This window comes from Bacillus rossius, chromosome 5, assembly GCF_032445375.1.
Source record: "Bacillus rossius redtenbacheri isolate Brsri chromosome 5, Brsri_v3, whole genome shotgun sequence".
Lineage (NCBI taxonomy): Eukaryota > Metazoa > Arthropoda > Insecta > Phasmatodea > Bacillidae > Bacillus > Bacillus rossius.
The window spans coordinates 81,322,317-81,394,405 of record NC_086333.1 but is presented as its reverse complement, the minus strand read 5'-3'; the positions used below and the strand labels follow the sequence as shown (position 1 = coordinate 81,394,405).

The 72,089-nt window shown below is 39.2% G+C and overlaps 2 protein-coding genes across 3 annotated transcripts; one reads left to right on the top strand and one right to left on the bottom strand.

Annotated features, from left to right (window-relative positions):
* Positions 1-34,561: 34,561 nt before the first annotated feature.
* On the top strand, positions 34,562-59,225 carry LOC134532115 (dnaJ homolog subfamily C member 11). The gene is made up of 11 exons (XM_063368434.1): positions 34,562-34,695; positions 34,853-34,982; positions 37,988-38,120; positions 41,111-41,221; positions 44,396-44,715; positions 46,939-47,146; positions 49,400-49,516; positions 51,032-51,223; positions 54,557-54,821; positions 56,101-56,230; positions 58,956-59,225. The coding sequence occupies exons 1-11, from the start codon at positions 34,624-34,626 to the stop codon at positions 58,976-58,978; spliced, it is 1,701 nt and encodes a 566-aa protein (XP_063224504.1). The 5' UTR covers positions 34,562-34,623; the 3' UTR covers positions 58,979-59,225.
* Positions 59,226-60,037: 812 nt separating this feature from the next.
* LOC134532116 (uncharacterized protein C1orf50 homolog) lies at positions 60,038-71,838 on the bottom strand. 2 transcript variants are annotated; one of them, XM_063368436.1, is made up of 4 exons: positions 71,585-71,838; positions 68,508-68,620; positions 66,896-67,114; positions 60,038-60,938 (listed from the first exon to the last, which is right to left on the bottom strand). In XM_063368436.1, the coding sequence occupies exons 1-4, from the start codon at positions 71,640-71,642 to the stop codon at positions 60,732-60,734; spliced, it is 597 nt and encodes a 198-aa protein (XP_063224506.1). In that variant the 5' UTR covers positions 71,643-71,838; the 3' UTR covers positions 60,038-60,731. The 2 variants fall into 2 exon arrangements, with proteins under 2 accessions (XP_063224506.1, XP_063224505.1); XM_063368435.1 differs by lacking the exon at positions 71,585-71,838 and adding an exon at positions 71,281-71,376.
* Positions 71,839-72,089: the final 251 nt, after the last annotated feature.

Sequence of the window (72,089 nt, the reverse complement as noted above, 5' to 3'; positions counted from 1 at the left end):
TTTACGATCGACGTCACAGCTTAGGCTCTGGCCGGCCGCAAAGCACTAAATGCAGTTTAAACGCGTACCTACCCAGCTACAGAATACGTAATGTTCTACGTGTGTCTCCGAGTTAGTTGTCTGCACATGGGATCTCCGTAGTTGTGGTGGGCTGTGAACCACGTTTGATACAGACTGCTCATTGAGCCGAATCATGTGCCAAGAGGGGTTACACCACACTACATCCCACTACCCTCTGCCCAAGTATGATGCCTCAGCAATCACATCCCCAGGACCTGCTGCTACTCACCCTCTTGCAGACTCGCGTGCGTTTCTTCGTCCATTCATTTCTGCTTTGCTACCGCAATGGGGGTTGAAGTGTTCGTCGAATCCTAGGGCCCCACCACATTAATAACGGGCATGTGGACCCCGCTCCTCAGTTCCCAGGGCCGTGACGTAGCCCGTGTGTGGCGAGGCCCGTTTCCCCCTGTAGCACTGAAAACCTCCGAGAACAACAACAGGTGCATGAAGCTACTTCCTCTCGCAGCGCTCGCGACTCACTGCCCGTTCGTCCTCGCTCGGCAACGTTCGGGAGCGGAGCACTGACGTCACATCGGCGGGCGCGGGCTGACACGCACACACACACACACACACACACACACACTTCGGCGGGTGGTGGTGGAAGGAGGGGGCTCGCAGCGTGTAAAAGGAGAGGTGGTGGCACATCGGGCTCAGAAGGGCGCAGCCCAGGACGATGTCAACTTTTAACACGTAGTTTTTAGTTTTACTCCTTTCTTTTCCTTTCCCTAATGAACTACACTTTGCTTAGTTCCCCCCAAAAGAAAAAAAAATAATTTTTAATTGAGAACCCGGTTAATCGAATGCCGTGTTAATCGGATCACTAATAATCTCAGTTCTACTATATAGGACATAATAAGGCTTTGAACACTGGTTAGTTGAATCTTTATGCCATACTTCCACAAAAAAATGTCAAAAAAACTTCTTTGGGCTTGGAAGGTTTACGAAAGAAATGTGTGCGCCCCCCCCCCCCCCCCCCTTCCCCTTTTCACCACAATTAATAAGTGCTTGCAGCAACAGTGATCCAAACCACAGATACCTACTTGCACATCAAGAATTGTTTTTTACAAGCGACTGCCCAACACATCCAATCAGGTTTGAATCCAGCAAATGACATAGCATGGCCAGGTACTCCTCTTCCGATACCAAACCATCCACGAGACCTGGCCTGGACAACCGAATGGCTCTCTTAGCCAATGAGAATTGAGTGTGTAGTTCACTGTACAGAAAATTTTACTTGTTTTTCACCAAAGTAAATATAATTATTATATATTTAAATATAAAACTTTTAAAAAAAAAAAGTGTTACTTTGCCAGCAAACCAAAAAGAATTAACTTTTGAGTTAAACATCCTTAGGGAAACCAAATAGATGAAATTAAAAATTATGAAAAAATTTTAAAATATTTGTAAACGCAACTTATGATTTTCATATAAGATGTTATTACAAACACATTTAGCAGTAAACCAGTGTATATTTACTTAACATAAAAAAAATTAGAATTTGATGTTTTATTTAAACAATGTTTTGTTTCAATCACCTAAGAGGGCAGATGTATTGAAATAATGCAAGATAAGAATGAAACAGAATTTATTACACAGAAGACATTCTCACAGATTATAACAAATACATGAACAAAATTATTGAGCAAAAAATTACATTCTAAAGATAAAAACACACACACAATCTTCCTGCTTAAAAGTTTTTTAACTGTTAGTTTCATTTACATTCTCTATAAATAGGTTTAGCAAGACCAAATTAGTTAGATGAATTTTGTTTTAAGTTAGTTCTACCATATAATATAATTTTGTTAAATTTTAATTTTTGTAAACCTTTTTTTGAAAAAAATATTCTTATTCAAACAACAGTACAGTATTTACCTTGTAGTTACTTTCTTGGTAGAATGTCTATTGGAAATTCTAATCTACTGATACATACAATGTAAACATTTTAACATTTTTAACTTCAATTCTTATCTCTGAGAATTGGATGATTTAATTCTAAACAAATCAAAAAATATTCTACATATAATACCACACACATTTCTTCAACACAGTAAAACATGCATGATGTACATAACAAATTTTACAGTAATAAGGTCAGTCTTAGCTCAGTAAAGAATTAAAGATACTTATCTTTTCAACACTGGTTAAACAATTTATTCAATTTCATTTGTTTTTATTTTATTTCATATTTAAAACAGACTTATCTACAGAAAAATTAATATTGTTTGCCATCAGCAACTAACACTACATAACAAAATAAATGGTAAACCTCTGACACACCCACTTTTCTTTGAATTTGGAAATATTTACAATTATTTCAAATTATTCATATATATTAAAATTATTTATATAAATTTTAAAAGCAGAAATGTATTCTTTTTAAAAAAAAAAATTACAGACATTGGTCAAACATTAAGTTACAAGTATAAAAAAAAGTACATAAATAATATTTCCACTTGGATTATCATAATCACGTTTTTGAAACTGAACCAAATTCTATAGTGTTTTTTGTATGAAAATGAAAGAATTGTCTGAATATTTACAACTTTTTCTTGTATCTCTACTTATTATATATAATCTAATCTTAGTACCTTTATTTACGTCATAAAAACAAATTCTTGCATTAGCAAATCACAAGAAATTTGAATACAAATTTTACACATACACTCATAAAGTGAACACTGCAAAACACAAACCTTCAAACTCAGCATTCACAAGAAATATGCATCTCTAACACCTCTCTCTTTAAAAAAAAACACTATATTGTCAACTATTTGTACCATCATTATCACAGAATGTCTACTTGTATTATGAAATAAGCATACATTGTTGATATGTTGAGAATTCAGACAATGGCTACCTTCAATTCAACAAGAATTTGTTTTGTTATCATAGTATAATAATATTCTTAATAATGTAACATATCTACCAACGTGTACAGACAGACAAAAAAAAAGACGTACTGGATGCAATATACTAAGCTAGCTACTCTTAATTGCAAGTTGCTTTTGATTTCAGCGTAAAAGCTGATGATTACCTGCACAGAATGCTTGCAACTTTGTTCAAGCAAAGACTGCTGTGTTAGACTGCAAGTAACTACGTAGGTACAGAGGTGTATGGTTCGTGTGGATGAACAGAGAAGCGTCTAGATTGTCGTGGTGGGAGCACGCGATAGCACAAGCTCCATCAATGGCAGAGCGAGAACAATCGGCTGGCTGTTTGGTCCAGAGGGGGAACCTACCATCAACGATCTGCAGAGAGTACAAGTAAACTCAGCCACAACTAGAAGTGAGACGCTATAATTCATTCTCGATCATGCTTTTAACCTTAACTATGGAATAAAAAAAAAAAAATTTATACTTAATGATAAATACAATAAATAGTTGGGGTACATAGTGGGAAAAAAATTTTTAAGTTAAATGTATTTATTTGTAGACGTGAATTTAAATAATTATAGGGCAAACAAAAAATACATTTCAAAGCAAAGTTTCTACGCAGTTGATTTCTAAGCACAATTGTTTCAAAAAGAACATTTATGAATGTTGCAAAGTCAGAAAGTTGGGTTATGTAGAGCTCCAGTACTATTTTGTCTAGCTCTGAAGCACTGATCACGCAGTCTGCAGGGAAAGAACCCATACAGTCGTGACTGATATGGAGACATACGAGTTTGGCATCTTAATTGGTGGTAATCATTGTCACCATTCCCCCTCCCAAAATAAATTTTACAAGCAGGAAATAATAGTCATAAATATTGCCAGCAAATACAATTTTCTTCATTGTCACGAGTAAAAAAATCATTTCACAGTAAAAACTAATTTTATCATCTAAATTTCATAAAGTAAATTTAACAAATATTTATTGCATTAATTATCAATTTTGATAGAAGTTTCCTAAAGCCTTGTCTAGTCAACATATTTTAAAAAACTATTTCTTGAATATGCTCGCCAAAACATTTAACAGTCAAATGTGCAAACTAACACTTATCAATTTAAAATATTTATGCTAAAAATTTTTTCATTTTACAATTTGGTTTAGAGTACTAATATAAGCTTACCTATAAAATATTTATCCTAGGATTATAAAATATTTAATATTACGATTTTTTCGGCACCAATTAATATAGAAACTTTTTCGCTACTCTATAATCAACTTTCTTTTTAGGCACATTTGATCGTTTCACAAACGACTTTGAAATGTTTTCAGGCAGTGCAACAGAGCCAGGCGTGATGACGTTGGCAATTATCTTGTAAGCATCAGCATGCGCGACCAACTTGTTAAAGCTGGCACTCTGAACTAGCTCCCGCTCCGTCATCGAGAGGAACCGTATCATTGACACCGCCGGCCCGAGAGCTGCACCGAGGTTCGTCTGGGTTGGTTCGATCCCTCGTGCTTTACACTGCTCCTCGGCCCAGCTCACACAACAATCTAGCAGGATCGCCTCAGAGGAAACGCTGAGGAAATCCTGTTCAAGAATTAGAAGAATACTGTCCCTACTCACCCCAATGAACTTAGGATTCGAAGAATAATCACACATTTGAACACATTTTTTGCATACCACCTTGTTCCCACAGCAGTGTTCGAGTACATACCATGCATTGACCGAAGAAACATTTGAAATGAGATATTTACAGCATTCAGACTTCAGATTTTCTATCATGTACTTCTCTGCCGCATACATAACATCACAGGCTTTCTCTACGGAAGTGAGATTAATTCTGTCGGTATAAATGTACTGTAACATCGCTCTGAAAGCTTGGGGAGAGATGTCGGGTACCAAAATAGGTTTCTCACCTTCAGCGAGCCCACCAAAACACATTGCTTCGAACACAGGGCTGGCAGCAGCGATGATCTGACTGTGAGCTGCTATTTCCTTAACATTCAGCCTCTCTCCGACCATGAATCTTATATCCGTCCACTTTTTCTCAACCAGCATTTTCCCAAGACGCCCGCTCAACGTAAGTTCTGCCTCCCCCATTGGAAGTGTGCGATTTAACTTAATTCGAAACAAATGCGCCCAGTCCTTGCAGTTTGACTCGTACGGCGCGGACCGAAACAAATGACGAACAATGCTCACAGAACGTCAAACCATTTGCGAATTAAAAGATAGACATATTTAAGTGATTGCGAATTTATCATTCTTTAACTAACTCGAAATATCTCAGATAGATGTAAACAAATATCTAATTATATTATTTTATTTGATACAATTAAGTTAAAATTTATCATTTCCCACTTTAATTTATATGCAAACCATTAATTTTAATAATTTTCATAAACTTTAAAATGGTTAAAATTGTAATTAGTAAATGTTTTAATTAATTCAATGAGTGAAATATCAAATACGTGACAACCCTTGGTGCTTCCCTGTGTCACACAAATATTTTTCATGTCACTGTCCTGGTGCCATGTCATTCCACTCACAAATATAAAAGTTGGGTGGCGAAAAAGGGAAAGGGGATGTTGGGTTTTGAGTACCAGCTGATGTGGAAGGGAAAAGGAGACATCGAATCCCAGTCTTGCCTTCTTTGTGTTAGCTGCATTATTGTAAGTTTTATTTAATTTATCTTTTTCCATGACTGGCCTCTATCGGTCTGGTACAAAACTATCGGCCGCTTAACTCATTTGTTGTAGTTCCTTCAGGTTGGGTTTTTATTTTATGTAATTGTTTGGTGTTAAGACAGCGAATAAGGTAGGGACCCAACCTAATTTAAAGTGGACCATCCTCGAGACTTTCTAGTTTCGCCCGCATGGGGCTTCTGATGAGCTAAAAATGTAAACCAACTTTATAACACAACTTTTACCTGGGACTTTGTGGTGGGCCGTGTAGTGACCACATATGGCACGTAATTACAAGAGCTCTCTGCCCAGGCTTCGGTAAGGGAACAATGTTTTCCACCATTGTAACCACATGGTGGACATTCCATGCTCAGCATTACCATGTGGACAATGTAGTTGTAAATTTAATCTGTCGTCGAGCCTCCTTCGCCTTATGCTGTGACCCGGAGATGGTGGAACTGCAATGTTTAATACTGTGTTTATGTAACCACATGAACCTTAGTCTGTGTGCCTCATTTCAGGAACTGTGATCTGTATTGAACTACTGCACTCTACCTTCTTGTTTAATCTATTAGTAATTCGTCTTCTGCACACCACACCACAGCGCACTCTGCCACATGTGACCCCAGTCCCATGCACTCTAGGGAAACTTTGGATGGTTAAGCGATTTCTGTGTGTTGACAGGATCTGGAGCTAAAAGCTCCAATCCGATGCAGGCTAGGTATCACGACAGCTCCATATTAAGTGTTCTTTTAACTTTTAATAAACCTAAAAACATACAAATCATCTTTTATTCGGTTAAATAATGTATCCCGAGTGGCATAAGGCTTGGAGGGCTCTTGCTGGGGAGGATCTGTTGTTTCTACCCACATGGCCATAACATACCCGTAGGAATACATGTGCATTAGCGCATGGTAAAACAATCTAGTTCGTGCTCCGGGCACAAATCATTATCAGATAAACCTGGGAGACAGCCGAACCCGTGTCAACCCGACCGCCTTTATCTTCACCTACCTGCATGACCATTCTGCCGTGGGGTAAATCGTTAATGGCTCTGGCCAACTCCAGAGAACAGAACTTAGTCGCACATATACCTGCCAGCATCAAGCATAATTTTCTTTAGCAATTTAATAACAGTGCTTGCTTTAGATCCCTATTCACATTCCACTAAGCAATTGATGACCTTTTAATCAAAACAACCCTCTCTTAGCAAAACTGCCACTGGGACTAAGCTAGTGTGTATCGTAACTGATCCAACATGCAAAGTATTTTTTAATGTAATCGCAATACTTTTCAGCACAAGTTATATGCATGTAACCACAGCAAATTGTGATTAAAACCACATATTTTATAAAATGTTTTACAGTTGTTTACCAGTTTTCACTTGAGTATTCTAATTCCGCATCAGCACCCATTGTTAACTAGGGAGTATTCAGCACTGTACCAGCTAGTTATTTAATAATTAAGTTGTAGCCTATGAGCTTGGTGGACTATGCTGGGGCCGTCGACCCACACAACATAATTGGTTAGACACATGAGCTAGCCTGGCATCATCCTGGATAATTAACATAAATATTCGATAAATGCCAGCATCCACGTGTTTCAGTCACTAGACGGCGGGTGATGGAAATGTTGAGTTTTTTTTAGAAATATAGTAATAAAATTTTTATTTAATCGCAAACTTTTGTTTTCTCCAAAATTCCTTTACTGCTGGCAAGTACTGATAATATATCAGTTAGGTAGTGTTAATCAAAAATAACGGAACAAACTTTAATTTACTCCTTATTTGTATGTTGTTGTGTATTGAAAAAATATTAACATCTGTCATCTATGCTGTTTGTAAAAACCCTTTTTCGCAATACGAAGTAATATTTTGAACTAAACTTAATTTTAGGAACACATTATTATTGAGGTATATAACCTGCTTTAGTTATGTTTTAGGTTTTAAAATTGACATTAAAAGAAAGCAATTTTTGCATAAACATGGTTAAATTATTCACATTAATTTTTTAATAGATTATTATAGTAGGTTAAATTAACGTTTAATGAAGCCTTTAAAAATGTTTTGCTCCGACAATGAATTTAATGATAACGGAAAGAAATTGCTGGAGAGGTGTGAAGAGGAATATTTTCTCGGCAAGCGGTTGAAAACATTAGATAAGTCGGATCCATGTGGTGCGGAGTCGACGATGCAGAATCCTTACGTCGCTCGCGAGTTCGTTGCGCGCACGAGGGAGGCGCTGGGCGCCATTTGTGGCGCGGACTGCGGAGATGCGATTGGCTTGCACAACGTCGCAGTGGACGGCTTTCAGGTTGAATTGGACCCGGCGCACTGCAAAGACCATGCAACCGACACTGGTAGAACTGCTTGCAGGACCTTGCTTGCAGCGAGGAAGTGCCCAGACTTCGTTGCCGGCAGGCTCGATGTAGAGAAAGTGTGTGAAGTTCTTGAGTTTGCAGTTGAACATGATCTCGAGGACATGGTGACCAGGTGCTGCACCTTGGTTGGCCAGAGAGCCGTGGACGTGCTAGCCCACCCTGGCTTCTTACGCTGTAGTACAAGGGTCCTCATGGTGGTGTTGAGCCTGGATACACTCGCAGTCCCCTCGGAGGTGGTTGTAAGCGACACGTGCGTGCGGTGGGCAGAAGCACAGTGCTTGCGTGCGGGGCTTGTGCCCTCGAGAGAGCACCTCAGGTCTGCGCTAGGGCCGGCCCTCTGCAGGATACGGTTCCTGTCCATGACGGCTGCACAGCTGGTGGGCTGTTCTGCTTTCGAGAGGCTTCTGACGGACGAGGAGGCTCGCAGCATCCTCGTCAACATCATCAAGCCCCGATCGTGTCGGCTACCGAGCAGCATCTGCGTCGACTCTAGCAGAAGAGGTTGGCAAGGCAGATAGATCTGTGCGTTGTGAATAGAATGTGAGAAAGTTTTTAATATTTTAATGATGGTCTTAGACTCCGATAAATAGTTCAGTCATCACTAATGCACATCCTGTGTAATCTGAATACGTTTAGCTAAGCATTCGTCTACCAGAAAGTAATAATTTTTAGAGTTAAAAAATGTTGCACGATATTTGTTATCTATCTGTACGCTACGTTTAAACTGAAAGAAAATAACCTAAACATCTTCCTTACCGCACTCCCCAATCAAATTAATTTATTATTTGGTAAGATATTCATCAATTGAACTAAAATGTTGCTGCAGAATTTTTCACTTGTGCAGGAAGCCATATTTACATCAAAATAGTAATATTTTGAAGCATGATGTTTACCTCAGATTTTTTTTTGTCTGTTATTTTTTACTACGGAAAGCTGTTTTTATTGTAAGCTTAGTTACTTTAATCTAGTCTCGGTAAATATGTAGTTTAACAGTATTTCTGAAAAATAATGTTAAAAATCCGAAAATACTTTTATTCTATGCTCTTTAACTTCCTCTTTTCATTAAACCCGGTGGAGATAAGAAATTCCAAATACTTAAGGAGATATCGCCGTTCTTATTTTGCTATACAAGACCTGTGCAATCATTAGACCGTCACAATTTTTTTTATTGCCATGTGTTTGTGAATGCCTAATTAATTCAAATGGTCGATTAGGTCAGGTCAGTTACATTTTAAATACTTTCAAACTAAGCTGACATTAAAAATAATGTGAGTTATTTTTAATGGTTCTTTAGTTTTAAAGTACCTATTTATAATGTAACTGACCTGACCTAACAAACCGGGACAAAGGATGAACAGTAACAACTCACATAATTTTTTTTTTTACTTATTACTTGCGCAACAATATCAAAAAAAACAAATAAAACATTAAAATTTGAAACGTTAAAAACTCACCTAAGTTAGAGGCGGGTACAATTCCTTTGCCGTTAGTAGAAAATGATGTAGTCGTTCACCTACGTCGAGAAAAAAAAAATTCATACTTGTAAACAAGAAACAATGGTGCATAAGAGAATAAAAGTATTTTCGTAATTTAAAAAAAAATTTTCCCGAATACTGCTAAACTACACATTTACCCCAGTCTCTATTTCTTAAATACCTAATTACGTCTCGAGACATGTGTTGCTGTTACGCGCTGTGTTGGAACTGTGATGCTGTTGAGCGTGTCGCACGAGGTGCAGTGGCCGGTGTGTGTTCGTGCGCGAGGTCGCGCGCAAGTGGCTCGCCATGCCTCTTCGCGAGCTTAATAAAACCAAATTATTGAATATTCGATTATATTTTCTATGGTTTATAAAAATTATGATTGAATATAAAATCTGTTAAACTATATAATTTTGCGCTAATTTTCGTAAGAAATACTCAGCATTATATCGAAAAAACATGTTTCATATATGCATAATTAACCATAGTCACGTGTTGTACAAAACTACAATGTTTTATTATTGTAATATTACCAACTATTTCTTGGCAACTGGTTTCCAAAGGAATCTTTTGTAAAAGCTTGATGCTGCGCAAGACGAGACTGCACGGTCGCGTCCAGACCGGAGCACGAAGATGCGAAGCTGGCGGGGGCTGCCACTGAGCCACTTGGTGGAGCCCGAACCCGGCACTGGCAGTGGGAGAGAGAGGGCCAGGGTGTCCACAGCTAGTACTTTCCTACTAGATCTAGTACTTGTAGTGGTCTAGTACACTTACGCTCAGATCTAGTACTTTTTCTCTTTAATATAATAATATTACAGTAACTCCAATATGTTTTATTATTAACCGTAATTATTTTTTAAAAAACTATGGAATGTATGTGTGTCTGTGTGGTGGGATGTTTAAGTTCAAGCATTGCAATGCCATAATAACTTCCTAAATTGTTAGAACCATAAAAAAAAATTATATGTAATTTAGTACTTTTTTTTTTACAAATCTAGTACTTTTTTCTCGCCTAAGTTGGTACGAATTTTTTTTTCCTTGTGGACACCCTGGAGAGGGCACAACCCCGTGGATGACCACTCTGTGTCACCGCAAACCCCCGCAACTCGAACCCAGCGAGTTTCGATAAATAAGTAGCAATATGCATTGAAAAATCAACCATAGTAGCATTTTCATTGCAATGATAAGGAAATTTGAATGTGATATAAATTGAGTGCTATTGCACGCGAAGAGATTATATATTAATCTGAACTTTTAAACATTTCACATAAACTAATGATTATAAAATACATTCTATAATAATTATCGAATGTATTTTATAATTGTTAGTATAATTATTATACTTCTGTTTATGGTTGTCGTATATCATGTGTGTGGTGATTAATTGTAATTTTAAATACCCAGTAAAAGTCAAATCATAGTGTTTACTGTAAGTCTTAGTAGTCTTTTGTTTGACAACTATATGGTGTTTATTTGTAAGTGTTAGCACACGCCCTCAGCCACGAATCATGCCAATTCAAATTTAGAACCCCCCAGTCAGCTAGACCCCAAGGATCAGAGTTTTTATATTTTTAAGTATTTAATCTAAAATCAACTTGCCTATTGAATATAGGTACGTACTACTCTGGAATATTAATTAAGCAGGAACGGACATAGCATCAATGGACAATAAGGCTTTTTTTTTTTTTTTACTGTAACCAACTTCCAAACAGGTTAAATACTAAGATTATAGAATTCTTTTATATTTAAATTATTGGTTTGTTTTTAATACTGTTAATTTTTGTTATAGTTTACAGAGATCTTACTTGGTCTTTTGATACCTACTACAATAATAATTGTTTTCCACTTAATTATAAACATATACTATTTATTGCTACACTAGAAAATGTACTTTGCATAATAATTTGAATAGAATGATATTCATAATATGGTATTTACAAGTTTAACTGATTTTTCTTTATTTAAATTATTTTCTATTCAATAAAACACATGACGGAGCAGAATAAACTATACCTAAATGAGTAGATTTATATAGTTTTTAAATGAGTAAGTACTTGTATCAAATGGTGAACTAAGGCAATCATTGGCTTGAGCACTTATTAACTTACTTGACCAATAAATCAAAAAAATTTTATTTGAGTAAAGTGCATCATTCAGTAATTTTTAAGTGACATTATTGCTAAATCTCCAGTGCCATAATTGTTATTTATTTTTATTGTTGTTTCTAATGTTTAAGGGCTATTGTAAATTTTACATGAAAGCTCTCATGTATTTGTTTTTCACTTGCAAATTTTGTATTTAATTTATTTAATAAATGTTCTTTGCGAGCTGAACAATGTCACAGAAGGAATTATATTGACGTCGACCGGGGTACGCCCTCCCTAAGCCCGATGTGCCTCACGCCATCGCCACCCCTCTCCTCCCACCCCCACCCTCTATTTCAAACCTCCCGCCCCGTGTGCAGGTGTGTGTGTGTGTGTGTGCGTGTGAGGCGCCAACAAGAGGCGGGAGTAGAGTCTGTGCCACGACCCCTTTTATTTTATTATTCAATTTTTAGGTTTACCTAACTGTCTTTTCTTTAAATAATATTCCCTTAGTGTTTATGTTTTAAGTGCTAGTTGTAAGGACGGTGAGGCGCCCCACGCGGCAGGCAATGGAACTACCCGCAATTAGTGTGAACCATAATCATAATTAAAATAATCAATACTCAACTTAAATAATTAAGGAAACTTTGTTATAATTTTATTATGGAATTTTTAGTGTATTTGTTTTAGTTAAAATATGTTTTAATAAATAACAGGAGAGACTAACGGTAAATCCAGCGCTTTCCGGCCGCCATGCTGCCCTGGCCTCTTCAGTCGCTTCCGTTCGTCACCCGAGGTAGGATGCTTGGTGAGCACCGCGCAACTTCACATTTTTCTTAATCAACTGATCTCTTAGCATCCGCCGGACTTTTTATCATTCTTAAACCTTTTTTGTATCTGCGAGGCCTACTCCGAGTGGCCGACTCGTTTTAATAAATATTTAAGATCAATTTGAACATTTATTCACGAACCGCGTCCTAAACTAATGAGGTTAGGCCACGAGGTGACCTGGTCAGCCTGTAAACTTATTCTCTCCCGCCGTTGGCGTTTTAACAGTTTCATAGTGTATGTAGGTGTAGCACGATTGGAGATGTGTTGTAACGTTGCTGAAATAAAAGGAGTACGTCGAACGTGTGATTTTTAGTCGAGTGACCACGTGTCCCTGCTCCTGAACCTCGAGGCGTGTGGGACGCCTGAAGAGCCCACTGTAACGATATCGTGTGCTAAGGGAACCGAGCCTAGCCCTACACGGGTCACGTCACGCCCTGGAGTCACCGCCGGGTCCACGTGCCCACATCACGTGGTGGCGCCCACTCCGACATTTAATTTGTTCGTTCCCTTACATCCCTAGTACGACAAGAGAGAGATATATATATATACACACACTGTGATGTTAAAAACAAGAAAATAAAATATTCATATCTGGCAAAGCATATTTTTAAACCAGGAAAAGGTTAAGTTTTAAAATTGTTTTGTTAATCAAATTGATTATGTATATAAAAAGAGTATATATTTCTAAGAACTTTTATTCATAAGAACAGATTATTTGTTACACATGGAAACCATGTATGGACTAAGTTGCAGAAAACCAAACAAAAGTACTCAATAAAATTTCTTGGCTTCATACAATTTTTTTTATTTAATTGTTTTGGGAATGAGTACCATATTGTGTATCTTTTGCTTAAGATACAAAAAAATTTAAATGTAAAATAGAATATCCTATTATTTTTGGAATACTCTCAGACCTCCAATTTTACACATTGGTAAGCTGTATGAGAAATCCTGACACTATGGTATGTTGGTAACTCTAAAAATGACAGAATAATAAATCATTGGAGGACCCAGATGCAAATCCTGGTTTAGCCTTCCTGTTCTCATTTTTCACGGCTTCCCATAATAAAATAAGTGTACCTAACTGATCCCTTACCTTGGACTAATGCCGATTATTGCAGTGCTTTCCTAGAATAAGGCTGTTATATGTCTGGACCGTAGGAGGGGGGCAATACAACCATTATATGTTTTTTTTATATAATTTATCTCTATAACTTAATATTAAAAAAAAAATTACTGTTTTACTTAAATAAAATCTTAAAAAATAGCAAACTTTTAGAATTCCAAAATTTACAATTTAAGTAATGATTTTGCTTGAAGAAACTGAACTTTTAATATTTTGGTTTGTATTTAATTGTTTTAATACTTTGTTCTCAAGTCAATTATTGATGATTTCTTTAAAAAAAAAAAGTCATAAATACACATAGATATAATAATGTTATTAAATACATGAAAAAAGCATGTCAAGTTTGTATGAAAGACAATAATTATAAAATAATCTTTAAGTAGCTAATTTGCAATGGTATTCTTATTCTGTCTTCACGTGTTTATTTTTTTGATGTGATAATGTCTTATAAATCGATGAACGCCGGCTGCACGCACAAAAAATTTTCACGTTCAGCTTGAACTGAGCGTGAAAGAACCGGCCAACCACCGTGCGAGAAAATTGTCAATAATATCAAACAGGTTATGGTGGGCTTTTTAATTAATTGTTCGTGATTGTATTCAAACAAATTATTTAAATTAAATTTGCAAAAACTAAATAATATTTGAAAATTAAAAAGTATGCAAATTTTCACCAATGTTTTGTTATGACGTTATCACGTAAAATTATTGTCCGTAAATCGACTTTACTGAAAACCCGCCTTTTTTTAATCCTGGAAGGGAGGAGCCCGGTCCTTTGGACCTCCTGACCGGGTTTCTTGTGTTCCTGTCCGCCTCGCCTACCTTGTTTTCGACCAGATAAGAATCAAAATACTGGCCTCTTTTCGGGGATACACAATTGCCGGCCTTTTGTCTCATCAAAACGAATTTCAAGTGGAAAACATGGTTGATGTTTCCATGAGTTTGTGGTTTTTCTCTCACCAAATGCATTTCATCACTACTCCATCTCGTCGTTCTCTCCATTGTCTATTTACCTTGACGTCAACGAGACTTTAAACTCCTAATTTATGTTTAAATCATAAGTTGCATGGGTACTTGCAAGGGCGTCGCCAGCGGATGGCCTGGGGGGGGGGGGGGGGCAAGTTGTGGGAAAAGTATGTATTTTTTTGCTTTTAGCTACATTTTTTTTAATCTCTAGGGCTCTAGGGGGTGTGTGCAACTCCCCTCCCCCCCTACCACCCTGGCGACGCCCTTGGGTACTTGCATTCTGAGTCATTTCCCGTATCCAAAGTCTTTGGGTAACTATCGGAATTTCTATTTAGGTATTGTTTCGTATCCATAGATGTAAACATCGTCAGTGCCTTGACATGGTACAGGACATTAGAATGATTTAGTTTGGGTCAAACATCTTGTGAGTTGGACTTCGTAGTTATATGGAAACACGTTGCTCGGAATGGACCGGCATAGCTAAATAGTAGGTGGAACAGAATACCTATGTGGCGCCGATTTAGCACGGCCCGGTTACACATTAAGCTTCCTAAATACATCAGTCATTGTAATGACGCTGCTGCCTGTATCCATATATGACTCGCAATACTCTACCTTCGTGGTCAACATAGAATGGATATGGTATTGCCAGAACCAAGAATATTTCTCAACCGTCTTGGCCGCATCATTCTGCGTAGTTGACAGCTTCCAAGATGATTGACCCTGACTATACTTATTTGAGGGAACTAATTACGCTATTGATGATGTATTGACTCCTAAATAATTGTCCAAGCGTTAGTTACTGATATCTATTAAAATTTGTCTTGGTTTTTGCTTCCGGTAGTATCAAAAATTTAGAACTCTTGTTGACGAGCACAGGCTGACTGAACTTGTAAAATCATTACATGTTCAGAACACCATTTTATAACAATTATAGTTAACCTATTTCACTGTTCACTTACACTGAAGTTAAATAATGGTAACAGTCGCGTACCTTACCTGCTTCATTGTTGCATGGTACGCAGGACTCTACTATGGTACAAATACGTACTATAGTAATTGTACAATGTAGTGTGCCCCCGAGGTCCGGCCTGTATGCAACCCGTCTGTCGTCACGTAGTGCGGGGTGCGGTTGGGCATTTCACATTTCCTTGTGTTGGATGTCGTTCCAAAACTTGCATCTAAGTGAATCCCGCCTCTCGCGACGTCGATACGACCTTCTGACGAATAAACAATCCATCTGGCCCGATTTCGGTAATTCGTATTTTCTTGACAGCTCGTCGTTGTGAATCCTCCTCTTTTATAACAGTTATGAATTCAATATTAACGTGTCTCTCCCTATCAGTTCACTGGCTAATAAGAACTATTTTTGTCTTGTTGAGCCCGTTCAGTGAACCACATAATTCTTGTATATTAAAACGGCAGCATATTCAATGCCTAAATATAGTGGATGTTCGTTACTTCATCGATGCACACACATCAAGTAGACGTAGAAAATAAATTCTTTGTTGGATTCAAATTGGATAGATGTACATATGTCTGATTCCACCTGTCAGATAATTAATGTTCTGTCGGGTGCAAACATCAATAAAAAAAACTCTCGTAATACTGCTACCATTGCAAATGCTGCTATTCTAAATCACGTTTTCGAATAACTGATTTTAAGATAGTTAAACTGTAAACAATTTACTTTTTTCCTGCGTATTTTCAAATATACTTTTTTTTTTGTCTGTTATTGAGGGTTACAGATAAATCGGCAATAGCGCATATGTCCAAAACATGGTAATAGTTGCGAAAAGTAAACGCCGGGTTTTTGGCGTCGCGTAAAGACGTAAAGAGTGGCGCGAGACCGCCAGGCGCGGCAGCGGGGAAGTTCCTCCGGCGGGGGTTGGCAGCGCCGGAGAGTCGCGCGGCGGGAGACGAAGCCAGGACGCCAGGTCTCCGCGCGCCAGAGCCAGTCTGCAGCGCTCGCCGGGACAAGATGGCGGACAGCAGGCGCTGGTCGAGGCAGAAGCCGCCGGCTGGAGTCGTCAGGGCTGACAAGGCCGAGCCGAAGGTACGTCAGGGTTCCGGTGGGCTTGTGTCTATCCCCTCCTTCATGGACAGAGGAGAGGCAACCAACACAAGAAAATCACCGTCGTTCATAAAGCACGAAAGTTGCTCACCAAATCTACAACTTTAAATCGTAAAGCATAAGAAAACAACCTTCCCGGGCTTCTTCAAGCTAATCATGAAAATAAAAATACGTATATTGTTAATATATTTTTATTTAAAAGTATTATTTTCTTTCACTGCGCATCATGGCCCCCACAAGGGTGGGGCTGGGTGGATCCCTGGGTAAAGGTCCCGGGTACCAACCCTGTTTATTTTTATCTCACTGTGTGAAATAAATGTACATACTCGCTGTGGTTATTTTAAAATAAAATAATTTTATAAATAAAGCTTAGTTTGGACTTATAAAATAGTAACCATAATTATACCCTGTATAAACAAGTTAAATAACAATGAAAACGTCATGTATGTATATAAAAAAAAGCCGCATCAAGGACTTATGCACATAAGGTCCGTGTAAAAGTATTTCGAAACACATTAAATCGAAAAGGAAAGGCGGAAACGTAAGCCGACACGCAAGAATGATGGATGCTTGAGTTGCGCTTTTGCGTCTTGCGTGGATTATAAACGGGTGTTTATGCATCTTGCGTTCTTGCAATTCTTGCGTGGTTGATAAGCCCGGCGTAAGGCGCCGCCCCCCAGCCTGCTAAGAGATCCTTGCGCTAGGCAGCGGCTCACATGTGTGTTTGGAAAACAGTATTGACCAAACACAGATTAATTGTAGAAGCTTGAAAACTGTTAAATATTCAATTTATCGAAATTGGTTAAGCACGAGAAAAATGTTTGAAGGGGGCACACACATGTAAACGTTCTCAAGAGAGAATTTTTTTTTCTGCTTCAGATAGATGCCTACAAATCCACCCGAAAGAAATATTGGGAAAGTTAAATGTACCAGAATGTCCACATTCTTGAAAGTCAGGGAAAAGTCATTGAAGTTGGAATTAGTCAGGTAATTGAAATTCTGGACAAGTTATGGAAATTCTCCAGAGATAGTAATTTTACGGGAAAATGTCATGTTTGCCATGGCTCAGACTCTAAAGAATTCTTTTTTTATATTGTTTTTCAGTGCTTAGTCATACACATTATAAAACTGCATATGCACGGTTATATTTTAATTTTTGTTAGGTAATTCTAGGTCAGCAATGGGAATAGTAAAGGCTGAATTTTCGCGTTTTTTTTTTAAACGTTGAAAAATACGTAAAATATTTTTTTTATGGAAAGGGAATTTTGAATTTCTTGTAATGGAAAGTCAGGGAAATTTTATTGCAGATTTGTGTGACCACGCCGTGTACAATCCTGGCTAAAACTTATGAAACTGGACCAGTGGCGTAGCCAGGATTTGTGTATGGGGGGTGTTAAGAAGCATGGCCCCCCGTATTAAAGCGGGGGGTCCGGGGAAAATTTGGATTTTAAGGTGTAAAATAATGCTATTTTAGCAGTTTTCGGTACTTAAATTTAAATATTGTAATGGTAAAAATTTTATTAATTTTTAATATGAAATTTGTTTGAGTGATGAATAAGAAATTTAATTAAAGATTTGGTGCTAAAGGAGGGGGGGGGGTTGAACCCCTTAACCCCCCCCCCCCCCTGGCTACGCCCCTGAACTGGACAGGAAATAAACGATGCAGGCGCCTGCCTGCCCGCCAGCTGGTAAGCTGAGTGCTAGGGTGTTGCCTTTCCCGTCGAGACCTGGGTTCGAGGAATGTGTGAGGGGCTTATCTCCACTCGTCTCGTGTTTCGGCGAGCACACCATTGGTGGCTGATAAGAGTGTAACTGAGGCGACATGCTACATGCAGCTGTCTTGTCTTCTCAAACAATCTGCTTGTTTCTTTCAGCTTCGATGGTCTAAGAGCAGCGATTACCAAAAGATGTTCCACTGAACGAATGTAATATAAAGCAGGCACAATTACTGTCAAATAACTTCCTTTGAAGGAGTTGGTGTTCCGATAAAAGAAAAGTCGATCATAGGGTTCCTTGGCCGAAAAAAAAAAAAATATTGGGAACTGAGGATCTAGATAAAATTGTAATGATGTGATATTTTTGGCCTAATTATTTTCCCTAAATAGATGCGCAACAAACGTCAAAGTCATACAACGTCCCACGGTACTTTGTCTTCCCGAATTTAAGTTTCATGTTTATGAAAAAATACATCACGTATGTAACATTTTCTGCATCGAATTTAAGTGCGAGCGTTAATTATTTTAAGTAACTGCGTGTATTACAAAAAAAGTATACAAACATACGCCCTAAATTGTTTGGATTACATTATATTGACAACAATGTAGGTATAAGTTGAAATATAATTTAAACAATAAATTAAATTCAAAATATGTTTTTTGTGTGCCAAGTAGGTGAGTCGTTAGTGCTTTAGAGAAAAGCACATCGTCCGTCACACAAACGCTAAAAATTTGGAAATTATCAGGTGAAACATTCCTGCGAATCGACGTAAGGACTAAGACAAGGTTTATAATCAAATCCCACGCAAGAAACTCAAGAACCATCAAGAATGACAAACGGAAAAATTTCAGTAAGCACAATTTAGAGTATCAGCTGACAAACCATTCAAGGCTCAGCAACGTAATGCAAGTATCCTTCTACTTGCAACTTTTCTTGCTTTTAGGCTTGCGTTTCCACTTTCCATTTTGAAATGGCGTGTTCCGAGAATTTAAAAGGCTAGAATCTTTTTATTGTATGCATCGCGTTTTCACAGCGAAGGAAAATAACACTGCTAAATCAAATTCTTGACAATCTCATGCGTTTATTTGATGAACATGAACTATCATAAAGACGTCACCAACCCTGTAGCTTAAAAATGAAAATAGCAGAAAACATAATTTTATCCGGGTTTCTTTCACTGACGAATACAGAAGGGGCCATAGCGGCATTTCCCCTCCCGCGTCAAGAACCCGGAATAATTTCCTGATTTTCTCCCAATTCCATATTATAGTTTACCAGACTTACTGAAGTTAAATTTTACTGCAGTGATATAGATAAGAGGACGTTTCTGAATCACAAATAAAATGTTCTAAATACTTCAATTCTAAGTGTACTAAATTTGTATTAGAAATTTTAATTTGCCCTTCCCTGATCTTCATTCTGGATCCGCCGTTTTTTTTATATATATAGATAGTTCATAATTATCACGAAAACAAAACAAGTTTTTATATCTTAATTTTAAAAAGTTATTTTCTATCACTGCGTGAAAGTTAAGTAAGTGTGAAAACGATGTATCGTGGGCTTAGGAATATATGCGCGTAAATTCTGCGTCTTTGAAAGTTTTCGAAACACTTCTAAACGCAAGCATAAACGCAAGCAGTGTTGGAAGTTGGACAACACTTGCGTTGCGTAGTTTGCGAACCGGTACTCTGAAATGTGATCTCTGATCATCTTGCGTCCTCGCGTGGTTTGTAAACTAGGGCTGAGTCACCGTCACGTGACTCGTGGAAGGGTCGGCCTGTGGTTCGTCACTAGCGCCCCGCCTCCGTCACCAGTGACTCCTGAGACGTGACAGTCTCAGCACGGGTGACGCGGCCAGTCACCGGAGCTGACACCCCCTCCCGCCAGACATTAGCAGTTCGCAATGAGTGTCGCGTACGCCACCTGCAGACTGGACAAGAGCAGCGCAGATGGCTACTAGTTTGAGACTCGCTTCACACATTGGAATAGAGGTTCTCATACAAAGTTTTTGACGTGGCAATGTCTAATAAATCGATGAACGCCGGCTGCACGCACGAAAAAGTGTCCCGTTACGTTCATTGTACGCTTGCGCCGTTTCTATCTCTCTTCCACTCGATTGTAACAACCATCGATTTGACTTTTTCGAGGCACATTAAACTTGAAACACTCCCATTTGTTTCCTACTTTTCCTATCATCGTCCTATCCTTAACAGAATAACACAGATTGGAAGAATTTAAATAGCAAACATGTTTAAAAGTATAGTTAAAATAATCTCTTCGTTAAAGTAATAAACATATTTGAATTAATGAGTGCAAATAAAGGTAAATATATCAATCAAATTGTAGATTTCATTTCACTCCTTTCTTTGTTACTATACAAAATGGTGATAATTCAATAAAAATGATTCAATTTTATTCATAAAAGTATGCAATCATGACATCAATGTTTTGTAATGACATTGTCACGTTAAACTATCAACCGATGTTAAAGTATTGTTTTGGTTATATTAAGTTATCTTCTTAGCGGCGCAACACTAATTTCATCGGTGCGAAAATACTTAATGTTGTTTTGTAATAAACCGTCATGTAATAAATAAAGAAGTAGGAGGTGCAAAAACTCATTGTATTACACACCACAAAATTAGTGGCTAACTAAATAGAGTGAAATTTCACTGGTTTGTTTGCCTGATAATAGCTTAAGGCCGGGCTACATTCGCAATAGCACGCAAACAGCACACAGATAGCACACACGCACAGAGATAGCACAGAGCTTGATGCTGCATTCATGCACAACACAAAATTATACCGGAAGCATTCAAAAAAGTTTTTTAAATGTATAACTTCCGTTAACAATTTTGGTCACTGAAGTTGGCATAAGTGACGTTTGTTTATGATAAGTTTGTTTAGATTTGTGTGTTGTTATTGTGGTACGGTTTTCGTTAAACCCAGAAATATTTTAAATACTTCAAAGTTTACATACAAAACACAATGAGCATTCAAAAATATATATCACTGTATATTTCAAATCCGGCTTCTTTAACACATTCATACACGGACTGCCAAGCATTTAATTTAGCTTCTTCATTTTTGTATCCTGCGGATCCCCTGTCATACAAAATATTTTTACTTTCTATTACAGCTATCAAAAAGCTATCAAATGTGCCTTCCATTTTTATGTTATTGCGTGTCTGAAAACCATAAAAAAATACTCAAGTCAACAGCACCAATACTTACGTGACAATTGTTCTTTTATAAGCCCACTAGAGTAGTATTTAAACTGTTTGCTGATTGGCTACCACCAGAATCGCGCACAGAAAATAACCTAAAAGTTAAAAGTTAATGAACTTTCTGTGCGCGTGCTATTTGCTAATGTGGCAGCTCATATCTAATAGTGTATGTTGAACTTCTGTGCGTCTGTGCTGTTTGCGTGCTATTGCGAATGTAGCCCGGGCTTTATACATTACTTCTCCTAATAAATCAATGTAGTTTTGTCAGCAATATATTATGAAAACTACCATCTAGCGGACGGGCCCATAACTACTTCAAAAAACTAGGTCTCAGTCTCGGTAATGGAGTTTCTCCCCCATGGACAACAGGGCGGTGTAGTCTTGTGCGCCGGGCCTCAGGGAGTGTCCGTGGGCGCAGGTGCCGGTGGTCGAGCGCCCCGCGAGGGCGGAGCGCGGCCGCAGCCGCCCCCCGGCGTCCGCCCCCCGCCACCGCAAGCCCCGCCCGCTCCGCCTGCCGCCAAGGTGAGACCGGCCGCCTCGCGCAACTCCAGCTGCAGCCAGTATTTGGTTTTGGGGACATTGTAATTTTTGTTCTTTCAGTGATTCTTACAAAGTTTTTTTTTTTATTTATTTATTTTTTTTTTTTTTTAAAGTGAAACTTCTTCGGGTGCATTCTTTAAATGTCCAAAAAAAAAACTCATTAGATTCTTTGGGCGCGATGAAAAGTAAAATTTCAAGGCCGAATTTTCATTTCAACGTATTCGTGAAACAATGTTGTGAACATTCCTGATGCGAAAAGGACAAAGAATAGGTACTTGACCAAAGATATACCCGTTACGACTCGAGGTTTAAATTGCCAAAGAAGTTTCACTTCTATCACATGTACTGAGTAACACATTCCTTTTTTTTTTAACATAAGGTATCTTATTGGGAATATTAAAAAAAAATAATCAATTCTAATTTCTTGCAAGAATCACTTTAAGAACGTTTACAATTTAAATTTCTTGTGATTGCAAGAATTTCGAGGTTTTTACTTTTACTAACAGTTTTTCACAACAATCTTGTAATTGATGTTCGGTCACAACTAATCTCACCAGATATTTAATAAACGTTGTTTTATAGGTGTTAACAGTTCACATACCACCTACCTTTTCGTAATTATGAAAACTCGCTGGTCTTTTTTTTTTTTTTTTTTTTTCCACTGTCATAAAATATCTAGTTAATAACTGTAAGCAAATCTTACAACAAAACATTAATTTGCAAGATAGTTATACTAATTTTGCTGTTTGAAGCCTTTAAATAAATGTAATTATCAATATGGCGAAATAGTGTGTATCCATTGTTGCACCTGTCCCCTCTTCTGAAGTGGGAAAATCGTGTTTTTCCTTTTGTTATTGTGTTTTAAATCATGGCTAAGCATCGCTGCTGGTGAAAACAAGAGGTAAATGGACAGTCATCAGTGGGTGTTCGTAAACAAGGAACAAAAAAATGTAAAATTTGTAACTAATGCGCACAAAATATTGTTAATTTTTCCCCTAAAAAAATTATGTTTGTATATTTGTTACTGTTTATGGCAACGTGTACACTTTTGCCCCATGAAAGAACTTGAATTCCTAAAAATGCTCCTTTACCACTTTGAATTTACGTGGTGTGTGATACAGATTGTAATAGGCCCTTTTATTTTATTAGTTACTATAAATGTATTTAATGTGTTAGTCAATTCATTATAAAAGTTTTAATTAAAGTTTCATGTTAAATATTCAGTAAGTGAAACTCTGCACCATAGCTGGACCGAACTTAACACTCCTAAAGAGGCAGCAGCGGGAAAAATATTTACTGTCAAGGGATTTCCTGCTGAGGGCTGGAGGTCTGGCCGCGCAGTAGCTGACTCTCCTCCTACTGGCGAATGCGAATGCTGCATTTCTAGGCTAATCGAATATTAGCTTCAGGAAAAACAACTCTGATTTGAAAACTCCCCAATTTATTCGAGTGGGGTTTGAGGAGATAGAACCACTTTGTCCACTATTTTGTTTTCAATTTGTTTCCTTTTGTTGGTGGGAATAGAGTCTTTAGGAATCGGGGGGGGGGGGGGGGGGGGGGAGGGGAGTTAATATTAGTCTCATCCCCCTCTGCATTCTTCTTTAATAGTGAACCTTCAAGAGGGTCTCTACATAATCATAATATTTTGAGGAAAACTAGTAATCACAACATGCCATCTTGGAGTCAGTGATTTTTAGCTTTGAGGTTATGTACACTCTGGTAATATCATTGATTACAACACACATAATGTTTAAATCATAATGCTCGCTGGCACTATGTGCGTCTGCAGGTTTAGCCCTCGGCCGCCCGCAGCGGCACCAGACCAGGCGCCTCTGCTCTACCCTGTGCAAGGTGCGCCCTCCGAGCTGTTGCTGGCTCCCACTGCGTCCTGCAACCAAACCTTGGTGTTTCTAAGTGTGTGGACGCCCATCTGGTACCCGTTGGCACCCTGGGGCCCATGGGCGCCCACCTTGCTGGTGCCTGGTATCTACAGGAGCATCGTGAGCTTACGTGTGGAGCTGCCAACCCCGCTTCACGCAGCGGGGCTCACGCCAGCCGTCCAAGCCCTTTGCTACCCCCGCAACGACAACCAGCCTGGCGGGGAGTGCGTGTGCCCCTACTGCATCAAGTGACCCACCATGGCTTCGCCTCCAGGCTGAGACGCTGCCAACTGCTATTCCATAAGTTTAAGAGGCATGATACACTTGACTGCCTTGTGTATAATCTCCCTATTCAAGGCCATTAAAAAAATAACCACAGTATGTTTTATGTGATCCTCAATCCTTATAACACGTGTATTGCTTTCTGTGATTTATATTTTTTTTGTCTCACCTGTTGTTTGTCATTTCTCTTCGGGATTATACCTGGCTGAGCCTTTGTTAATAATCGGGTATTTCTTCATTTAAAATATTTCACTAAGGCTTATTACAAGACAATAAAATAAGGCTTTAGGGATTGAATATGCTACACACTTATTTCCTAACCATATTCCTAGTGCACGGTAGGACACGGGCAGTCCCTTATTTTTAGGCAACACATTTTGGTGACCTATCCATTGCAATTCTGTTGCTCAAATTACGTACATGTGCAGAGCTCAGTTTTTCGTTGATTTCATCCAGAAGGCTGAATTGTATCTGGCGCTATTAAGTCTATAGGTATAGTCATTTTTGTGATCAAGCATATTAGTGTGCCAAATGAAACTTTATGTTAGCGAAACTATCCTGGAATACATTTTGTACACTTTGTCATCAAAAAACAAACAATCGAAACTTTATAAGTACTTGTGAAAATAATACACCATTTAATTCACGCGAAAGTGCTGCTATCTGTAGGGTTTTTGGCGTAACAACTGTATCGAAGGTTGCGAAACTTATGCTAAATTGCATTTAAATCAGTTTCTAGCCTCGTGAAAGGCACAGGTTAATAAAACGGTTGCTTATTCGTTACCTAACAGGGACTGGATTTCGTTTCATTCTGGAATACGGTCTGGAATTTATGTTACTACAAATACGTTATAGCTTATTCGATACATTTTGTAAATGACTTGGAATACCGAACTAAGAAAAGAAACACCATTTCTGTTACTTTAGGTTGTATGTATCTATAACAATTTTCAATTGTTTAATTTTCAATGAAACATAGCTTTATAACAGTGGATTGCCTGAAGTAAAATTTCCTAGTTGATACAAGTAGTTATTCTTATAGAGACACCGTTTTTTTTTTAAATTTTTTATTAGTACCCAAGGTATTTTATTAATTTTTAGGAATGAGTAAAACTGTTCAAATTATCTTTTTAAGAATTATGCTATGGTTTGGAAATCTCCTAATCAGTTGTCTCTAACGAAGGCTATTTGTCAGTATTAAACATTACATAATAAATAGTTAAAGCATATACACTGTTGAAACCAATATTAAGTCATTAACTTCCTACTCTCTCTTCTCCATGAGCACTGATGTACTTAATGGACTTGAAAAATGCATGCTATCAGTGTTATCGAAACTGTTAAATGTATGTAGAAGCAAGGATTAAAAAAATTATAAAAGAGTGCAAATCAAACCTTTTTATTGTTGGGAAAAATTCGGAGGTGGAACTGTGGGAGATATTTTAGAGATACCAAGCATTGTAGTTCCTCTCACAAAGTCTGATGTCTGGAGCCTGTTTCATAAAGCTACTAGTAGTATACAAGTTACAAGAGAATTCACTTGTAAGTTAAAAAAAATCGATTAGTTGCTGTTCCATAAAACTACAAGTCAACGTGACGCCACTCCCGCTGCCTGGTTTTAGCTTTTTAATTAATTATTAGTATTGTAAAAGATCTCAGGGTTTTAACGGGGGTTCGGCCTCGTGGCTGCAGGCAGGAGTGCGTCTCGGAGTTTGAAAATTACGTTCAGAAATTACCTGGGCTGTTTAGGCCACTCAGGACGCCTTGAAACTAATTAATAAACAGATTATCAGAACACTGCACTTTATTCAACGTCGATACACTGGATGGTCCTTTTACTGGCCGCGTCCGTTGTCGTACCGCTGTGACACACGTAAACGCCGGCGAATAATACGCGCGACCAGGATAGATTGAAAAGTGGATCGACGGGTTGAAGCTGTGGCTACGTGTCTCTGAGTAAGATTTAGCATACAGTCACGGAGTTGTGGACGCGACAAATTATACAGAAAAGTTAACTAATAGCGGAGTCCCCGTGATTAGGGTGGTTTGCAGTCTAGCTTGCGACAAAATTACAGACTCGAAAAGTTATGCAATCACGTCAGTGAGCGACGTACGCGTAAAGTCTCAATGCGTGGCAATATGGTCACTTAAAACACATGTTACCAATTACACTAAAACATGATGAAAGTTACAATATGAAAGTTATTCAGTCTTTCACAAGATTCTCGACGATAACAATTAATTGGCTACTGGAGCCGAAAACTGCGTGCCAATATTACGCGGTCCTTAAACTGGACATGGCCTTACGTATTACGTTAAAAATCCCTAAAGGGAATTAAATATTAAGTTAAGTGTCGCACGAAGTATCGTGCGACTTAAGTGGGGTCGGCGCCGAGCTAATTGAAAGGTTTGTAGAAACTTACACTATTGCTGAAATGTTGATGAGAACTAGAAGAGCTGGCCCGACGTTCGCGAAGCGTCCGACCCCTGTGAGCCCCCGATCCAGACTGAGCGCGAGACCGCCCGGCGGCCTCGCGCCTAAACGCGTGGAACGCGGGAAAACCGACCCGACCAGTTTTGGACTTAGAAACAAATTATACAACATATGCTTATAAGACAATTAGACATAATTACCCTTACATGAACCCTTCTTTTAAATTATTAATTTTGTTGTTCTAATTAACAAAATAATCAAGTGTTTAATTAGGCGCATTGCCACACCCGGCTGGGCGCTGTCGTCGTCGCGGCGTTCGTTGCGGTGCACTTTCTTACACTATGTGAAGATCACGCTCGGGCGTGTTCGTCGCACTTCGGAGCCAGTGTTGTTGTGGCATAACGACCTTTGCGGACCAGAGGGAGCACCGGCGGTTGGCGTCAAACGTTCATTGTCACAAATAAAAACAAAACAAGTTAATACTACATTTTCAAGTCGAATGGTAATTCTATTTCACAAAGCAACTTACCACTATTATCATGGACTTAGAATTTTAAGATTTTTCACAAGTCTCCGAACCTAGTTCAAACGAATTACAAGTGGATTTTGTGAGAGTTTAGTAATATTATCTATATACAAGCTTTATGAGTGTGATTAATAATTTATTCTACATTTTAATGTTATTAGCATCATTTAAAAAGTAAAAGGTAAGTATAGTTTTTACCGATACTGACGAGGATAAAAACTTGAATTTCCAGATGAGAAGGCTGACGCCGCCGTCAGTGCTCCCTCTGAGAGCACAGGCCGGCATGTGTCCTCAACACCTGATCTGTGCCGCGCCCCGAACGCGCCCGTGCGCGCAACATAGTGCAGTGCCCCGAACGGCGTGACGTCAGTCACGGCCTCCTACATGTGCAAAGCGCCCGGCCGGGTGCGGCACTGCGCAAGGGTATTATTTATTCATGCATTTGATAATAAAAAACAAAAACTAACAAGTCTAAATTCAGTAATAATTAATGTTAATTTAATGATCATGTTATAAAGGATTATCATTCACAAAACTGGCCGAAGTCATCTTCCCGCGCTCCGCAGTTTTCCCGCGGAATTTCCCCCCTCCCTGGCCAAGGCGGCCAGGGAGGTTAGTCAGTCGCCATCCAGTACTCGCCCGGGCCGGCAGCTCACGCACGGCGAGCTCTCAACTTTCGCGCCAACATCCAGTAACTACAATAGGTAATTATAGCCATATCATTTTAATTCAGCTCCCCGGTCGGCCCGAATCGACCGTTCGCGACCCCACGCGGTCATTAATAATATGTGCAGTCCAACTGCGGACTTTTAATATAATACGTAATTAACTAGGTGGCCCATCGTGGCACCTGCGCCTCACGCTGTAAAGTCCCACACCGGGACATAGTTCTTCACCCACGCAGGGCGGCACTGCGCCAAACGCGATACCTAACTTTCAGACGAGTCATTAACTGGGACATGCCACAGCCACGCATGTAATATCCTGCAAGATTCCACCGTGCCCGTACCCAGCGTAACGTAGCCCTCGCCACCACGCGGAGTAGCCGCCGTTATTTATCCACCTGTGCGAGACTGTCCACAGTGATTATAGTGTAATGTGTTATCTTAAGTAATTTTGCGGGACCTATCGCCCACGCACTTCACGTTGCGTCCACGTACTTTCGCATCAGCCAGAACAGGTTCATCGTGCGCGGAGCTTAGGTCGACGATGAAGCGGCCAGTTACGTGAGCGTGTGACGTGTAGATTGTGCGACGTAATAAAACAGCTAAAAGTACGTGTGTGTTTCATTAATAAGGCGTCCTGGGAGGCCATAACAGCCCGGGGAGTCCTTTGTCGACGCGTCCCTGCCTGCAGCCACGAGGCCAGGAACCCCGCCCTTGAGACCCAAAATTAATCAAACAGTTTAAATTCACGTAGAATTCAGATCAGGCAACAGGGACGGCGTCAAGGCCGAGAAAGAATTCTGAAAACTTTGACGTCGTACCGACCATGGCCTTTAAGCCCGTACTCCGCACCGCCAGTACCGTATCCCGTTTTCGGAGCGCGCCCCTTGCCCAGCCGGATTGAGTCAGGCGAGCGCCTCGGGCGTGACCCCAATAGACAACAAACCAAATTAACAGTCACCGCGGCCACTGGCCTTAATTAAAATGCCCGTGAATGTCGGAATAGGAGAAGTCCCTCTAAAACAATTCACAGTGGGACAACATGGTAGTAAATTTACAGTCGCCAACTTGATGTCACATTTTAAATAATTAAATACATTAAAACTATTGTTAAGCCTTAAGCACCCAATTACCAGGTGCTACATTTTAATTGGGCACCTGGAACATGTTTTAACTGGTAATATAGTAAATTAAATTAATATAAGTTTTTTGACGCCGACTCACAAAGAAGAGAAAGTTTCTCTTCCTTGCGAGGCGGCCATGTCCGGCACTCTCGAACCACTCCGCGCCGGGAACAGACGTGTGTCCGTGGGCAGCATCCAAGTTTCTTTCATTTTATTACTTTTTATTCTGTACTAAATCTTTAAATTTAAAACCTTTTGTTAATTCACTGCTGCCCACGTCGACTCGGCGCGTATTTTGTGGAACCGGGCCTATCCCGACCGTCTTCAGTGTGATACCGCGATACGTATCGTAGCACAAAACGTACGGTACTGGCCGACTCCAGCGAAAGTGTTTTTACTTAAGGACGCCGTGCATATGCCTGCCGGCTGCACACACGTAAGTGTTTCGCCGAATTTAGGAGCCCGCTCATAGAGCACCCCCTGCACCCGTTAATGTTCGGCGCTGGCCGTCTCCAGCGAGCATCGACCCGCGTCCCGCGAGACTGCCGCGGTAACCATTAATGTCGCGTAGCGTTATGTTTTTTCTGTGTTAATCGTGTAACGGCTAGACATCGCCAAGTGTTGGTGAGAGTGTTTTGTAGCGGGACTAGATTAAAGGTAATTCTCACCAACTCGTGTATACTAATTTTCCGGAGTCTCCCGTCCTCCACACGGCCGAGCGGCCTTCACAGTCAAGAGAGAACCATTCAGGGTAGATTCAAGCCGTGTACCTGGCGGGGCACGCGGGGGCAGAGTACCCGCGACCCAACATCAACGGCCTAGCAGCCCGCTAGCCTGGCGCCCCTCCGGACAACAAGAGCACCGCGACGCCCGTAGCGCCCGTCAGGTACCCCCCGGTCCTTTCACATAGGTCGGGTGACGGCAACTTAAAGATTTATTGATAGAAATTAAACCTTTACTATCCCAAGTAACTAACAGAAATAAAGCCCTTTCTCCAAAACTGCAACTGTGTATTGGTTTGCACTTTTGTGAGATGACTTGTAGAACAATCAATATGCCAATTACACTTCACAATTAAAAACATTTTCTTCGTGAAACACTTGTGAACTAGACTTGTAAAATATTTTCTTGGAACTTGTGGCATGTAAATTTGTATTTTTATGGTTACCTGGTACCAACCTGCTACCAGTCGTCGCCCATGTCTGTGGAACGCACTCGTCGGCTACCTACAGTGGTCAAAAACTGCATCCGTCCCAACCTTGAGAAGAGAACAGTTATTCGCCTTGCTCAGTTCGTTTCAAACTTTCAATAATTATTTAAAACAATAGTAAAATAGCCTTAAGCATAAAAAAACAGTTTATATTAAGGCGAGTGTACCAAATAAATTATTTTAATATATTTTGGCATGAAATGATGTTATCTCGTATTCGGTACCATTACCTTTTGGCAGTCTTCTTCAGAATGTATCCTGTGTTGGACACACATTTTAATGGTTAACCTTGATGTCATACCGACCATGGCCACTAAGCCCGTGCTCCGCACCGTTAGTACCCGATCCCATTTTCGGAGAGCACCCCCAGGCCAGCGGGAATGAGTCAGGCGAGCACCTTAGGCGTGACTCCAATAGACGTAAAGAAACTTAAGCGCACGGAACCCTGGGGGCTCGAACCCATAAACCAATTAAGGGAAAAGCCATTAGGACAAAATTACTAATTATCCGACATGAATCAAGTGTGTCGTAGCCACTCTATGCGAGCACTGCACGCACGGAGCAGACAACAAACCTCATTAACACTCACCGCAGCCACTGGCCTTAATTAAAGTGCCTGTGACTATGATCGAGTCAGACTAGGAAAAATCCCTCTAAAACAATTCACAGTGGGCAATATGTTATGACGTCGTACCGCCTGTGACAGTGAAGCCTGGTCTCCACCCCGCCAGTACCTTACCCCGCTGCGAGACCGCACCCCTAGCCTAGCCTATGCAGACTGACGCTGCCCCTCCCTTCTAGGCCGGCCGTGGTCAATGTCAGTCGACAATGGGTCTTCAACTAGGACGGACGTGCCGTTCCCCGCGTTTCCCATCCGTTCAAAAACCAATTACGTGCGTGTGTTCATTGTGTTCAACCACCATGACGCCACTCCCGCTGCCTGTTTTTAGCTTTTATTTAATTATTAATAGTGTGAAATGTCTCAGGGGTTTTACGGGGGTTCGGCCTCGTGGCTGCAGGCAGGAGCGCGTCTCGGAGTTTGAAAATTACGTTCAAAAATTACCTGGGCTGTTAAGGCCACCCAGGACGCCTCGTAAATGAATGGAAAACGGTTTACAGGACACTGCACTTTATTCAGTATCAATACACTCATACGCCCCGAGACTGGCCGCGTCCGTTGTCGGACCGCTATGACACGCGTATCTCTAAACGTGACGGTTCGCGCGACCAAGGTAGATTGCAAAGTTATATTGACAAGCTGAAACAGTGGCTTCACATCTCTATGTATGGTTTAGCATGTAAAGGAATGGTTAGTGCCACAACTTAGGCTGGCACGTAAATACATAGAAAAGATCCTATGTTCAGGATTGTTTGCAGTCTAACCTGCTACGAAAATTAATGTCTCTGAAATTATGTGGGCACGCCGACTGAAGACGTACACGTAAAAGTTCCTTACACATAAAAGTTAGTCACTTAAATACACGTTACACTTTGCACTATAAAACCGGAGAAAGTTACAAGACGAAAGTTAGTCAGTGCTATTCTCAACACTTATTACTGAGGATCTACGACGATAACGATTAATTGGCTCATTAGCCGAAAACTGCGGTCCTTAAACTGGACATGGATTACGTATGAAAAGTAAAGTTCCCTGGTGGGAAGAATTTAAATTAATTAAGAGCCGCACGAAATATCGTGCGACTGGGTTGGGGTCGGCGCCGAGTTAATTAAAGGTTTCCGAAAACTTACAGTATTGCTGAAATGTTGAAGAGATGCTAGAGTTGATGACCCGACGTTCGCGGAGCGTCCGACCCCTTCGAGCCCCGAACGGTAACTGAGCGCGAGACCGCCCTGCGGCCTCGCGCCTAACCACGTGAAACGCGGGAAAACCGACCCGGCCAGTTTTGGACTTAAAGACAAGTTACAAAATATATGCTTATAAAACAATTAGACATAATTTACCTTACATGAATCCTCTTTTAAATTGTTATTAATTTAGTTGTTTTAAACTTGACAAATAAATATATATAATTAGTTAGGCGCATTGCCACACCCGGCCGGGCGCTGACGTCGCTTAGGTGTTCGTCGCGGCGCACTTTCATACACTCACGCTCGGGCGTGTTCGATGCACTTAGGGGCAAGTGTTGTTGTGGCTTAACGACCTTTGCGGACCAGAGGGAGCACCAGCGGTTGGCGTCAACCATATAGCCTAGGAGCTTAGTAGTGCATGCTGGGGCCGACGACCCACCACAACAACGGCTAGACGCTTTAAGACTAGCCTGGCGCCCTCCCGGAGAACAAACACCTCAACAGAAACACCAGCAACTACTAGGCTCACCCCGGGTATCGAGTTCAAGACCCCGGGTGATGGCAGTTAGCAAATTTACAGTCGCCAGTTTGATGTCACAATTTAAATAACTAAATACACTAAACCATTGTTAAGCCTTAAGCACCCAATTACCACGTGCTACCTTTTAATTGGGCACCTGGCACGTAAATTAAGTAAATTAAGTTAATATAAATTTTTTGGCGCCGACTCACAAAGTAGGTGAAAGTAACCCTCCCTTGCTAGGTGGCCATGTTCGGCAGTCTCCAACTACTCCGCGCCGGGTCAAGACGTGTGTCCGTGAGCAGCCTTTCACTTTGTTTCACCGACCGGTCATTCTGCAGTCATTTTAATACCTAAACCTTTTCTTTTATTTCATCTCTGCTCATGTCGATTTGGTGTGTATTTTGTGGATCCAGGCTTCTCCCGACCGCCTTTGTTAGTGGTTCCGCACCACGTCGCGGACCACGCTACGTACGGCACTGGCCAACTCCAGCCAACACGCTTTAGATAAACCGCCGCGCATATGCCTGCCGGCTGCAACCACATATAAGTGTAATTTAAGGTCCCGCTTACTGAGCCACCCTAAGACTTTTGGTATTGGCCGTCTCCAGAACACTCGTAACCGCGTCCCGCGAGACTGCGGCGGCGAGTTGATTGTGTGATATTAGTGTCATGTTTTGTTCTGTAAGTAACGTATGTTCATGTAACTGTACAACGGCTCAGATGCCGCATAGCGCATTAGCATAAAGCTAAATCAACATAACCGGTGTCGCTTACAATTATTTCGCGTCACCCCATCCTCCACACTGCCGAGTTGCCTCAAGGGATTTCAGGGTAGACTTAGAGCCGTGTACTTGGTGGGGCACGCGGGGGCAGAGTACCCACGACCCACCATCAACGTCCTAGTGTCTCACTAGCCTGGCGCCCCCGGACAACAGCAGCACCGCGACGCCCGTAGCGCCTGTCAGGTACTTCCCGGGCCTTCCACAGAGGCCGGGTGATGGCAACATGGTGCAAATGGGATTAAGTCCTTCGCTCAAAATGTTGCGACACTCATGACACTATAAAACAAACAATTACTAAATGTAATTAACTATTGAAACTAACGATCAGCCTACAAAAAAGATTCCTGGTGCTCCATTCTGGACAGTAGCCAGAGTTGGAGAGAAGCTCCAGGGAAGACACTTCTGCAGGCAAGGCAGGAAGTGACATTACACATAACAGCCAAATTTTAAACATCCATCGGCTATAGTTAACAAATACATAAAATACAATAGTTACTTACACTGTCCAATTTCCTTCGAAAATAAACTTAAACAATTAAACACACTAGTCCATTAACACTCACACATCTGACACGATGGTGTTGCCAGCAGGCACTACTGGGACCTGGACTTTGATAGTGACCAGAGCAGTTTGAAGTTAAGACATAACCAATTTCACCATGCAAAAATAGTTAAGTTGAACAAATAACATTTCGGCAAAAATTCCTAAATAATTTTAACTTCAAAATGTAGACAATACCTACAAATATAAAATTCGACTTAAATAACATGGCTGCATTATTGCCTGTTTTCATTGGCTCCTTTTATTTGCAAACAATTATTTAATCATAAAATGGGTATTACTTAACTGTGGTGTCATTGATTTTTTGGGAAAATTTAAATTTTTTAAGTTAAGCAAAATTTTATTGCAATTTCTGTTCAACGTTTCAATGCCATAGATTTATGTTCAATTAGGTTATTTCCTTACTTTGTCCTGAACATGGTCCTGAAGCTAGTCCTGAGATAGAATTGGTTCTACACTGTCATAAAAAAAAAGCGAGCTCGCATTTAATGTAAGTCAAAGTATTGCTCGATTACAAAAATAAAACTAAAAAAACTGTTTTGACAAAATATGACGCTTACTTTATTTGTATTATAGTTAAAATACAGTCAAATAAACAAATGCCGTATTTCATTTGGGTTTTTTTCTAAATAAATTTAGATTAAGGTATTACTCTTTCTGATATTAAATTTAGGATATTCCTTGCTACTCTGACCATTTTGGTTAGCTTTTTTTTGGTCGGGATTTTGTGTTGTATTGGTAAAGCAAGAGATAACCTAAGTTTAAAAATTTCAGCTTTTTTTTTTTCACAATGGATAGTGAAAGTGAAGACAGTTCTTTAATTGAGGAAGATTATTATGCATTCCTTAATGTTCCAAGAGATGTAAATATATTTCAAGTTTCGAGTATATTTAAATAACTTTTACTTTATTATATGATGTAATACCGGTTAATATTAGCAATTTTCGTAACTGAAATAGTTTTAAGGATTGTAAGATGTTATTTAAGAATTAAAAATTAATATCGTTGTTTGGTTTTAGGCTTCCAATGAAGATATTACCAATGCATATCGTCGGTTGAGTCGTTTATACCATCCAGACAAACATTTTGATCCAGAATTAAAAAAAGAAGCCGAACTAATTTTTAATAAAACAAAAAAAGCATATGAAGGTAAGTGTTAAAATCTTGGGTACCCGTTTAGTGCAAATAATGATTGTAGTTTTTAAGCTTGTAGTGATTAGGCTATAGCAGTATCACATTACACATAAAATGATTGTAACAGCATGCTTAGAGGATTGTGAAACTTTATTTCAAGGTTTAGCGTGAAAGGGTAATGGAAAATTTGGAAATGTTACGTAACAGTCTGTGAGCTGGTTAGGAGACTTTTGAGGGCAGGAGACTGTGAGTTAAAGATTGAAGGTGGGGTAGCAACCTCAAAGGTACTACAAGTGGGTGATCTGGGACCCCTGTTATTTGCGGTTATGATAAATAGCAATTGTGTAGTAACATTAATTGTAAAAAGGAAGTGGGAAAATCAGAGGAAAAAAACAGACGAGAAATAATTAGTTGCACTACATTATCACCCAAATAAGGAAAAAGACATGGTGGGAACGCAACTTTCCCAAATGTGGGACATCATGTAGCTGAGTCTGGAGTTGTATTTGCAACAAATCTGCAAGGTGGATGGGGAAGGTGCTCCTTAGTGGCATGAGGAAAGGGGGGGGGGACTGAATTTAGTTGTCGAAGGGGCAGAGAAATGACACGAGAGCTAATGTAGGCATAGGCCCGGGCAACATAGTTCCAACTTTGGCTGGCAGAGGTTGCGTGATGGTTGTACGGTGCACCTTTCTGCAAGATCGAAGCATCTGGAAGGAAATGAGAGAAGCTAAGGCGCGGTGTAGGAGTGCTAAGCGATGGAGGAAGGGATAGGTAAAGTACTACAGTTGGGAGGGGTGCTACACAGACACTCCGTTGTAGTTAGAATGTGCTCTGAGGTGCTGTGCAGAAACAGTACCGGTAAATATTTACAATCGCGGTAGATGCCAAAAAAAATGCAAAAAATCCGAAAATACTTTTATTCTATGCTCTTTCACTTCCTTTTACATTAAAACCGGCGGAGATATGAAATTTCAAATACTTTAAGAGATATTGAATTTTTAGATTTTCATCACAATACCTGTGAATTCAGGCGGCCACCATTGTTTCTTGTTTACGAGACGAGTATGATTTTTTTTCCGCGTAGGTCAACCGACCATTGTTGCTTGTTTACGTTTATGATTTTTTATTTTCGCGACGTAGGTAGAACGACTACATCATTTTCTACTAATGGCAAAGGAATGTACCCGCCTCTAACGTATCTGAGTTTTTAACGTTTCAAATTTTAATGTTTTATTTGTTGCGCAAGTAATACGTAAAAAAATTACGTGAGTTCCTACCGTTCATCCTTTGTCCCGGTTTGTTAGGTCAGGTCAGCTACATTATAAATACTTTAAAACTAAACAACCATTAAAATTAATTTATATTATTTTTAATGTCTGCTTAGTTTGAAAGTATTAATAATGTAACTGACCTGACCTAATTGACCATTTTAATTAATTAGGCATTCACAAACGGTAAATCAAGACGCACATAAAGTTCTGCCATTCCCGATTACACCCGAACCATTTACCTTCGGCCAACCTCGGTTTTATTTATTAATATTTATATTTCTCTGTTTATTTTAATGTAGCTATACTAACCTAACTAACCGTCCATAGTGTTTTAAAGTGTTTTAATGTAGCTAACCTAACATAACATAACTATAATAAAAGTATTTTCAGATTTTAATAGATACTCCTAAACAAGCAACATGTAGTCGTTCCTTACGTTGCGGAAAAAAAATCTTACTCGTCTCGTAAACAAGAAACAATGGTGGCCGCCTGAATTCACAGGTATTGTGATGAAAATTAAAAAATTCAATATCTCCTAAAGTATTTGGAATTTCTTACCTCCGCCGGTTGATTTGAAAAGAGGAAGTGAAAGAGCACAGAATAAAAGTATTTTCAGATTTTTAGCATTTTTTTTGGCATCTACCGCGACTCTACATATGATGAAATTAAAAAATTCGATATCTCCTAAAGTATTTGGAATTTCTTACCTCCGCCGGTTGTTTTGAAAAGAGGAAGTGAAAAGGCACAGAATAAAAGTATTTTCAGATTTTTAGCATTTTTTTGGCATCTACCGCAATTGTAAATATTTACCACAGTACCAAGCTGATGTTGACAAGCGAGACATGAGCTGTCTCAAAATACAGAAGACGTCTGTCAGACAGGACATGTCTTAACGCACGGAGCACTGGAGACGACTATGTGCCTGTGCTAATGAAACCAGGTGCTGCAGCCATAGCCATACCCAGTGAAAGATAAGGGGCAAGTTAATCAGGCACCATTGCTAACGCAGCATCTAGTAGTAACATGAATGAGCTAGGGTTCTTTGAAGACCCTATGACTAACTGAAGCAAATGGCTTGTGGAAAAATAAAATGAAAAATTTTCCAAAGAAACTAAACAAAGAAAAGATTTAAAATAGGATATTATGAACAATTAGTTAAAGAACCTTAAATAATAAAATTCCAAGTTGGAAAGGGTACAATGTAATTCAGCATGATGGGTAATTGGTATGTTAATAGTAAGGGTGAAAGGATACGCACAAGAGACAAGGCGAGTGGAAAGGCTGGTGCGGGTGGTAGGGTGAAAACGTGATTGGGGGTTGGGAGGGGGGAATTAACCAACCGGCTGCAGTTTCTGCAACTTTACCCACTTCCAAACCATCCCCCCTGCAGGGTTTTGAACCGGATCAAACTAGCTAGTGAGACTGAAGTCAGTGGAGTAACAATTTCTAGTCTGGTACTCTTGCCTCTTACATCACTGGTGCTAAGGTTGGTCCCAACCTCCATCGTGAATCATGTTATGTCTTGCCGTAGTGGTATCGTGCAGGGTCTGTTACCTTTATCCCGCACTATCATATCGAAATGACTTGGCTTGTGGGGTGTAGCACCGTAGAGAAACAATGTCCTAAGTTTCGGTGGACGTTGCGACCACCACCCCCAGGTCAGGAGCTGTGGGCCCTTAGCCGGGGCTGCGACCACAGTGACAGCCGGCGGAGGTTGATGGTTGCCTGTGGACCGTGGGTTGGCAGTGCTGAGCGACCCGCACCAGAGAGCCATCTATGACAGCCTCGGAGTCCGGGGCCTGCAGACGGAGGGCTGGGAGATCGTGCAGCGGACCAGGACGCCCCAGGAGATACGCGAGGAGTATGAGAGGCTTGCGAGGTACTTGTCTCTCCGGCCGGTCTGCCCTCTCGCTGGCCAGCAATACGCACAAACATGAACTACACCAGTGATGGCCAACTTCACTCTTTTCCAGGGCCAGATATTATTTTTGAAACTAATCTGAGCTCTTAAAACATATGAATTAATATAAAATTTCCTACAAAAATTTTTAATGTCCTGTTATTCTATAGAGTAACTAATAAATATATGTGGCGTTGTGGTGAATAAATGAATAAAAAAAAATAAATCTTACGAAAATAGCAAATTGTATTTTAAAAAAAATTTAATATCTTTAAATATCAAAATAATTGCTATGAAATTATTTAATATATATTACAAAAATATAAATAATCTATTGCAATATTTATATGAGTACCAGTTTAATATGGCTTTGGAACAGTTTCTGCTTACAACTTATTCTACATGCATGCAAACACAGGTGGTTAAGGGGAACTAGGCCTCGTCAACTTGTGATTCCAAATATTTTGATACGGCTTGCAATAAAGCTTCCTTGCTAAATTTTTTTGGCTCGACTACTTGTTGAAGTAAACACTTGTGAAGTGGTGTGACTGTCCTGAAGGTTGTAGTCGCATGCATGAAATTATAAGTAGTTTCCTCACTGTGCTTCCAGACCAGAGCCTGTTAGTAATACATGTATGTGGTTGCAAGTTTGCAACAAGGCATAGAAGGTCTGCGAAATATGATTTATGCCTTGACATGCTGGAAATTGGGGAAAACAGTTAAAAATTAGAATTATAGCAAAAAAAGATGGAAAAATCAAAGATGGCGGGCCCTAATCCCCCTTAACACATGGCAGTATGCCCAATAACATTTATGTTTCTAAAGATTGTTGATGTGAGCCTTGTTAAAGGATGTAATAATTTTATCATTAATATAACAAAACATCATATAGTATATAAATGAGGATATTCTGTTATCACAGGAACCAAGTTTAAACTACTATAAATATTTTGATAAAACCTTTATGACTATGTTGAAAGCATACTTCACTAGGATAAGTTGGTGTATGTCATTACCAGGGACCGGAAAGTTACTTTTAAAAAGTAACTCGGTTACAGTTACAAATACTCCATTGGAAATGTAACCCTGTTACAGCTACAAGTTACACTACTGAAAATAAATTAGTTACAGTTACAGTTCTGAGAAAAGTAACTGTCAGTTACTTTAAGATTTACTTTTTGAAAAACTAAAAATGTGATACGTAGCATAATGATGTTATAATTAAAAGCTAATAAAACATTTGTGTTTAGTAAAGATATATGTTTATTTAAAATGAAAAAATTTAAATTAGGTCTTAAATTACATTAAGTAATTAGTTTACACTACAAAATAATAACACTGATATCAAATCACACTTTTTTAACCACTGCTCATTGATCTTGAGTAGCAGTTGCTTCTCAAAATTAGAATCGCTTAAATTGCCTCTATTTGGGCGTAAAACTAAACTTGCACAGCTGAACAACTATTTAGCTGCAGCACTTGTTGGCATTGCTGTGTTCAACTTAGTGAAAATATTTTGATTTGAGGATAGTCAATGAGTGAAGAAATGTCCTTATTCCTACACCCCAAAAACCTTTGTAGCGCTTGTTCCCCAGAATCTTCCATTGGGCTCCTCTTATTTAAACCAAAGAAATTCTCTTCTTCCTCATCACTGTGTCTCTGACTTTCTGGACATTCCAATGCAGTCCTCTGTAAAAAAAAAACTGGCCAAATTATGCTTGGCTTCATCCTTTTGACCTTCTTCTAGCCAGTCAAGTTTGAATCTGTGGTGAAGGCAAGCTGCTGCAATAACCTCTTTACTGGAGAAATTGTTCTGAAATCTGAAGAAAAAAAAACCAAGTTTTGTTTTAAATTCCAGCAAATATGCAATAATAATGAAAAAATTGAAGAGCTGAACTAGACATTTTTACAAACATTTTCTGAACACCACCTATTATTGACTTAACAAGTGGCTCACATACTGTCAAATATTTAAACAGATATTTTTCTGTTCTCTTCTTTATTCCCTGAAGTGTGGGAAGTAAGTATATCCCATATACATTCCATTTTCACTTTGTAGGATGTCAATTGCCTGAGCACTTCACAATAAGGTTATTTTGATCACTCGACCGAACTTCGAAAAAATTAGAATATGAAGGCCACGGTAACGAAAGTTCTGGACACTTTCTCGGCTTCTCGCTTCATTAGATTCTGTCATTGCTTTCGCGCATATGCACAGGTAGGTTAATTAATTAAACAGCACAGCACTAAAACCGCATGTCGCAAATATTAAATGAATGACAATCAAAATACGAGAGCAGGCTAGCCAACATCATTTTTACAAGTACAAGAAATACCATCGCAAGTAATATGCTTGTCAGGATTTTCGTTCTGGGACTAATAAATTCAACAAATCGTTGTTCATTCAATAAGAAATACATTAAAAAAATGTAACGCAAGAAGTAACGACAATTATCGTTACTTTAAGGCGGAAAAATGTAATTCAATTACAGTTACAGTTACTGAAAACTTAATATATTACGTTACCACGATCGTTACCATAAAAAGTAACTGTTACAAATAACGTCGTTACTAGTAGCGCGTTACTTCCAGTCCCTGGTCATTACTGCAAGTCATCTGAAAGAGAAAATGTTGTTTTAGCTTTATTACTGTATATTTTAATTAAATTATCTTTTATATGATTTTGATATACATTATTCACAAAATTTTGCCATTTTTTTTTATTTCATCTTATGTAGTGTACATTTTACAATTTTGCTGTAAATGAAAGGGGACTACTGTCTTTGTTCATTCTAATGTAAATACTGACTTCCTTGTCAACCTGCCTAAGACAAGAAACGTTTGTTAGTTGGTGCTGTATAATATGCGAGTCTGCCAGTCTTCTATTCATTTTATGATTATGTATTGCTGGTCGCGTGCAATGCACGCCGCTAGTTTTGCCGGCCAACCGGCTTGTTACTGTCTCTTAGGGAGCGTGAGCAGAGACGCCTGGAGCAGAGGACCAATCCGAAGGGAAGCGTCACTCTCAGCATAAATGCCACCGACCTGTTCAGCAGCTACGAGGACGAGTACGAAGACATGTAAGTCCGACCGAAGGTAACATTTCCATTGGTTACAAGGAAAGTAACGTTACATCCAGACTGTGTTGTTGGGCGCTGTCTGCCTGGGCACACACACGGTTTGCAGAGCTTCAGGAAAAACAACACAATTTCAAAATCACTCGAGCTATCCAAGTGGGGTCTGTTTACGAAAAGCATTTAAGAATTCGCTGAGGGCTGAAAAGTACTTTTGATTTCTGATTAAGTTTTTAAACCATCATGTTGAACAGTTAAAATAGCTTATTTTCAGAGTAATATTTAGGCGTAAAACAACCGGTACAGATTCTTGAAAACACTTAAGGAACAACACCGATTTGATAAGAAAATCATCTTGGTTTTAATAAGGCCTAACTGTACCATTTTTTCGGGGTGATATTTTTCTGGTATTTCTTTGGAATAGATTCTTTCACGTCACTTCATGATATGTCCAACCAGTAAATGTCATTTTTGAAATTAATTTTCTTTAGGCTTTCAACAACAGTTACATAATATCCTTGTCCCTGAAGCAAATGTTCCAACAGTAATCACCAGTAATGACCTATTTGACGGCTAGGATAATACTGGACCTTGGTTCGAAGCTCAGTCAATGGAGACTCGACTGTGCTAAATGGAGCAAGTTGGTTGGAGTAATAATGAACTGGATGAACATTCCTGAGGTCTCGGGTTCGAACCTGGGTGTGGCCGTTCTTGCCAGTAAAATGCTGGGACGTGTCTTAACAACAGACATGGCTGATAGTTTCCCCATTGCTCTTGTACTGTGTCGTAAAGTGTGTCTGTCTCTGTTGACCTTGCTAGTTGCAAGAAGTTAAACCCATATACAAAAATCTAAAATTTACTGTAGTGTTAAAAGAAATAAATGTGTGTATTGTAGCTTAAACATACAATAATTTATTTATTTAGATTATTTTTCTGAAAATTTGTAACTGTTATTTACATCTTTGCTGTTATTGGAATTTTTAATTTCAGCGATGGGTAAACAGGTATTGTCTGTTACAAGAAGTAGGATATATATATATATATATATATATATATATATATATATATATATATATATATATATATATATATATATATATTAAAAGCATGAATAAGATAAAGGCCTGGTTTATATATAAAAAAAAGCCAAAGTTTGCATGTTGTAATATGTAACTAATGCAAGAAAACCACAAGGTCCTTCATGAAATTGGCTCGTTATGATATCACGAACCTAAAAATTTATCATGAGAAAAATTTTTCCTTAAAGCTCCGATCCTATAAATGTTTGATATTTTTTTAAAACTCTGATTACAATGCAGAAAACAGAACAGGCTGAAAACCTCATATTAGACCCTCTGAATTTGTTATAGTTATAGGAACTATATGTAGATTGTTGAGGTGAATGTATAGTCAGGATTTTTGCATACAGGAAAACTGGAAAGAAAATTCAGTGTCGTTAGAAGAAAGGAAATTTACATCTTAGTTGTGAAATAGTATCAATAATTTTTCATGTGCTATGCACTACTAGTATTATAATTATAATTCGTTAAACCGTTTTGTATTTTAAACATAAATTTAATGCAGTTAATAATTTTTATCTGAGTTAACATTAATTAACATACGGGATACAATCAACTGTGTTATCAAGGAGGTATGATAAAGAGATACTCGTGGGTGCTGTTAGCCTAGTATCATCTCCTAGCACTAGGCTGTGAACTAGCGCTCAGTCTTTTCGTCATGCATAGGGCAACTATGAGATTAGAGCGTCAACCTCCTTATGAGTAGTTTCAAGAATCTGTGCTGGGTGTTTCATCGCTAAACATTACCAAGAACGCACATGTTTTAGCCATTTTCACTCTCATGAAAATGCAGTTTACAAACATAATATGGAAACGGAACTAATCTTCTGCCCTTAAAGTGTATTCTTAAATGCTTTTTGTAAACTGACACAACTCGGAAATCTTGAGCAATTTTCAAATCCCATTGTTTCTTCCAAAGCTCTGCTCACCGTATGTGTGCTGAAGTAGGCGGGGGGCCTTAATTTCAAGCACAAGCAAGTATCTGTGGTCTTTTGCCTGATCCCAGTCAAAAATGTATTGTTTCAAAGTTTGATGAAGATGAAACTAAACAAATACATTTCATTTCTTGTTCAGACCGGCTGAGTTGGTTACCTGTGTTAATAGCAATAACAGTGTAAACGGTTTGCAGTATCATCAGGGAAATATGATATATTCTGTTCTGCATGTTACTTTGTACGTTTTGTTGAATGTTTTTTTGAAGTGAAAACTTCTTTAGCCACGTTGGGCGATTTGTGGTAGGGGCAAAACTTTAGGGTTCGCGTCACCGACATGCTAGTGACGTGTTGCACCAGACATGTGTACATGGGCAGTAGCAGTACGTGAAGATAAATTGACCGCGTTCTGCGATTTTCTTTTGTTTATTACTTTATTTATTTACGTAGTGAATGTTGATTATTTGTGGATTTAAGTTCATAGTTTTTTTATTTTTCAAGGATAAAACTTATTTTATTCTATTTTTAAGGTTATAAGTCTTTTATTTTATTTTACAAGTAAATTTTAACGTTATTGTGTGGTACATATATATTGCGAGCATTGTCTATTTTTTAGTTGGTAGTTAAGGTGAGGTTATGTTTTTCTTTTGTTTATTTATTTAAGTAGTGAATATCTTCAAATGTCAGGTTATTGATTTATGAGAGGTAATGTTGATTATTTGTGGATTTAAGTTTTTTTTTTTTTTTTTTCAATGATAAAACTTCATTTCTTCTAGTTTTAAAGTTATTATTGGTAGGGGCAAAACTTATGGTTTCGCGTCACTGACATGCTGGTGATATAATACCAGAATCATTTTCTCTTACGTACATTTGACGTAGAAATGTCATATTACACATTTAAAAACAAATTTTTAAGTTTTCACTTCTGTTGACAGTCCCCATGACTGGCTATTTTTTTTGACGTGACGTCTAATAAATCGATGAACGCCGGCTCCACTCACGAAAAGGTATTTCATCGATGTTTTGTTATGACTTTGTCACGTTGAACTATCGTCCGTGAACCGACTTTACAGACAACCAATATTTTTTCCTTGTCTAGTTGTTTTAACAGTGAGGATGCAGGTGATCGGCTGAAGTTGAGGCGAGAGCGCGGGGGTTGTGTGTCGCAGCGAGGAAGGGTGGAGCCTGCCCGCCGTCGAGGTGAGCGGCATGGTGTTCTCGCAGTCCGTGGAGGCCCCCCTCACTCTGCGCGACACGGCGCGCCTGGCGGGCCAGCTGAGCGCCCAGAACGGCGTCGGCGCGGGCAGCGTGACGGCCTCTCTGCGCCACCTGCTCTCGGAGAAGGGCTGGGTGGAGGCGGAGGCGAGCGTGGGCGGCGGCCCTGCACTGGGCCTCAAGGGCTTCCGCAGCTTCGGGCGCCGCACGTTCGCCAGCCTCTCCGCCGCGCTGCAGTTCGGCGCGCTGGGCGTCCGGCCGGGCCTCACCGCCAGTCAGTACCCTTCCGACTGCTGGACGCACTTCTAGTTTTCTCCATCTCCGCACCACACTCGCTACCAGCTCTTCCGGAAAAAAAAAGTACAGTAGAGTCCCGCTAATCCGAACTAATTGGGACCGAACCCTTTTCGGATTAGCGAAAATTCAGATAAGGCGGAATTTTCTTACATAATGCCATTTATGGTCTTTATGAGGCGCGGGCTATTCAACATCTGATGTGTCAAATATTAAAGATCAGACACAAAACACACCTTTATTATTTAGCGTATTTAGCATAATATAAATACGTAAATATTTAAGTACTATGTACGTAATCATTTTTTTTTTTTTTTTTAGTTGAAGGAGAAATAGATAAATCATAATTTTCTTATGTACATATTAATAAACGTAAGACATTACTTGAAAAAGAACTTGGTTTTCTTTGCTTTTCAAGGTTCATAATTGTTATAAAAATATTTCTTTTTTCGTCCTAGCCCTGTTCGGATTAGGCGGATTTTCGGATTCGCGGGGTTCGGATTAGCGGGACTCTACTGTACTGACCATTGCCAACTGTCACTTGTGCTCACTCAGGTACCGCAACCCAGCCAAAGTCTCTAGACGCGTGGTACGAGTGTAGTAAATATTTGCCCACGTCTCTGTGCAAATTAGATTACCCAAATGAATATGAACACAGTATAATAAAAAAAACAGACCAAACACAAACGACTGCTCAGTAGGCAGTGCAACTAAAGGGCAACTAGAGCTAAAGAAAGAAATACGTCCTAAATGACAGTAACAGAGTTATATCAAAACAAGGTTGAACTCTTGCAAGGCGGGGCACATGCCTCAACATACTATGTTAAATACCATATTTACCTGTGTATGGGTTGCAACTTAATGTTTGGGGAAAAATCTTACTATATTCACCGTAAGGGTCGCTTTCGAATAAGGGTCACCCCATCATATGTTTTCAAAAAGGGTTGCCTGTGTATATGGGTTGCACCTTAAATTTTGAAGGGAAAAAATGTATTATTTTCACCGTAAGGGTCGCTTTAGAATAAGGCTCACTCCATTATATGTTTTCGCTAGAGTTCCTTGGATAGAAGAAGTGAAGTCTGTGTTTCATGTCGCAGCTTATTGGCTGTTTACTGGGAGGGTGTGAGACGGCCCGCTTGTCTTCCCCCCCCCCAATATTTAAAACCCCTCCAATTCCCACACTACTTAGCAAAAATGCAAGGGAGAAAAATGTTATTTTTTACAACCTAGTATTTTATTCTTTTACCCGTCCCTTTGCCGCGGAGAGAGAAGAGGTGGCAAGCTACTCTTTTATGTTAGTTCCTTGTATAATCAGTAGCACTCACGTTACTGGAAAACATGTTCAGGGCTGGAGGAACGTGAAAGGTGCACTTACAGACACCAATTTTTGGGTTCAGTATTTTTCATGGAATGTTCAGTTGAAAGCATGGGAAATCTCTTGGGGAAAAAAAAAATTAGACAAGATAGACTTGTTTATTCTTTAGGATGCCAGTTCACACCGCATACAACTAAGAGAGGGGGAGAGAACTGTCAACACTATACACCTTAAATAATAAGAATCCAATCAATTTTTTTTTGCCAGAGAGAAACCTAATCATAGGCACAGTTGGTCAGGTGGTGCCAGTGAAGGCCCGTCTACAATAGCAATGTCCTAAACTGTGTCCCGAAGGACACTCATCGCTGATTGGTCCTTGTGACCCTCTGACGTCATGCCTCAAGTGGGCGAAGGTCCGAACCTACCTGGTCCAAAGACATTCGTCAGTTTGAACTTTTTGTGCCAACCTGTGTACTTCGGACACAGAAAAAGAACAGAACACTCACAATATTTGATTTTCTGGTTCCCGTTTGAAAAAGTGGTTTTTTGTTTTTGTTATTGAAGGAAATGGAAGGTGTTTTAAGTCAAGAAGAGCCACTTTGCCTTACTGAATAAATATATAATAATGAACTCCCACAACTTTCATAAGTTCAATCTCAAACTACAAAGCATCAAAACAATAAACAAAAACTTTGGTTTCGCACATTTACTGCGCTCTGGTGACAACTTTAGAAATCAATACATTCGGACATCGGACATCGCAATTGTGGACAGGGCAGACAATGTGACGTCACTCACATTCGGATGACACGGACCACGCACAGGTTCGGACTATTGTAGACGGGCTCTGAGGGACTCGGCGAGAGCGGAGAGAGATGGTTGTCGCAGGCGTGGCGACGCAGCTCGGCAGGCACACGGTGGGCGACCTGACGTGGCGCGCGGGCCTGCAGTCGTCCATGTCGACCGCGCTGGTGCGCTCCACTCCCTCCTCGCACGTCGCGCTCACGCTGCAGCTGGGCGTGCCGCACTCCTTCGTGTCCCTGGGCGCGTCCCGGCGCGTGGAGGCCCTGGACGCCCGGCTGCGCTCCTCCGTCAAGTGAGAGGCCGGTTCCTGTTCCTAGCATGTTGTGTACACGTGTCTGTTCGTACAAATAGTACATTATTCAACACATTCGAAACCAAAACTTTTCTCATTTTCACAGACATATGATACACTCAATACAATCAAATCATCAGAAATAAGCACGTTTAGAACAGAACCACTCAAAGAAATAAAAATAATTTTAGCAAATTTTAAGGTATTCAAAAAACATGCCAACACCGTTTACGTAATTATGTGTTGCTAATAATATCAAGATAAAACAAAGCAATATACTAATTATTTTTTTTTCAGTCCATTCAGTTAATACGTTTTGGAACAAAATGCAAAATAAATTACTTTCAATGAATTTACTCACAGTAAAAGATAACAGTTTTTGTAATTTCAGTTAAGTTTTGCCAAATTTCTGATTTATATAAAGTTATAAGTCACATTTCATTGCTAAATGGTGTGCGTATTAACTTTCATTTAGGTTATATGTGGTATTGACATTCTTAGCGGTGTTATTTCAGTCTTGTTGTATAACTCACCACATAATCTTGTTCCTATACATGAGTCTTATCAGTGGGTGTGGTTGCTGTAGGAAAAACCCTGTTAAGAAGTTTTCTCAAGGTTATTAAAAATTTAGACTTGTGAACAGGGAAGCCTATAAAAGGGGTAAAGTTCTATGTATTTATAGATTGAGTGTTAAATTTTTTTAAACTTAATGAGATTTTTGTAAGAGGATATTACTATAGTGCTCGTCAGACGTCTTGGGAGCCGGGGGGAGCGTCCAGATTTGCGTGGAAACCTGTTGCTTGGAGTGGACCGTCGGAGACAAACAGTAGGGACAAAACAGAATCACCTCTGCAGACCTGGGTTACATATCGAGTAGCAACTGTTCTAAAAACTCTAATACTGCTTGGTATGCAATGTTTTTGCGTACATATGATCGGATGAAAAGATGGCAGCTGTGCTCACTAATACTTGGTATGCATAAATAGTTCAAGACTTGGCTTCCTCTTCAAAGCAAGGTCTCTCTCAAAATGACGTCACAGGGAATTGGTGTCTTGGTGACCTTGCAATGGTCCTTCGGTGTTGTTGTGGATGTATGATTTCTCGAAACAGATGCTGTTGCGTGTTTGTACGTATTGATGATAACATGCTGTGATAATGAAAACCATGCTGGCAAATGCAAAGCACTATAAAAAAATTGGTTTTTAATATAGGAAATATAAAATTTTTATGGCAAGAATTCAGCTCCTAACATATTTCCTACATCGTTCCATAAGAACTCTGTGGTCAGCATATTTTGAATGGGTACAACTCTAAAAAAAGTGGTGTGCCCAAGGAGATTTTCCAACCTCCTTGGCCACGCCTCCAGTGATACTTATTCTGTTCCCTTACCTCCCCTTCCGGCCCGGGCCCGCTTACCGCTCACGCTTCATCTGGCTCATCTAAAAAATTGCAATGTTCCGAATTGTGTCTAACGACACTGATCGCTGATTGGTCCGTGTGACCCTGTGTTGTCACGGGTGGTGTGGGAAATGGTGTGAATACATTGGTCAACTTAAACTATTTGACCCAATCTGTGTCCTTTGGTAGCAAGAAAGAAAAAGAGCACTCATAATATTTACTGTTCCTGTTGATAAAAGTAAACAGAAAAGAATGGACAATGTTGTAAGAAGCCACGAAGACCAGGACAGAGTAAGACAAAATTTTGGTTAGTGCTGCCAATTTGCCAATGGCACTTTTCAAGGTGGGAACATTCAAATTCATTTTTGGCAGCATGTCTCGCTGTATCTTGAACAGTGTTGTAAAATCTTTGCATGTTTCCTTTATTTTCTCCAATTACTGCATGCTTGTGTGAATGACACTTTTTTTTTTGCCTCCTTGCTTTTGAGCCGATTTTCTCTTAAAATAGTATACTAAATAAGACAATTGCCTGAGCTATCACAAACGTGGCCAGCGACAGTTTACCCTGGTACCACACCAGGGAATGAAGGTGGCACGGTCTGTCTCTTTGTATTACGTACCTACACAATTATCTAAGAGTTGAAAATGTGCTTGCAGTTCTAATGTATTTCTAACGTTTCGACCGGCTCTCTCGCGCAGGTAAAAAATGCAGTTAGCCAGTGTGTGTTGGGCATGTTGGGCAAGTTTTCCTGGACAACTGCGATGCCATTTGCGTGCGCACGTTGATTCGAAAGGTTGGCGCAGGAACGTAAGAACGTGTGCGAGCCTGCGGTGACGCTTGGACCGTGTGCGCAGGGTCGGTACGTTCGGCGCGCTGCTAGAGTACGGCGCTGAGAAGAAGCTGTCCCAGCACAGCACGGTGGCCGCGTCCGTGATTCTAGGCGTGCCCACGGGCGTCACCTTGAAGATCAAGTAAGAGCTCACACCAGGTCGTTTCATTCCTACCCTGTATGGCTTTTGGGACTGGCATGATTACTGTGTAAATAAGTGGTTCAAACGTAGTTTATAAATTTGTTGGTGAATACTAGTGATGGGATTTTCGATACCTCGATACATTCGATACTTGACGGTATCACAAAGTATCGAGTATCGAAACTGTAAGTTCGATACATTTTTTCGATACCGGAATGCTTGTTCATTTGTATTGTATTAAGTTTTGAGTCGCCATCGTACAAAATACAACTACAGTACCTCGATAATACGTTCCCGTTTCATACATTTTACCGTGTCATACGCCGATTAATTTGGGTCCCGCCGAAAGTACTATATTTACAATGGTTTACTTTCCCGGAACATACACTTATGAAATAATTAATTTCCCGTTTCATATGTTTTTACGAAGCGGAAAAGTCCTAAAATTCACAAAAATTTTTGTTATATTCCTCCTGATAAACTACGTTTTAATGCTTTTATTTTGAAAAAGTTCATTGTTTACCTTTGTAAACGTAGAAAAATAACTTTATCGCACCATAGATGTGGATAGTATCAGGAAGACTGCACTTTGCTAGAAGCATCTATGGCCAGCACCAAGCAAGACTAGTGGCGCAAACTAGCAATGATTATGAAAATGGTGCACGCGCTTTACCAAGGCACGGATCTCATATTTTGTGCATTCATTAATCTTTGAACTGAATATACCAGTTTTTTTATTGTTTTCTTACGATCGGATTGTTTTGTATTTTACGTTTCTCACGTTAAAATTTTATTGAAAATTGTTCTGTTGCATAAAGTTGTTTGTAAAATGAAACAAACAAGAAAAAATTTCTGATTTTCTTTTTATTTACATTTTTTCGCGGTAAAAAAAGTGTACTGGAAAATAAAGGACTAACTCTCTTGAAGATAGTTTGTATTTCGCTTCTATTTTTTATACTCAAGTTTTTAAAGTTGTTTGCAGTTTGTATTTTTGTAATAAAGAGGGAATTTATATAGTTTAAAACTAATTTGTTATTTGTAATAATTGTTACTTAATGGGAAAATATTTTTCCCTGGAGTATCGAAAGTATCGAAAGTATCGAACTGAAAAAAACAATACAGAATCGAGTATCGAAAGTGTGGTATCGTCCCACCTCTAGTGAATACCATAATTTTATTATTAAATCTGAAATAAATAATCCGAAATGAAAGCAAGCTCATTGAAACACTGTACAGCATGTATTTGTTAGGTAAACATTCTCTTGTGTACTCGTAGTTTTATTAATTTTTTTCCTTAAAATAGAAGTTTATTGACATGAACTCTGGCAGCAAAAAGGATCACAATCAAACGAAACATGTGTTTGAAAAACAGATCGGTGCAGGTATTGTTAAGTTCCGATGTCGTCTCCTGTATCGGGTATCGGACCAGCTGACTGAGCAGCTTGCCTGTACTTGGTTGCGCGAGGGATGTGGTCTGCGGTCGGCACGAAGGGCGGTGTGCGCCGTGTGTGCCAGGCTGACGCGGGCCAGCCAGTCGTACGTGTTCCCCGTCCACCTGTCGGAGGAGCTGCTGCCCTCGGCCGTGTTCTACGCGACGGTGACGCCCGTCGTGGCCTGGGCCGTGCTCAAGAGGCTGGTGGTGGACCCCGTGCTGCGCGAGCAGCGCCGGCGCGACAAGGAGAAGCAGCAGGAGCTCAACAAGACCAGGTGCGGGCCAGTTTTCAGTTTCGGCCTCCTCCTTCCTCACCGCTGATGAATTCTGTATCCTGCATCGCACCATGTTTTCTCGCATAGTCATCGCACATTTTATCCTAAAAATCAAGTTTGAAAAGTAGGGGTGCGGCGATTATGCTGGAAAAAAAAAATTTTTGTTGGATAAAATTACTCATAAAAACAAAACCCATCCATGGAAAGTACCGTGTTATCTGGTACAATCGTCACACATTTTATTCTAAAGTCAAGTTTGAAAAGTAGGGGTGCGACGATTATGCTGGAAAAAAATTTTTTTTGTCAGATAAAGTTATTTATAAAAACTAAACCCATACATGGAAAGTATGTTTATTTAAAAAGGGAAGTATAAAAGAGCACGCTAAACAATTTAAATTAATAAGTCATACAACAAAAACCTTTATTCAACTTTAAATAGAAAAAAACATCTGTGATCCAAATGCAAGCCGAACGAGTGCGTAACTACCGTAATACACAACACGAAAGAATGCGGGCTATCAAATGTAGTTAACTCAGCACCTGATAGAGAGCGCGCGTTGTATGCACTCGGCGAGATATCAATATTCGGCTACGTGCGCGCGCTCTATACGGAAAGCAACATAACCAAACATTAATGATTGCAGCATGCGCTGGCTACAGTTTTGTATGGGATACACCGCGGTGACGCTGACGAATGGATGAAGGTTATAACGTTCAAAAAGTCTTAAAAAGATATTTTACACGTCAGACAACTTCGTATTTCCGTTAATTAAATAAGTAAGTGATAATGTCCGAATATATATTAGATTTCTATTTTTAAATATCTACATCGTTTTATATGGAAAAAATACCCCAAAAAGCGCTCGGAATCTAATAGCGGGATCAAAAACATTATGTGACGTTTACGCGAGATTTTTTTTTATCCAAATTTTGACGCCCTAAAATATGGGTGCGACCATTATGCGATAAAAGAGGGTATAAGTAGGGCCCCCTGAAAGTGGTAAATAAAATTTTCAGATTTCGTCATTAAAAATTAGCATAAGCGGTGTTAAAATTCACTTTAAAACACAAAAGCGATGCTAAAATTCACTTAAAAACACAAAAGCGGTGCTAAAAACTTGGGGGGGAAAATGTGTGTGTTACTGTAAATATATCTGAAATTATTTACGTTAAATAATTTTACTTGAACCTACTCATTACTGAATACCCTAAACAAATAGGTTACATATATTTATATGACAAACTTAAGTTTTAGACACTGATTATTAGTTCGTTCCCATAAACTAATCTGGAAAACTATTAATCCTTTAACAAAATCTGGGACGCATCACAACGCCGAAATGCCAAATTGATCACAACGACGACAGCTAGAAAACTGCTGTGTACCACAACGCCGAAAAATGTAATTACAGGGCTGCCACAAAGGTTAGGTTTGGTTAGGTTAGACTAGGTTAGGTTAGGTAGGGTAAGGTTTGATTGTGGTATTTCGGCGTTAAGGTACATTTAAAAAACACACACAAATTCATTCAGTTGTTATTTCGGCGTTGTGGTCAATTTTGACATTCGGCGTTATAGTATTTCCGCGTTGTGGTAACGACCCAAAAAAATCTTTAAAACACTGTTGACCAACTAATCATCATCGTCACACCATTCGAAAATAAATGTTTGTTTACATTTTTCTGCTTTTTGGCACGATTTAAAATGCTTGTGCCTGGTTCGCTTGTTAATCTGCTTGATACTACGAAGCTGTTCCAACTATATGCCAGCGCCCCCGGCTGACGTGATATGGCCACGTAAGGCTGTTCCAAACACCGTTCGCCCAATCATCTGCTTGCTTTTGTGTTTATCCGGTGTCGCTGTTCCAACCTGACGTCAGTGCCCCGAGCGGTGTGTGTACGCTTTAAAACTTTGCCTGTTTGTCTTATCTATCCAAACATTATCCCGGAAAGGAAAATAAACGCAGTATATTTGCGTATTTTACAGTATATTTTTGGGTTTAACATTATAACGTGTGCGTGTGTAAGCTTTTGTTGCATTTATGATTAATGTTCAGTGGCGGCCATGTTGCGGTGTTTGTTTACCAGTGACGAGACAAGTCTTTTACCCAGTATTTAAATTTCGCGTAAAACACAGCGATTTCGCGTTTTAATACAAAATTTCGTGTAAAAACGCTGTGTTATGGCGATTTCGCGTAAAAACTGTATTTAAGGTGATTTCGCGTTTATCGTCGTTTAATCGCGATCGCGAAAATAACAGGCCCCTAGGTATAAGTTATACTTGCTTGGCATGGTAAAAAAAACTTCAATTTTGCATGCAAATAATTAATAGAAATAAAATAATAATATGTCTTGAGTGGTTGGTAAAGTATTAATTCTATCAAATCAAAATATTTAAATGAAAACTCAGTATTCAATACATATTAATATTAACACGTGTATAATTTAATTGTGTGGTAACATAACTAGATAAATTTTAATATAAATAAGTATTGTGAATGTTTATTCTTACTTATTTTTAATTATTTATTCAATGTAATAATTATAATATATAATGCAAATAAATTATATAAATGGGTACGTAACCCCTGTTATATAAATACACTTGAAAAAACAATTGAAATTTTCTAAACACAATTTCTATCACTAATATTCACAATAAAAGATTGTTTTTAATTATATGGATCAGTATTCAGTATCAATCACGAAAGTAGATAATTTAAAAGCACATAAATTTTTGTGCCGTCCGGTTGAGCACAGGTTGATGCTGTGTCAGGTAATGTTTGCACAAGATGGGAATGCAGCAGGTAGTTTGTGCCGTCCGGTTGAGCACAGGTCGATGCAGTGTCAGGTAATGTTTGCACAAGATGGGAACACAGCAGGTAGTTTGTGCCGTCCGGTTGAGCACAGGTTGATGCTGTGTCAGGTAATGTTTGCCACGAGATGGGAACGCAGCAGGTAGTTTGTGCCGTCCGGTTGAGCACAGGTCGATGCAGTGTCAGGTAATGTTTGCACAAGATGGGAACGCAACAGGTAGTTTGTGCCGTCCGGTTGAGCACAGGTTGATGCTGTGTCAGGTAATGTTTGCACAAGATGGGAATGCAGCAGGTAGTTTGTGCCGTCCGGTTGAGCACAGGTCGATGCTGTGTCAGGTAATGTTTGCACAAGATGGGAACGCAGCAGGTAGTTTGTGCCGTCCGGTTGAGCACAGGTTGATGCTGTGTCAGGTAATGTTTGCCACGAGATGGGAACGCAGCAGGTAGTTTGTGCCGTCCGGTTGAGCACAGGTTGATGCTGTGTCAGGTAATGTTCGCCACGAGACACGGTGTGTGTGCAGGCTGCAGGAGCAGCGGCGCGAGGCGCGGGCGGCCGTGGACCTGATGCGCGCCACGTACGCGCGGGTGCGTGCGGACGAGGAGGCGCGGCGCGGGCTGGTGGTGAGCGCGGCGTGGCACGGCCGCATGGCGGTGCTGCTGGGCCTGAAGGAGCAGGCGGCTGGGAGGCGGGCGCTCCAGCCGGGGGAGACGGAGGTGGTGGACGTCACGGTGCCCCTGCAGTGCCTCGTCAAGGACTCCAGGCTGGAGCTGCACGACGCCCCCAAGGTCAGCGCTCTTCCTGCTTCCACGACTCCACTTGTGGTGTCTCGTGAATGTCAAATGAAGCAGGATTTAGAAGTTCTAGCTATTTTATATGAAGCATTAGAATCATTATGGTTGCAGTCAGTGGCGCATCAACAGGGGGGGGGGGGGGGGAGCAAGGGTATTTTGCCCCCCCCCCCCCCCGAAACCTTGAAGTGGGGGCAAACGGGGGCATAGAAAGTGCTGTGTAATCAATTTTTAGATAGTGAAACTGCTTAAATAGCACCATTTTCCACCTTGAAATACAAATTTTCCCGGGGGAGGACCCCCGGGGGCACTTCAATAGGGGGGATTGATGATTCTTTATAAAAAGGTATATTCCCCCCCCCCCCCCCCCTTTTGGATATTTAGTTGTTGCGCCCATGGTTACTGTGTTGTTAATCAGATTGACACTGTACAATATAATTATCATAATAGCAGAGAAGTAGCAGCAAGGATTTGCTAAGTATTAATGTATGAACCTTTGTTGAGTGACGCCTCGCACAAACCGTCATGAGTACCTGCCGGCGTTGCCGAGACGCCGGAACAAGCGGCGAACGACAAGTCCCGACCAGGGTTCGATACTCGGCAACCGACCCTACCTCGCTCTCGGGCGTCGGCGCGAGGATGGCGGCAGGCGGACAGGCACCTGTCACGCCCTTGCTCCTGCTATTTAGACCTCGAGGAGAATGAGCTGTTGGCAGTGTCTCGGAGTTTGGTGGACGCTCCCCTGGTCCGGGGACTGTTGCGGGCTGCCCTTGCGACAAAGAGTCCGCTGCGTTGCACTTGCTGTTGCGACCAACCCCTCGCAGGTGTTTTTGTACCTCGTGGCGATGGTCGCGGCAGAAGCCCCTCACAACTGCGTGCCCTTTGCGTCGTGGCCGGCCTGCAGACTAGCTGTGTCAAGCCCACAAATGCTACGCGGTTTTTTCAAATTTCTTGGCTTGCGGTATTAAGCCACGTCAAGAATGAAGGTTTCATTGACGTTTCGGTCGCCGTCATCAGGGTCTCATGATGGTGTCTGCAAAAGCCTACAATCATTATTAGCAGTTCTATAAACTTAAGATAATGATGGACTTTTTTTTAAAAACAGATTTGAAATCTGTAAAAAACTGTGTCAATACGTTTTGTAAATAACAACAGTGGAAGTATCCCGAGATTCAATGTTTTTTAAGTAAGAAGTCAGTACCTTAATAACATTCTCCATTAAAAGAAGTTTCGGTGCGTGAAGAGTGAGGCGGCGGAACGGGTGTGTTGCGAGCAGAGCCAGCTGCCGGGCTTCTACGACCCGTGCATGGGCGAGGAGAAGATGCTCCTGGTGGAGTACCTGTTCCACGGACACCTGCACGAGGCCTGCGTCTCCGACACGGAGCCCCTCAGGATACCCAAGCAAGGTCGGCCCCCCAGTTCCTCTCTTAACACAATGGGTTCCTGTCAACTCTGTTCGTTAATAAAGGATGGCATTGTTTTCACCGAACAGTGTTAACAGTGAAACCTCATTAATAAAAAACTCTGTTAGTACGAAGTGTTTACACAGTCCCTAGAAGTTAAAAGTATCGTGGAACTTTAAGTATAATATTTTTTCAGTAGTATGATTTTTTTTTATTTTATTGACTCCATAATAAATAACAATAACACCAAAATCTCTTGTTTTAAAAACGAAATTGGCCTGAAAATAAAACCAAAAAATATTATACCTAGTAATAATTAATAACTAATAAGTTTCCATGTACAAAAAAATTCTAAACGATTTAGTGCATACATTTCGGTGCTAACTTCATTCTAAATAATTATTTGATATATTAAAAGATTTCATTTTTGTAATCTGAGTTAAGGTAAAATTAAATTGTCTGATTAATTTCATGACCTTTTTCTTGCATTTCTATGTTATATCATCGATGTTCACGTTACATGCACATTGGACTTTCAACCTGTTCAATTTCCATTGTGTAATGGATGCTTATTTCTGGTGCTTACTAAAATTTCACTCTCAATGTGCTTAAGGAAGTATAACCTCAAAAATGTAGGTTATAATAATTCCTGTCCAGGGGGAAACATCGCAGGTTCAACATTGAGTCATTTACATCTGGTGCATTCGGTACTCACGTTGTTCAGCTAGCCCTGAGAAATCAGTAGTACCATCTTGTTGAACACAATTATAGATAGGTTTCAAAATGGGCAAAAAATTCTACAAGTTTTCCATAAATAAATACTTTTTTTTTTATTTATCACACACAGCTTTATTTTAAATAATTCTGCGTTAAATTTTGTTTCAAAAGTTTTGTATTATAAATTTACTAGCAAAATGAGAACATAAAAATTCACTTGTTACAGAGGTTAGATGTATACACTTCACTGGTAGTTACTCACATTTTTTCTTTTTATTTTCATTTAGTTATTTAATCCAAAATTTGTGCAAACTGTAACTGTACATTTACGGTAAGTAGGGTTTGCAAAGTAAAATTAAAAAATATTTGTAACCCCTATTACAACTAAAATTATTTTACTTTGGAAGTACTCAAATGTATTCGTGAATATTAATTATAGCATATTGATAGAGATGGTGATTTATAGCATTAAAAATAATATTAGCATTTTGAATTTGAAATTTAGCATTTTGTAGCATTTTTAAAAACAAGATTTAGCCAATTCTCTCATTTTACATTACTGAAGAAAAGTATATTTTTAAAAAACATTAAATAATACACATATTAATTATTAACAACCACAGAAATAAAGATCTAACACAACTACAAAGATAGCCTATCTTGGCAGGTTTCCAAACAACTTTTTAGCACTTATGAGTGCAATTAATTGAATACTTAAAATTACAATAAATATTTTTTAGCCATGTTCATGGCCATAGTTGAAGTAGAGTGCACAAATAATGTTATTGAAACTCGTTTTTTAAATCTTTGGCGTTTGGTTTTCGATCATGCCAGAAACCGTTGCTTGCCGTTTTACTGACTTTTTTTCTTCATCCGATTTCTCAGTTGTAGCAGCAGCCTGATGTCCCTCAGATTTAATGTGCTTTTCAAGTACATCTTCTTTTTCCACTCCAGACGGGGATTAAATAAATTGCACATTAAAATATTCGTATCACTTTCGTAGAACTGTTCATTTTTGTATTCATTTATGCGATCGCGAATGGAAATTACGTTTGGTCCCATTTCTACCACGAGAAATAACAGTATACAACACATTCACAAGTATGCACGTTTTGTAAACACACCACCTGCCACAGACTACACAAGAACGCGGCTTTCACATGAAACACAGACAGAAAATGGGCGCGGCGAAGCAGAGATGTCGCAATATGGTGGCCTAACAACTTGTACTCTGCAAGATGAAGGACACTCTTCCAGCTAGTTGTTCTTTGCTTTATTTACAATCGCGAGGCACGGATGGCCATTTTTCATTCAATATTTACGAACAATAGTGTTGTGAATGACGTGACAATATACTTGTGCTGAATACGCCATAAAATGATGTTTTTTTTTGATACTGAACTGAAACGAAATACAATCGGTAAATAAATTGTGTAGAGTGAAGACGAATCTATGTTTTTACCTTGATTTCGCATTTTATAGCGGGAAAAATATAATTTAGCATATTTTCGCATCTATTTCGCGAAAACGAAAAATCACCATCCCTACATATTGATAATGGTATGGATAATTTATTTTTGCTTGGCTTATGTAGCACATCTTCCCATTTCTATTGGAATTGTGTTACTTTAGCAATAGAGTGCATGCATCACTGCTGTCTGGAAAAAAAAAAAGTCCCTCCTATAAATGGCTAATAGTGTGGCAACTATAAGCATCAGTTAAATACTCATTGGTTATTACACATTCTACAGCTAATTAATTTAAATAATAAGGAAAAAAAATCTTATTTTCACTAAACAAGAGTGCATTTCAGTCAAAACATGTCATATTTGTATTGTAAGTTCATTTTTCAATACTCAAATAACTTACTTTATCTACGAATTTGCATGAAAATTGGAATTTTAAAGTGATTAAATTTCCTGAAGCAGAACAGCAGTGTACTTCTCTGTATTCAAGTGTTGTGTATTATGAACAGTTGGTGATATGTCCCGAATGCATTTTTGTGTTCCAGCTCATCGGGTGAATCCTTCGTGACAGTACATCGTTTAGAAAGTCTAGTCAGTCATGTGTACAGTACCCAAACTTTGTAATAATATGAAAGCAAAAAAATTAAAAAAAAAACAAATCTAAATCAGTTATTTTGCAGTCCATATATATATTTTTTTAGTAGGATTAGTGTGACTTGGCACCAATGTAGCTGCAGCAGTCAACAACTACGAGTGAATCACATGGTGCTGTTGACTTCCCGTCAAATGAAAACAGAATACTGTATTTACCTGAGATATTAGAATGAAACAACACTCACTGATGAAATTATATTTATTATAACCAAACAATTTATTTTTGCACATATTTAACCACACAGTGAACTATTAAAATTTACCGTATTTACTCGTGTATAGCGCGCACCACGATTTTTGCAACTAATTCCAAAGAAAAAAAAAATGAAATTTTTTTTTTCCCATAAATAAATTTTACTAACATTTTGTGGTACCTGATTATTTAAATTGATGTGTGGTGATGCGTCAGGAAAATACATAAACTCTGCTGTCTAAACGGAAGATAATGAAGCGCTATATCGTCACAACTGGTACGTGGAAGGAAGGAAGGGAGGGAGGCGTGCCGCGCTACGTTGCTAAGCTGGCGCGGAGAACTTGATGACTCACCGGTGAGGAATGGAGGAAGCGAAGAAGCCGGCCGGGGGGGTGGGGGGGGGGGGGGAACTGGTGACAACATTCTCTCTTTTTACTACTTCTGAGCTGGCTATCTGAAAAGGGGGGAGGTCTAAAAATAAACAAGAGACCATGATGTGCGAGCTTGCGCGCGCGCGCGTGTGTGTGTGTGTGTGTGTGTGTGTGTGTGTGTGTGTGAAACAGAGGCCTTGTTGCTTGTGCGGATGTGTGGGGGCTGGCCAGAAACGTCACCCGTCACCCGGCAGTTAACGACTTCCACTCCTCCCCGCCTCCCCCCCACCCCAAAATTTTTTTTTCCGTGTATAGCGCGCATCCTTATTTTTTTCCTTTACTTGAGGGGAAAAAAGGGCGCGCTATACACGAGTATATACGGTCATTTTCCCAAAATGAAAAAAAAAAGTTTCCCTGTGGCATATATTTATTAACTGATGGACATAAAATGTCCTACATAAACACTGATAAATACAGTATGTACAGAAATGTGAGAGCAGAAGCTGTGATATCACTGTTATTGGTTCCTTATAATCTACACTACCATTCTTCAATATGGTTATTTCCCTCGCGCAACTACGTTCCCAGCCAAAATGCCAGTGGCAGACAAGTATCTTTCCATCCATCCCACTGGCTGTCTCATCAGTGTGCATGAGCGCACACTGGCTTTGTTGCACTGTGACAAACACATTCTCTAGTGAGATCAGACGGTCGATAGTGCTGGCAGTCCCATGACGAGAGAAGGTGAAATTGACGTTTCAAAATCCTACAGTGCAGTACGGTCGGAATTTTTCTCAAATGTAATCATAACCAAACAATGGTGCCATCAATGTACATCTTTCATAACTGCATCTCGTAGATCAAGAATTTTGCAGGCTTCGGAGTGTTTACTCAAGCAAGGGAGATTATTAACAAGCGTGCTAAGAACTGTGAGAACCAAGAGCAAGGGAAAGTGGAACAGACGCAGCACTAATTAAACCCCCCAAAAACAAATGCTGCTTTAAAGCTTAGTGTGGTTACCTCGAACCTGCAATTAAAATATTAACAGTTTTCTGACCAGCAGACTCTTATAGTTCGGTGCATCACTCGAGGCTAGGGCACGGCTAGGAGCTGTCCATCGCCGTGTCGCCAGCGCGGTGGTCCAGCAACTGCAGCATGCCCCCCGCCTTGCTGGACGACACTACCCTGTCGAGCGCGGCGATCTCCGCCTCGCGAGCGTCCATCTCCTCCTCCGGGGTCCACGACTGGTCCTGCTCCAGGCGGTACGCGCCCACGAACTCATGCGGCGGCCCGCCCTGGCTCGCCCAGTCCTGAGGAACCAACCAGCACACGGCACGGGTGGCGAGGGGCACCGATGGAAGGAATATCAGGAAGGATGGAGGGGAAGTAGCTGGAGAAAACTAGGGATGGGTCGGGTCGGTTCTTAGGTTCCCGGACCGGAACCGTTTTCAGGTACTGAAAAGACCGGTTCTTTAAAGTTACGGGGTTAAGGTTCATTTTCAGTATTTCCACTACACTTCATATTTAAAGCACAACCATTCGGCATACCGTATTTAATCGTGTATAGCGCGCCCTCGTGTATAGCGCGCCCTCGTGTATAGCGCGCACCACGATTTTTGCAACAAATTCCAAAGAAAAATTTTTTTTTTCCCGTAAATAAATTGTACTAACATTTTGTGGTACCTGTTAAGTAATTACGTATGAAACAAATGATAATTTAAATTGATGTGTGGTGATGCGTCAGGAAAATACTTAAACTCTGCTGTGTAGACGGAAGATAATGAAGCGCTGTATCGTCACAACTGGTACGTGGGCGGGAGGAAGGGAGGCAGGCAGGAATGTGACACGGAGGATTAGATGACTCACCGGTAGCAGCTGCGACGAAGCGAAGGAAGTGGGAGGGGGGACTGGTGTCAACATTCTCTCTCTCTCTCTTTTTATTTTACTAGCTGTAGAGGGGGAGGTCTAAAAATAAACAAGAGACCTGCGAGCTTGCGCGCGCACGTGTGTGTGTGTGTGTGTGTGTGTGTGAAAGAGAGGCCTTGTTGCTTGTGCGTATGTGTGGGGGCTGGCCAGAAACGTCACCCGTCAACCGGCAGTTAACGACTTCCACTCCTCCCCGCCTCATCTACTCACTTTTTTTTTTCCGTGTATAGCGCGCATCCTTATTTTTTTCCTTTACTTGAGGGGAAAAAAGGGCGCGCTATACACGAGTATATACGGTAATTATTATTAAGATGTTACAATGATTTATTTATTGATGTTTTCCATTACGCATAATCGTATAAATAAAACATTCCGCATATCTAAAACAGACGTTACCGTACGTACATACTTCAGGCGTGTCTCAATGTGCTTAAGAAAGTTTGCAATCACAGCCATCATTATGTTCTATATTATATTTAGATTCCGGGATAACTTTATTCTGTATGTAAATGTAGCACAATACAGAAAATTGGAAAATTTTCCGAAATTTACGTCTTGGTCATATTGTTATTTTCATTTATTTACGGTAATATGCCGCGGCTGCGCTGCCATGTTTTAGTGAACAACTTGCCATGGAAACGTTATTTTACCATTCCAGAATTAAACCATGTGGTTTTAAATGTATGTGAAAATTGAAGTAAACAGTTAACACGATACTTATTTTACCGTAATTTTTCAACACATGCGACCAATAATACCGGGAGGTTGGTACACAGCCAGAACTTCGACGTTTTGTTTTGGCTACTGTCGTGGTTTAAGCGATAAATAATTTGTGTTATTGGCACGTAAATTAATAAAGGAAGTAATATTTTTAGCTTTGTGCATGAGGAATTTGTTTCGTTGCAGTAATGTCGTCTGTGTGGGAACATTTTGTTCTTGATGCAGATGAGAAGTTTGCTATATGCGAACATTGTATAAAATACTACCAATGAGACAGTATTTTTTTAAAGATTGATTATCCTTACAACCAATGAGACAGGAACCGGAACCGAATCGAAAAAATTACAGAACCGACCCATCCCTAGAGAAAACCAATCATATTTCTCACAAGTAAAAAGTCCGGGATGCACCCTCAACCACCTGGCCCCAGGAACTAATGCTACGCAAAAACTTATTTACTTAAATTTGTAACATGCCTACCAACAGTTGCATATTTTTTGCATATTTTTTTTTGCAGTAGGCACAACACAAAGACACATACCAAAAGAGTAACATTCAGTAAATAACAAGACTAGCAATAATGAACATGACAAAAGAAGCGGCAGACACTGCCAATAGGGGATAATTTGGGAAATAATGCCACTTTGTGTTGTTTTACATCAAAAGTATAATATAATTTTTACTTCTAAGGATATAGAACCAAGAAGTTGTCCTGGTTTCAAATTCACATGTCAAGAAATGATTTTTTTTACAAATTAGTATTAAACTATTGATTCTGTTCAAGCATAGCACACAATTTAATGGAATGCCTGAAAATTCAATATTAATAGCTGCTACAAATAGTTTCTCGTGCAAAATTATTGGTTTTTATTATTGCAATACAGTCAAACCTCATTAATACGAATCCGCTTAGTACGAAATTCCCGTTTATGCGAAGTACTTTCACAGTCCCATAAAATAAAGTATGCTTTCCTATGTTATTCAGTACTTTTAATACAAAATACTAGAGATGGACGAGTTGAGGTTTTTTGGCTTCGAGTCGAGTCGAGCCGAGTTTAGCAATTCATATTTCGAGTCGAGTCGAGTTCGAGTCACAAAATTTTTGAAGAGGTCGAGTCAGTTCGAGTTTAATAATTTTATAATTTTTTGCGTCGAATATGATAAATAAAATATTACAACACCCATTGATATAAAAATTGTGTATCCAAGATGCATTTGCATATTTAAATATTTTAAATGATTAATTAGCAAATCATTATGTTATTTAAATATTTTAAATGATTAATTCAAATCATTATGTTATTTAAATACTAAGCTTTATTTCAACATGATTTCACAGTATCTTTAATGTAGCTATCCTAACCATATCAACCGTCCACAATGTTTTAAAGTATTTATAATGTAGCTAACCTAACCTAATTTACCATAGTTATCATGAGTTGTCCATAATAAACATTCACGGATGCACTGCAAACGAAAAATATGGCGGCGTACAAATAAATACAGTTGCCTTGTTTATGGTATTTCCTTTTATCAACACCGCCATATTTATTTACAATTAACAAAAAAAAAAACGAAGATGTACGATCGGGAGTTTGGCTCTTTCGTCTGTGGAAAGAAGGCTTCCCGAGGTACGTAACTTTTTTTTTTCCGATCCACCGGCAGATCCCCACATGAACAAACAGCTCAATGGATATAGGCCTTGTCACATTGTCACAATTTTTTTTTCTCAATGTAAATACACTTTCCGCGGCAAGATTATTCGCCCGGAACTTGTTACAACTACAAGAATATCAATATGTTTTTAAATAAATATTTCATCCATTTGATTTGGCGATCAGTAACTGATTGCCAAATAAAATGCATGAGCGTTGTTATTATTATATTTTATTCAAACAAAAAGAAAGTATTTTATCCTAAACGTTATTGTAACGCAGCGCTGCGTAGCGGAGCACAGCTAAATTTAGTTCCAAAATGCAAGTCTGGCTGGCCTAACACGCAGCCATTTTCACGCATCACGGTTTGGTGTTATTGACTAAACATTACAATATAATTATTTTATGTTTTTATTTTTAGGTTACGGAAATCTCTTGTTTATACGAGTTATTATAAACGGGGCACGATAAACGTGATGATTATTAATATATGTGCGTTTTGCAACAAATTTTTCTTCAGTGAAAATCCATTGACGTATTTTGTAAACAAACGCGGTACCGTATTTGAAGTAAACACAGGATGAAAAACAAAATGAAAACAGTGCACGCTGTTTTCCAAGCATTTTTTTTTATATAAAATGGTCATGTGACATACCTAATTTTGTCCTATAAACGGTCGCCACTATTGACAAAATCACGTTACGACGTCACGTTCATAAATGAAGGTAGTGGTAGGCCTAGGTTTGGTTGCACTTGTACCTATTATAGCGCCGTAGCACGGTAGCGGGCAAGGTTAGGTTTGCACGGGATTTGTTTTGTTTAAAGGTCATTATCATTTCTTGCTGTATTAATGACTTGGCGAAAACGTCAAGACAACCTTTAATAAAGTGCTATAATGTCACGATGCTGGTACGTGTTTCGAGTCTCGAACTTGATAAAATATGTGACTCGGTTTTCGAGTCGAGTCAATCTGACCCAACTCGGCTCGGCTCGACTCGATAAACCAAGACTCGACCCATCTCTACAAAATACGGTTAATATGAATTACGATGTTGTTTTGATCCCTCAAGTAGCTGTTAACTAGTATAAGTAAACGGTTAATACGAATTTCACCGCCGAAGTCTAAAGTAAATAACGTCTTCATAACAGTCATGTAAACAAACGTTTCTCCAAAGATAGATGTATGTATTCTACAGCGCAAAATGGTCGAAAAACAAGATGAAACGTTTAACTCTAGTGGCGATGTTAGTAACTAAACTAAAAAAGATGCCATGTTGTAAACGGAAAACGAAAAGGAAAGTACTCCATACCTTATTAATATTAGTTGTCGGAAGTGTAAATACATAGAAGTTTAAACAACCTATGGAAAAACGTTCTGATATTTTCCATTGTTCACGCACGTGTGTCTTAACCTCAATTTTGAGTGTGAGTTGTTTTGTAATATGACTGTGTAACGTAAACGCAACGACCTTACATTAGCAAGTTAAAGTTAAAATTATCGAAGAAGTAGACAATGGAGAGAGAACGAAAACTGAAATTGCGAGAGAATTTAACATCCCGCAATCGTTGTCGACAATACTAAAAAAATCGTGAAAAGATTGAATCGGCTTTTGCGAGTTCGTGCAGATTATAAACAAGAAAAAGAATGCGAGGCCCAAAACATCAAGAATGGAAGCTACCTTGTTGCAGTGGTTTGAAGAAATGTGTGCAGCAAACTTGCCAATTTCTGGACCTATGATTCAGAAGAAGGCAGATTACCTAGCATTGAGGTTAGGAATTTCAGACTTCAAGTTCAGCAATGGTTGGCTACAACGGTTTAAGGATCGCAACAATCTTGTTGGCAAAACTAAGTGTAGGGAGTCGGCAGCAGTAGATACGACCAAAGTTAAATGTGGTAAACAATGCCTATAATAAAAAAATAGTGCAAACCAGAATTGATGCTTTTTTTAAACCAAATGTTTGAATAGAAAATGTGTCATGAATGCAAGTTTATTGAAGTTTGTATTATGATTTATTCTGTAAGTGTTGCATTGTGTTTGTTTTCTTCAGTGTTTACATATTGTTATGCATGTAGTGAAGCCAGCTTATACTACCAAAAGAGTATATAATTTTCTTTATAATTGTAAATATAGGCATTTAAAGTTCAATCAATTTTTTTGTCATGATATCCCAATAGTTTGGTTAATACAAACCCTCGTTATTACAAAGTGCTAAAATTATGGTCCCTTCAGGTTTGTAATAATGAGGTTTGACTGTAGTGTTTTCAAAATGACTAAAACTATGTAATGATACTGTCAATAGACATTTTTTTCTTAAAAAGATTTTTTAAAAGTTATCACATTAAACAAACCATTGTATAATTTACGATGGAATACAAAAAATCAATGTCTCAGAATAGTATCACACTAGCAACAGTGTGTGCCACTTAACTCTGTACTGCAAACTAACAATGAGACGCTATAAACCCATTTTATTTTTGTTTTATTTATAATAATTTTTTTGCAGTCCCACAAATATCCCCCCCCCTCCCACCCACTAAAGAGATAAAAAGAAATGGATACTTGTACTTATACACACTTTATAAAATATACTTGACACGATAATGAACTAGCTTTAATTGTAAATGCAAATAATTAATACAAATAAAAAAAAAAAAAGGACTGGAGTGTTATAAAAATGGTTGGTCAAACACAAAATTAAATCAAATTTAAATAAATACTCAGCATATTAATATAAACACATGTCCAAACTTAATTTATTAAAGTAGAATAATTAAGATATAATTTAAATTAATAATGCAATTAAACTCACTAATATTCATAAAAGATAAATGTTTTTAGTGATATGGACAAGTACTCAATATGTATAAGATTCAAAAGCATGTACAGTATATAATTTTTATTTGTGTGTAGTCTTTTTTTCCATTCTGTGAATATTTAATTGAATGGTGCATGTGCGTAACCGACCTGCGGGGAGAGCACGGACAGGTACTGCTGGCCCGACGGCCGGCGGTACAGGTGGTACACGTGGCCCGGGATCTTGCGGAAGTTGCACGCCGCGTGGTGCACGGCCGCGCTGCGCTGGGCCTCGGCCAGCACGCGCCGCGCCTGCTCCTGCAGGAAGCGCATCTGCTGCGCGATCACCTGCAGCTTGCTGCACGCCGTCGCCTTCACCAGGCCGTCCGCCTGCGGGCACGCGCCAACTCTCCTCCAAGACCGTCCCCATCTGTGTCCCGATGACGTGGACAGCGTTCCCAACACAGAGAAGGTACTAGGGATGGGTCGGTACCGGTTCTCAGGTTCCCACGGTTCTCAGCATTTCAACAGTCACCGAGAACCGCAGCTAAAATGTCGGTACAGCAATCACTTTACAAATTACTTGACAACATTAATCTTAATTAGAAATATCCTGCAAAAGTAGGCCAAAACCTGCAAAAATCTAGTACAACGACTCATCTGTGAATAATTACATAAAACGTCTGTTAGAATACAATGTACCTTCTTCAAGCATACAGCAAGTGAAATATCAATCCTAAAATACATAGCAACGGTAAAATATCATTAGAAATGCTTTTTAAGAAATGTTTACATTCATGAAAATAGTTTAAAAGAAAATTATTTAGCTAGGAGGGCAGGGTTCTTGCAACGTTACACACTGCTCAATAAAATTTGGAAAACTAAACAACTCTAACAAGTATGCCGCAGTTACCTTTTTTTTTACATCCATTAAATGGAAAAATTACTGTATTATCTTTTACTGGTACACATCATGTTTTTAAGTGAATTTATAGGCAGTCACAACAGGCCTTTGACAATATAATTTCATAAAGTGATCATGTAAAATTTTGTAAATAGCATTAATTGTAAGAACATCACTTGAACCACATGACTATTATGACAGCAAACAGAAAAGTGTACAAACTAGAGTGTTTCTGGCATTCATTAAAAAAAAAAAAAAAAATATTGAAAACTATTTTAACCACAAAAAAAAGTTCAATTTATTTAAATTAGTCAACAAAAAAATTTCTGTGCATAATATTGAAAATATATTTGTCTTTCAAATTAACTTTAAATAAATGTTTCAATTTAAAATTCCACAAACAACCCAAACACTAATTAATCTGAACAAAATACTAGTTGAGAATTTTCTGTATCAATTGAATTCTCAAAAATAATTTTAAATAATACGTAAATTTCAAGTCAGGAATCAAGACTACTGTGGTACATGATACCTGCTGTTTCTATTTAATAAGTCCAAAGGTTCGAATTAAAATATCAAAATACAAACATACATCAGGTTTTGTTGAATTTTTTTTTCTTTTGTATATAATTTACAATCAAAACTCATTGTTATATTACAAGTTTTTTTCATTATGTATAGGATCTTTGACATAATAAATGAAAACACAAGCATCATGTGCCACTGGATTAATAAATATATAATCATGATCAGGATCAAAGGATAAACTTGGATGTGTGGTACAGAATATATTCTAACAAAACTAATTGAGATAACTTGTCATGCTACACCCTGCTGGCCGGACTAGTCCAGGCAGTCGGCCGATGAGCGAGCGTCTACCTTCTGTATCTCGGTGGCGAGGGCTACCAGGTCGCTGGGGTCGGGCCTCGTCGCTCGCCACGGGCTCACCAGGGACACGCCCCGCGGCTCCGCGCTCGTCTCCACCAGCGCCACTGCGACAAACAGCAAGGCTTACCGCCGACGCATTCGGCTCAGCTAACCATTCCTTAGTAATCACAACAGGATACATCACGTAATACAGCAATTCAACATGAACATTGCCACAGCATACCTAATCCTAAACAGGAAAAGAATTTGAATGAAAAAAAAAAATGGCAATAGGAGAAATTAGGATCTGAGAAAGAAAATAAATTATATGCTGATTGTAGGCAAAAACATGGAAAAGTGAAGGATTTCTGCTTTAGCAGGGTCTCAAGAGGGAGGCGCAGAAGGGGCAAACCCCTGGACCCAGGTACCAGGTACCAAGAATTTGCTTTTAATGCTTGGGTTTACCCCGACAGAATGAAAATTACAAGTCTATTGCTAATAGAATTTAATTTATTGGGAACCTTACAAGTTATGTGTGCAATACGCACAAATCACATTTAAATACATATAGATATAGCCAAAGTACCATTTAGTCTTAAGATTTTTTTTTAAATTGTGTGGTTTGAAAAGTAGTACATTAAAATTTAGAGAGGATTGGGGATGGACGGGAGGGGAGGGGGGGGGGGGGACAAAATTATTTTTTACCGGGTCCTTAGTTCCTCTAGATGTCCCAGTGCTGAAGCAGAAATTTCCCTGACTGTTAAGAAACATTATTAAGTTTAAATGAATAATTTATTGAATGCTGCATTGCTCCAACGTACTGTTACCATCTCAATTTGTTAGAATAGTTTGTTTCAGGATTTTAAGAGATGTAATTTATAAAATATAAGAATTTCTAAAGGCTCGCTATAATTAAAGCAAACATTTAGACATGGATAGTTACTGTGATAACAACATCTACAACACAAAACAAGAACTTACTTGTTAACCAACTACACTGGACATAAACTTGGCAACACTTTTTGTTTAATTTGGATGTTTAGCTGATGAGAGTGAGAAGTGGAAGTGTAATAATAAACAGTATTTCCTAAATAAAATTAATTGGTATGCAGGAATTTCCCAGTAATTGTGGAAAGAATTCTTTTATCCTTCATAAACAGTGCTGTGATATAAACTACATAGTTATAATTTTAGAAAACAATGTGTAAACATATAAATAAAATAAATAATAACTAGTACATACATAGTTAGAGACTCATTTAAATTCTCAGATGAAAAAGGTCCTAGGTGGCCATAATCATGCTAATACATTACACTCAGTGTTGATCCCAACTGCCGGCATTAATAAATATTTGAGTACTGGGTCCTATATAATATTAGAGGTCAAATCGCTTAAAAACTTTGTGCACAGCCGAGTGACACAAAACCCTATTAAATCTTACATGACTGCAGAGAAATAAATTCAAAGCTTTTGATCAACTGTAAATTGAACACAGCATTTACAACATATATTGACAGAGAGTTAAACAAAAATGAACGCTACTTAACACTGCTATTTTAATGTAGCGTAAATGCAAATAATTGTGCATGATTGTAGTAGTATGTTATTTTGCTGTAATGTATAATAATGAATTGTGCTTGTGAAATTCTTAAGTTGATTGTTTATCTACCACAAAGTACTTAATGATAGAACTCAATATATTCTTGTGCTTGAAACAATTTTTCACACTGCAGCCAAAATCTGGTTCTATTGGTCACACAGAGCAAAATTAATGGAAGAGCTGGGCATAATGATTGATTTCACTTTTAATTGGGCTTTCAACCGGTGGCAAGGAGTCCTCCCCTTTCTCACTCTTCTCTCCCATTTATTCTTCCACTCAGGTCTCCTGCATCTCTCAACTCCAGGGGATTCCTTTGACTAGCCCATTCCTCTCCCTCTATCCTCACAAGGCAGACGTGCCTCCTTCAGTTTGCCTCAATTCCCACTGGAGCTTCTACCCACGATCTATCCGTCCTCTATTCCCACCTCTGTGCACCCTAGTTCCCAGCTGTCCCTTCCTTCATCACCTTAGATAGGTTGACCAAACTTAACCACCTCCTCTTTCTACCCTGTGATACTTCCCTCCACAACTCCTTTAATCATCCGAGACCGATTATGTATTTCCCCCTCTTGCCCTTCTCTTCTCCTCCACATACCCATCACCCACCTCGCTGCTCTAGCTGCACCTTCTCCAGCTTCGTTTCCTCTGTCATTAGGCAGATATCCCACATCACACTTGGCCTGACCTAAGTGGAGTATACGGGTCGTTACCACAACGCCGAAATACCATAACACTGAATGTCAAAACTGATCACAACGCCGACAGAAAAACTTCTGTGTACCACAACGCTGAAATAACAACTGAATGAATTTGTGTATGTTTCTTAAATGTACCTTAATGCCGAAATACCACAATCAAACCTAACCTTACCTAACCTAACCTAGCGTAATATAACCTAACTTAGTCTAACCTAACCTAGTCTAACCTAACCTAAACTAGTCTAAGCTAACCTTTGTGGCAGTCCTACAATGACATTTTTCGGCGTTAGTGTATTTCGGCGTTGTGGTGCACAGCAGTTTTCTAGCTGTCGGCGTTGTGGTGCGTCCCCGGAGTATACTTTCTACCTTACCCTCATCCCTGCCCCCCTGTAGGGTCCTGCCAAGCAGCCCCAGCACTCTCCTACTCTTACTAACCATCCACTGAACGTGTTTTTTCCCCTCCCTGGTTATTATGCTAATACGTACGGGTTAGTGACCGAAGGTGTGCTATTGTAGCAACTCCGTTCAGTGGAATACGGGTTCGTTTCCATTTCATTGTAGAACTGGCCTAAATATACCAAATAATCAGTGATTACATAACTATGAATTGACAAATTCATGCAAGGCAGCTGATTCGTAGTTACATAGCTTTAACCGTAGATTAATAGAACTGATTCTTAAAGTACAATATTTACAACTTGTTTGTCAAAGCCGAGTAGATTTATAACTGAAAAACCCATAAAATTAAAAGTCAAACTTTGAAAAAAAAAAAAAATGTAACATAACCTACGTGCGCCTTTCCGTTTCAAGTCTGTGCATTCAGTTGGATCCATTATACGTCGCTTCATCCACCACACAAAAAAAAATATCTATTCAAAATAAGTTATATGCGTAAAACGTTTTTCATTCCTGTAAATGCAAATTCAATCCCATCTTCTAACTATATTTATTAAACTCTTGCACAAACACCTCTCCCGACTGCCGAGCGCAACGCTCAAGAATCAACAACGAATTTCAATTTTCAAATGTTTATCGAAACAATTTCCCTCCTTCCATAAACGTCGAAACAATTTCCCTCCTTCCATAAACGCGGTTCCCAACTGCACAAAACAAAAAAAAAAAAGGAGTTTTTTTTTTAAATATTTTAATTTTACGTGGTACTCCCTGGGCGGTAAGCAAACCTCTGATCCCAGTATTATCCACCATTGTTGGAATATATCCTTTGACTTATCGGCCAGCCACCAGTGGTGTGTTTAATGCTGTTGCTTTAAAACTTTAACCAGAAAAATGGACTG

Bases quoted from the DNA above. Each gene is read 5' to 3' on its own strand.
- LOC134532116 (XM_063368435.1), bottom strand. From the start codon at position 71,350: ATGAAATGGAAACGAACCCGTATTCCACTGAACGGAGTTGCTACAATA. The intron at 68,621-71,280 runs GTACGTATTAGC...TGTTTGTCGCAG, and splicing joins ACACCTTCGGTCACTAACCC to TGGCGCTGGTGGAGACGAGC. The intron at 67,115-68,507 runs GTAGACGCTCGC...GCGTGCCCGCAG, and splicing joins TCGCCACCGAGATACAGAAG to GCGGACGGCCTGGTGAAGGC.
- LOC134532115 (XM_063368434.1), top strand. From the start codon at position 34,624: ATGGATAGTGAAAGTGAAGACAGTTCTTTAATTGAGGAAGATTATTAT. The intron at 41,222-44,395 runs GTAAGTCCGACC...TGTGTGTCGCAG, and splicing joins GAGGACGAGTACGAAGACAT to CGAGGAAGGGTGGAGCCTGC. The intron at 54,822-56,100 runs GTCAGCGCTCTT...TGTTGCGAGCAG, and splicing joins AGCTGCACGACGCCCCCAAG to AGCCAGCTGCCGGGCTTCTA.